Source organism: Cryptomeria japonica, chromosome 11, assembly GCF_030272615.1.
Source record: "Cryptomeria japonica chromosome 11, Sugi_1.0, whole genome shotgun sequence".
Lineage (NCBI taxonomy): Eukaryota > Viridiplantae > Streptophyta > Pinopsida > Cupressales > Cupressaceae > Cryptomeria > Cryptomeria japonica.
In genome coordinates, this window is record NC_081415.1 from 466493448 (window position 1) to 466565536 (window position 72089).

At 38.3% G+C, this 72089-nt stretch overlaps 1 protein-coding gene across 1 annotated transcript; it reads left to right on the forward strand.

The window, feature by feature from the left end:
* Nucleotides 1-18540: 18540 nt before the first annotated feature.
* Nucleotides 18541-51202, forward strand: LOC131068445 (probable protein S-acyltransferase 14). Its single transcript, XM_058003635.2, has 7 exons — nt 18541-19268; nt 37943-38198; nt 49702-49793; nt 50057-50183; nt 50303-50388; nt 50469-50534; nt 50651-51202. Exons 1-7 carry the CDS (start codon nt 19080-19082, stop codon nt 50765-50767), a joined length of 933 nt encoding a protein of 310 aa, XP_057859618.2. The 5' UTR covers nt 18541-19079; the 3' UTR covers nt 50768-51202.
* Nucleotides 51203-72089: the final 20887 nt, after the last annotated feature.

Sequence of the window (72089 nt, forward strand, 5' to 3'; positions counted from 1 at the left end):
CTTGTCAACATTGATTCGAGCGCCAGAGGAGACATAATCGACCCCAAAACTATGAGCCAGCGGTAAGTGATCGATCTTAAGCCTGTTTGTGTTTACAATTTTGAATTTTTTAATGCATTTTTCAAGTTTTTCACGTGTTTTGAGTCAGGTATCTCGATTTATCGTATGAGACAGGATCCTATCTCGTACGAGAAATTGGTAAAAAGTTTTTTGTCATTTGAGCCCATTAGTTTTGTCGTTCTAGGGCCACCCATGTCTCGTACGAGAGGTCTGTAATAAGACCATTTTGTTGTGCGAAGTCTAATAAAATGTCGTTTGAGCTTGTTTTGTCGTATGGAAGCTTTTCCTGGCTCGTACGAAATGTTGTTTTCTGTGTTTTGTCATATGAAAGACAGTGAGCATTTTTGAAGGTGTAAATGTGAAATTTTGATTTTGCATTTGGCTTAGTTGGATTTGTGTGATGTTTTGCTTCTCTTGTAGGCTTATTTGGAATGTTTTTCTAATGCTTCATTGTGGGGTTTTGTTGTTTGCAGGTTCGATTACCTCTTGTGTTATTCAGATGTGTGTATCCTCCTACCATGGCATTGGTGCAACATTTATTTGAGTTTGAGTAGGCTCATGTTGATTTGTGCGGCTTGACTCATTTGTTGGGATTACCTGATATCTGTGTGAACCACGAGATGCTCACGGTGTTGGTAGAGAAATTTCATTCAAAGCATAATACATTTCATTTGCTAGTTGGGGAGTTGACTATCACTCCTGAGGATGTGTACCGGATCCTTCGTATCCCTTTTGCTGGGGATAAGGTGGATTATGATACTGCGTTGTTACCTGGACTGCAGGCAGTTAGGCATGTCTTCGAGGATCCTGATATTTTGACTCATTCCATGAGTTGGGATATACTTATGAGCAGATACAGTGAGGAGTATCCCCTGGCATGTGTTCTAGCAGGGTTCATCGGGTGCTTTTTGATGCCAGACAGGGGGCAGCAGGGTTTCCAGAGCAGATGGGGTCGGATGCTAGAGAGGTTGATAGAGACCCCTCAGAGACTTGGCTGGGGCTCTTGTTTATTGGCCCACATGTATCGTGAGATGCATGAGATCGTATACATAGATGGGCGGAGCATGGCCATGGGTGTGTACATTTTATAGGTGTGGGCTTGGGAGCACCTTCCTGTTTGTCGGCCCATAGTAGCAGACAACAGAGAGCTTGGGCAGTCGATCATTTACAGGTATGCCAGAAATATCACATAGCCCCATCTGGGCAAGACAGACTTCTGGAGACGGCAGCTCGATGACTTGATAGCCATCGTATGGAGACCATGCAAAGGGTTGGAGCCGTGGGATGACTGACGGCTAGTTCTCAAGGACCTGTTTGTTACACACCCACTGATTGGGAGGTCACAGACTGTTGTGGAGCGATTCGTCATTTCGTGAGTGATGAGGCAATATGGCCGGCCCCAGGGGATCTCGCAAGAGTATATAGCGTATACTCGATATGCAGATGAGGAGAGACAGGGATGGTCTCCGCAGTTATCATACACATTGGCGATGTAGGAGTTGATAGGGTTACACCGCTTGAGGTGGGATTACCTAGATGATGTAGCAGATGAGGGGGTATTGCCCCAGTACAGAGATCATTTTTAGCAGCATCTGTTCCCACATTTTACAGACTCGGGTGAGTAGGCTCCTCATATTGAGGATGTTAAGGAGGATGCCCCCGCACCAGCATAGGGACAGGGCCAAAGATAGGGCCAGAGGCAGGGTTAGGCACAGAGAGCTGAGGCTCCACGACGGGGTAGTGGTGATCCAGGTGCTAGCAGTAGCAGGGTACTAGCTGAGGCTGGGCAGCAGAGGGGTGAGGGTGGATCCCTAGGGCGAGTGGGTGGGATGGAGGAGGAGCGAGAAGCTCCTAGATAGGTGCGATAGCGGAGAGAGGAGCAGGGTGGAGGTGGAGGTGGAGGTGGAGATGGGGGTGGAGATGGGGGCTTGCGAGAGAGCAGGGGACAGATATTGGATGATCGATGAGGGCACATCTTGCAGAGCTGCAGTCACAGTTGACAGTCATGCAGACTCAGTTGGTGGAGTGAGACCGACAGCTGGCCGAGGTAGGGCCGAGCGTGATCGCTAGATCACAGCATTGAGAGCAGAGTCGAGAGCAGAGATAGAGTCTCTATGATAGGAGGTCCTTCTCCAGAGTAGTAGGGCAACGTATTATGTAGCAACGTATAGTGTTGTAGTTCCTGTTGCACAACAGGTGCAACCCTATTCGCAGTATATGGCCCGATCGGAGGGAGCACGAGCACCTCGACAGGATCCTAGGCATCAGGCTCCTCCTCCACTAGGCGATGAGGGAGAGGGTGCGAGCTAGATTATTCCTTTTTTTGTAGCTCGGATATTTTTTTTTGTAGACACACCCATTTTTTGTAGCCTATATGATTCTTGCTCCGATGGGAGTTTGTATATGCCATTTGACATCACTTTGTACTCTTATACTTGACATGATATATATACGAGATCTGATTTGACTTCATCATACTTGTGTTGATTGGTTATGAGATGTTGTTTTATATGCTTTATTCTATATGTATGCATTTGTTTTCAGCATGAATATATGAATGCAAATGGTCATGGATGTCTATTTTTGTTTCTTTTCATATGCAAATAAATGATGATGCAAATGAGTAACTAGAATGAGTAATGCAATTTTTTCATTTTTCTGTGCAATAAGATGAATGCAAATGAATGATAATGAATGTATGAATCTATATTAAATGCTCATGTATGCAGCTAACATCTCAAAACACAAGTACTCGATCGGAGAAATGATGAAAAGAGACCACTTAGCGAAGAAATGATGACGCTCCAACTCTCATTCAAAGGATAAAGAGAAAGCATTGTTACTATACCAAAATCACTCAAAATGCAGAGTGAAATGCAAAATGAGATGCAACCTAAACCTAGTCACTAGATTTGAACAACTTAATTTTCATCATTGAGCGCTTTACAATTATAGCAGGCAGAATAGAGTTCATTTCTTTTCATGTGCAATATTAATTATCTTGTCTGCAATGACCCTTTTTTCATTCATATCCTTGGACAAATTACATATGGACCCGAATTGCACAATAAAGAAATTCCCTCAAAACAAACAAAGAAATGATGGGAACCTCCCTGTAGCATTCAAATAAGCAGAGTCAAGGTATGTGAGGCGATTTCACCTTGATGTGAAGGCTCTTATCATAGACACCCAGCTAATTTAGATGTTTCCTGATCATCGAGATCATTCCTTCAAGCAGAAAAAAAAAAGAAGATATTATGCCCCCAATCCTTGCTCCTCTTAGTCAAGATAGACTTCCTTGAGTTACTCAGAGGGATAATAATCGAAACCCAATAAAAAAGACAGCATACAAAGAAAAATTTCATTCATAGCTCAAACTATTTAGTGATTGTTTTTCATTATGTTGTTTTGTCTATTAACTCAGTGATAAAACTCTTCAGTAGTCAGGAGATAGGCAATTGACTCGGAGTGGACAACCAGGTTTCACTGACGTAAGGTTGACTTGATTGATACTGCTTACAACATGTAATGTGCTCTGTTGATTACCTAAGACTAGGACATTGATCAGTTTCAGGTCATGAAGGTTCCAATGAACTAGGATGTCACAAAAGTGACTAAAATATGTACAAGTGAAAGCAAATATGCAGGAAAGCGGGAATGCCAACGTTGCGTTGATAGATGGAGTGCTCAAGTACAAGAGGCGCCTGTTTACCAAGTTTTCACCTGCTTGGCAGAGATTCATTTTTTTAATTTTTTTTTACCAAGGTGCCTGTTTACCAGGTTTTCACCATGGTATTTTCTCTCTCTTTTTCCCTTTTTTTTTCTTTTTTTCTTTTCTTTTTTTTCTTTTTTTTTGAATTTCTTCAGTACTTTTTCTAATTTTTATGATTTCTTCAGGACTTTTTCTGATTTTTAGGATTTTTTTAAGGACTTTTTTTTATTTTTATGATTTTTTCAGGACCTTTTATGATTTTTTTAGGATTTTGATGTTTTCTCCTAGTGTCTAGCAAGGCAAAAGGGATTTTAAGTACATGAATGGATAAGCGAATGATGGTGGACGCTTTCAAGGACTATCTCACAACATTAATCCAAGTACAGGGTTCAGATATAGCAATGTAAACCAAAGATTTTAGCAATGTAAAGCAAGGATTTTAGCATTGTAAAGCAAGGATATAGCGCAGTGAAGCAACGATATAGCGTAATGAAGCCATATGGTCCAAAGAAGTGGCCATGTCAAGAGGTTTGTGGAAAACATGTTTTTGCATTTTGTCCATAGTGTTGATCAAGATCAAGGAATAGATCTGGATAGGGGACAAATATGCTAATCAAGATCAAAGGTGGTAATGAAGGATGTAAGAAAGCAATGGATAGGAGCTAAAAGGTCTGGATCAAGTGTAATAGATAGGGCACATGAAGCCTACAAAGATCCTTAACCTTGTCAAGATCAAAGGTGGAAAAGGGATATGAAAGTAGATAGAGCAAATGAGGGATAACGGAGGATGAAGGATAATAGATGGATGTACATGGATGGATCTTGCCCCCAGTGTAAAGTGCAAAAGGATAATGGATTACACATGATGCCTGTTTGTCAGGTTTTCATCATGGTACTTGCCCAAGGTGCCACATGAAGTGGTTTTCACACAAGGACGAATTTATTTCTCTTTACTTTTTTTCTGATTTTTTTTTTCACTTTTTCATCATTTTTTTTCTTTTTTTTTTTGGAAGATAATGGAGGCATGATAGGGGATGGAAGAAGGACCCCATTGTCTCACTTCTTTGGATGGTACCCTTATAATATGAGTTGCAATAGACCATGGCTATGAAGGTATGCTCAAAGATGTTGGCATGATAATGAAATGAAACTAGGGCAAGGATTTATGCAAAGGATTGGATAAGAGGGATGGAAGGGTGAAAAAGAGGTATTGGATAATGGATGGGGTGTTGGAAGAATTGTGTATGGCTAGATGAAAATGTTGGAAAGATCAACATTGGCACACACCTTGAGGGATGGTGGACATATGGAAGAGAAGTGAATCTCAGATTTTGAGATTTGGATGAAGGAATGGTTACAGATTTTGGGGCATAAGAACCCAAAATGGATGAAGGAGGTGATGGAGGAATAGACTCAGAAGGTTTGGATGGAGGAACAACAATTTTGGATGCCAATTTTGATTTTGCTTTAGACTGTTGTGCTTCAAGAAGCCGCTTAGGGATCCACATGGTTTTTGATTTTTCATGCTTTTGTAGTTCCTTAGAGCTCATTGCTTGTACAAGTGCCTTAGGAACCCATATAACTTTTGACTTTTCTTCTTTCTTTGTGGGCCTTTGTGGAGTTTTGTATTTTTCTTTTTCTTTTTGGATCATAGTTTTCTTTGTTTTGACATGTCGATTAGATGGGACATGTTGATCCTTGAATACATGTGGATTGCTTGACTTATGACTTTTATGCTTGGCATCCAAATTGCTTGGAGGGAGATGCATGGATAGATAGGAATGATATGGAAGTCTTTTAGATGGATGGAAGGTACTAGAAGATGTGTGCCTTTGTTGATCCCGCATAAGGGATGGAGGGATATAGGGACCTAGAATGGATGGAAGCGATGATGGGGAAAGTATATATTTGGATTTAGCTGGAGAAATGTAGGATTTATGAGAGATACCAACATCTTGAGAAATGTCCCTGAGGCCATGACCTTTAACACTTTCTTTAATATGGAGGGGTTCTTGCTTGTGGAGATCTACCCCTTTGCCTTTATAGATATTTTGACTTGTAGGATACAATTTGCTTTGGAAAGAAGGCACGAGTCCATTATGAGATGGAGGTGGAATATAAGGAATGATAAGATCACTAAGGGGATTTGTAGGCATGATGGATCCTTGAGTTGAACATGGAGGATTATGACAAGGAGATGAAGGGATACTTTGATCTTTACATGGAAGAGGACCATTGGATAGAGTAGGAAGGATGTTTGACTCTTCATTTTGAATAGGATCATTTGAAAAGGTGGAAGAGGCATCATGATCTTTCTTAGGAAGTGGATTAGGAATGGGATTTGGAGGGATTCTTTGATCTTGAGATGGAAGGGGTTCATCTTGGAATAAATGGAAAGGAATAAGGGGATCATTATGGGATTCTAGTGAAATAGGATCTTTTTCAATCATTAGATGGGATTGAAGAGTTTTGGTGTCTTGATCTTGATTTATGGTAAGACTTATTCCTTCATTTTCCAGATTATCCTCTTGACATAGAGTCACTTCTAAAGAAGGGGTAGGATTTTGCATAGGCGTAGGGGATTCTTGGAAGGTCTTCATATTTTGGCATGATGGGGAAGCATTTTGAGTGGGACTCTCTAGAGTGGGTACATTTGGAATTGGAGTGCATGATGGCATAGGATCTAGGATTTTTAAATCTTTAGAGGAACTTGTATCAATATTGGCATTAACTTGGATTTCCATAAGAGATAGCCCTTGAGGGTCAACATGAGAAGTTTCATTGTTTGAAGGAGATGGTATGGATTGTTGCTGAGAAATCTTAGGAGATGAAGGCATCATGGAAGGGATGGAGGCTACATATGGAGCCTTGCTAGACATAGGTTCACGATTTTGATCATTCTTAGAAATAGTTCCTTCTTTTTCTTTAGGTGAGTCATTAGGATCTTCAATTTCAATGACACCATTATCAATGAGATCTTGAATCTTATGTTTTAATTCTATGCAATGTGAAGTCTTATGTTCATTTTGTCTATGATATGCACAATAATTACTCAAAAATTCCCATCCCCATGTGGTCTTTTTAGGTAAATGATAAGATTGTTCTTAAGAAGCTCTTCCAAAGCTGACTCAATAGATTGCCCTAAAGGTGTAAACTGTCTATCTAGGGAATATTTGGAGGAAATGTCTTTATGTATTGGTGAAGGTGTCTTGTGAGCTTGTTTGAGATTTGGTCTTTGATTATCAATTATTTGTTGGTATTTTCTTGTCAAATCACATAATCGTTTTAGCATTTCTTGAAGTTTCTCACACTTGATATCATACATTTGTTTTTCAAATGGAGTCATTGATTTATTTTGTTGGATTTCCATTTCATATATTTCTTCCTTGATATCTTGAAGTATTTGAGAAAAGGTAGCCATGGGAATTAAAGGTAAGTTATCCATGAGATTCTTACTTTTGTCAAAATATTTAGAAGATCTTTTGGTTTGAACAGGCATTTACAACCAACAGGATCGAGAGCTAGATGTGTTGCAGAAGTCAAGATCAAATTATAGCTAGTTGTTTGTTTAACATAGTGATTGAGTGAGGTAATTAAGATCTGGTATGGTTTCAGGAATGATCTATCCTGTGTAAGACATTATCTAAGTTAACTTAGGTTTGATAATATGTTGTTTGAACTATCTTAGAGATGATCAACAAAATCGTGCAACACAACGACAGGGCTACACTATCAAGGTTGTTTATGCTCAGGAGGATGATAACCAGTTTTATGCTCGTTGTAGACTGGTTTAGGCAAATTTGACTATTTTGATTGACAAGATTAGGAATTCGTATGACAGAGGATTGGACAGAGACGAGATTCTGATAGACAAAGTTTCAATGACTGACGACTACCATTTTTTGATAAGGATTGATGTTTCAATGACTGACAGAGACCAGTTTGGACACGGATAGAGTTTATCATTGAATTGTTTGATATTGTTTCATTTGTTTTCTCCAATTTTAGTATTTCATTTTCAGTTTTAGGGATGAAAACACATAAAACACGCAAGATATATAATAATTCAATCACAACACGCTAACCCTATGGAAAACTGGCTTAGAGAAGAAAACCTTTGCTTGCTGACTTAGGTACACACCCAATAGCTAATCAGAATACGACCGCTGAGTCTCACGCAATGGATTCTCAATGTCGTATTAGCCGACTCCAAACGCTAATGGGGGCATGATATGGCAAGTGTCTTGGGAGAGTTACTATCTCTCTTGCACAAAGATTATCAACCTTTCGGAGGTGAATCGGGTAGCTTCTATCTTATAGTTCTTAGTTAGGAATTCCATTTGAAATTACCCCTTGAAGTGACGCAAGCATGATTGAGGCCTATAGCCCAACAAGGTACCGAAACAAGATGTAGTCATGTAAATGTGATTGAGATCGCAAGGCCCTACAAAATGCTCGATATGAGAGATCTCAAAGAGAAAACTCAAATAATCCCATCCTTTGAGACTTTAATCACCAGAGGCCTATTTATTATAGTGAGTTGGAATGCTCAGGTCCAGCTGTACTCACTTGGGTCATTCTCACAGGGTGATTACTTTTTACCACTATGACAGGCCCGCTAAAGGTACACAAATCTCAAAACTTAGAAAAAAGCTTCGAGGGTCTAGATTTCTTATTGTCTATAAAAGACAAGAGCATACTCTCCTACCTCTTAGATTTTTCTGAAAACATGAAAGACAGATTTGTTCTTTAACCAGATAGCAATTTAAGGGCCTAAGAAAATACTAAATGAATACACAATGTTTAGTCGATTCTCCTTAGGCAACCTGCAAAACCAATATGTCACTAGTCATTTTCTTCTTGATTCTTTGGCAAGCGTATGTTTGATTGATAGATTCTTTGACAAGCATCCTGAAAACATTAAAATCCCAAAATTAGTTGCCAAAATAACATAAAAAAAAAATCATCAAAAGAAAATTCTATCATGCAAACTGTAAATTAAACTAATCAAACAATCAAGCTAGTAGCAAAAATTGATCCTCTCAAGTATCTACTCAACAAGGCAACTCTCACGGGAAGATTAGCTAAATGGGTCATGATTCTAAGTGAGTTTGATATTTAGTACATAGAAAGACGGGCTATCAAATGATAGGTAATTACAGATCAACTGGCAGAGACACCACTGCCAGACCAACACCCACTACAAGTGGAATTTCCAGACGTGGATGCACTCACTATCACCCCAAGAAACAAACCCTATACTTTGATTGATCCTATACAAAACATGGATCGAGTGCCAACATCCTATTCGTCACTCCAGAGGGGCACACAATTCCAAGATCCTACAGATTAATGTTTCCATGCACCAACAACATTGCTGAATATGAAGCCCTGGTAACAAGAATCAAGGTGGTTGTAGAATGGAGAATCACAAAATTGAGAGTCTATGGGGATTCTCAATTGGTTATCAACCAGATCAACGATGACTATCAAACAAAAGATGATAAGATAATGCCTTACAAGAGAATGGTGAATGACTTCAAAAAGTACTTTGTGCACATCACCTTTGAGAAAATTCCAAGATTGGACAACAGATTTGTCAATGCAATGGCCACTATCGCCTCGCTTCTAAAAATTCCAGATAAACAGAGTCATTACCAATTCCTGGTAGAGAAATTGTTTTCCCCAATCTATGACAATTTTGCATCCCAAGTCATCTATGCCCTAACCGGTTTGGATTCACCTCTATACGAAAAGATATATGACTATCTCAAAAACAAAACTCTCCCATCTGACCTATCTTGCAACCAAAAATGCAGCTTCATCCGACAAGCCACCTACTATACCTTAACCGCTGACACACTTTACCATCGAGGTCTAGATGGTACACTTCTTCGATGCCTCGATCGTAATGAATCTGACTCCGCCTTACATGAGCTTCACGAAGGTATCTGTGGTACACATTCAAGTGGTCCTACTCTCGCCAAGAAACTTCTGAGAATGGGATATTACTGGCCGACAATGGAAAGAGTCATATCAATTTGCTAAGAAATATCCTAAATGTCAAATTCATGGTAACCTCATACATGCACCAACACAGGAGCAACAACCGTTCACCACATCTTGGCCTTTCTGTCAATGGGGACTTGATCTGGTAGGAAATATTCATCCTTCCTCTTCAAATGGGAATAAATTCACGATCATCGCCACAAAGTACTTCACCAAGTAGACCAAAGCAGCCTCGATGACCACCGTGACTGGAAAGCAGATCTCATCATTCATCCTTAATTATCTCATTTGTAGATATGGCATTCCCAATTCCATCATCATAGATAACAAATGCCCTTTCAAAAATCAAGATGTGTGAGAGCTATGCGAACGATTCAAAATCCATCGCTTCTCCACACCATACTACCCACAAGGGAATGACCAAGCAGAAGCATCAAACAAAACAATCCTAAAAATCCTTAACAAAATAGTAAACAATGTTGGTAAGGATTGACATGTACAACTTAATCCGACACTTTGGGCCTACAGAACGAGTATCCGTACACTTATAGGGGCTACACCATATTCATTGGTGTATGGTTTAGAAGCAATTCTACCTCTTGAGGTAGAAATCCCATCTCTCAGATTATCTTTGAAGGGCCTCATACTAGACGAGGAATATCGGGTGAACTGGTTGTGGGAACCAGAGCTTCTTGATGAAAAATGACAACATGCCTATGACCATCTCAAGGAATATCAACAATGAATGTGCAAAAGCTATAATCACAAAGTCATCCCAAGGGCTTTTAAAGTCGATGATCTCGTCCTAAAAAAAAATCCTAGAAATCAACAAGATTGAGAAAAGAAGGGGAAGTTTGAACCTAACTGGTTGGGACCCTTTGTTATCATATCAGCCTATGGATCAGGAGCATATCAGTTATCAAATTTAGAAGGGGATGTGCTCGACGAATCAACCAACAACATCCATCTGAAGAAGTTCTACACTTAAGTCGTCCAATACACGTATCAAGCAAAAAAGAAAAAAAAAAAAGTATCAAAAATCATCACTATGGTGAAAACCTGACAAACAGGCACCTTGTGACACAAAAAAATCAAAAAATCAGAAAAATACAACAAATTGAAAAACATATCAAAATGTGCAATAAAAACAAGTGGTGAGAACCTGGCAATAGACACTATTTGTGAAAGAAAAACTCCTCTATCTATTAATACTTGCATCATATCTTTGATCCATCAAGTCTCAGCCAATAGCCATTGCCGAACACTTATACGCGCAACATTATCCTGTACATACTTAGCGTAGTCACTGTCCTTGATTATCTACACAGTTATCCATATCATATCCCACCATGGCTTGGTGATCAACGTATATATCCACATCAATGAGTGTCCATAATTGGGGGCAACATTCATCTCACTTTAGCGTTCAGACAACAAACAAGGATCACAACATACTAAGGAAACCATTGTCAAAACTGTTCACCGGACTAGAAAACAGGATCATTATCCAACTACAACTTCAACACACACACGCGATGGATGATTTATTCTAAATTATGATTTGTTTACATTTTGGCATGAAGTTATGACTATTTTAATCTTGATTTCTAAATTATTAGATCTCTTGAGCTACTCAAGGATGCACTGAGCTAGAGAACCAACGAAAGAATGGTATTTTCTTTGGTTTTTTGTCTGTGAGGCGATCATTCGTATGGTGCAAATTTGTCTCGAGACATGATTGGAAAAATATCATTTAAGACATTTTCTATTTTGCACATAAAAATGGTTACTTCTTGTTTGTTTTACGCAAGCAACAGTCAAGTCGTCTTGGTTTAATTATACCTCTACGCTTGTGTCATTTTGCAATATCAAAAATCCATGTAAATTATACTCAGGTCATTATGGTTCAATTATACCATGATGCTTGCATTAACTTTCAACATATCAAAAGCTCAATGATGATAAAAAGAGCACAAACAAGTGACTAAACATGAATGACAACGACATAATTAAAGTGATCATTAAGTTGCATGTCATCTTAAACTTACAATAAGTTGTATATTATTTTAATCTTGCATCAATCTCACATCATTATCATTATCATACATCTCATTTTCAAGATACATCTCACATCATTATCATACATCTCATTTTCAAGATACATCTCACATCATTATCATTATCGTACATCTCATTTTCAAGATACATCTCATCTCATTATCATTATCATACATCTCATTTTCAAGATACATCTAACATCATTATCATTATCATACATCTCATAAATCATAAACATTCAGATAACATCGCATCACATATCAAAGTAAACACAAATACAACATCACATTATCACCCATTCCATCACAAATCATGCATTCACATCATCATATAGTAATCAACATAAAGAGATCAAGAACATCATTATTATCTAAGAATCTAATCATCCTCATAATATCATCATATCAAAACATAATGCACATCATAACTCATACCATCATCAATAACACATCACATGTGGATTAGAGAAGATCAATGCCATATATATATATATATATATATATATATATATATATCAGTGTAACAAAAGTGATCAAATACAACAAAGACAGGTCTCTCAGGTATGACTATCTCCTGAGGTAGACGGTCTAACAACAGATGTCCCAGCTCCCGGATCTCCACCAGATGGATCACGTCAGACAGGGCCCACAATACCTCTGCTCTTTGTTCTCGTATGACTACGACCAGATCGAGTGGATGCCACTACAACATAGCTAGGAGCTCTATGGTCTTGAGGGACAATCTCCTCGTACAAACGCCTATAATACTCGACCTCTTTGGGCGAGTACTGTATCTCTCTCAGTGTATCCGAGAGTGGGGCATCGACTGAGGCTCTCTCTAACCTATCATCAAGGGCCTTTGCTTGGCCCTGGCACTCTACTGTTGTATCCCTCTCTACCTACAACTGCGTAATATATCGTTGTTGCGCTAACACCTGTGCCTACAACTCCTGCACCGAGACGTGTAGTGCTCTAATCTGCGAATGCTGTCGATGGGTGGGTACCCTGATCTGAACAGGTACCTGTGTCCTAGTCCCACCTACACCTATCCCTTTTCGAGGTGCTGGTGGAGGTAGAACATCAGATCTCCTCCTCTTGGCTGGTCGCCTATCATCCTCTATCCCTCCTACAATAGCTAACATCACACCCAGCCTCCCGCCCCCACCCGCACCAAGAACGAGACCTCCTCTGCCACCTCCACCTCTACCATCTCCACCACCCCCTCTACCTCTATCTCCCCCACCACCTCTACCTCTATCTCCCCCACCACTTGCACCTCTACCTCCTCCACCACCTCCACCTCCACCTCCATCTCCTCCACCATCACCTCCACCTCCCTCTCCTACCTCCTCTCTCTGTCTAGGACCCCCTCGCCTTTGTGGCTTCTCCTCCTCATCATTGTCAAAAACTGGCAATAGCTATACTAGATCAGATATGCGTGCCATGACATGTGTCACAAAGTAGGCCAAGAACTCCTCTGTCATCCCAACATCCACTACCCCGACCCTGTAATCCTAGATCTATCCCACTAGGGACATGTACTCATCTACAACTGCTCCTCTATCTAGGGTAGGCCCCCACTCCGACACATCCTGTCATCGACGAGCATACAAACCGGCTCCCTGTGGTATCCCCTATTGTCTACCATATTGTTGATGAACACGACTGTGCAAAAATTGCTCAATAATAAAGGGCATCTACCCAATCAGGTACCTCAACATATATACATAAGGCATCTCTAGCCCATCCTCTGCCCACACCTTGCAATTCATATACAGTCTCCAAATGACCATTCATATACAGTCTCCAAATGACCATATCAATATCATCCAACACCCTACGCCAGTGCTCTATTTTGCCTAGCTTATGCTGGACAACTACACCTCAAGCGGTCTCAACACTGGTATATGCTCCCAGGCCCACACTTGTAATAATGTCACCCCAACTGATAGACTAGTGTATCCCAAATATACTACCTGGTGGAGCTCTCTATATAGATGGTCCAACGTGCAGGACCCCCATGCAAACTCGCATCCTTGTGTCACCATATCCTCCAACACCAATCCCCATCTAATAGCTAGTCCCTTCGACCTACGGTCGGGACACAGGAACCCAGTAATGAAACATACTAATACTGACGACAGCAGAGCGTAACCCAAATCCAAAAACTCCTGCCACGGGATCTCATAGCCACTAATCTCATCATCCTGAAAAATACGGCGGAGAGCCTTTGTGCCACTCTCCTCGGTCTGATCATAAGGTAGCAAAGCCCCAACCATAGGAATCCACAAAATCTGATAACATTCCTTTGGTGTGACTGTCGTCTCACTGGTCACCAAATGAAAGGTGTTTGTATCATTGTGCCACCTCTCTGCCAAAGCTATTAGTAACCCCTGGTTAATGATATATCGGGGCATGTCTAGTAAAGAGGATAACCCACATCTCTCAATCACATCTGTGTCAGCCTGTGACAAGCATGGGATAGGTGTCCATGGCCTCAGGAATCGCTCCCGAGACTATAGTACACCAAGCTTTGCCTGCAAATCAACACATATCCATCATCAGTTCTTGATTCTATCAAATCTATCAACAATTAAAAAACAAATCAACTTGAAAAAGCAAAGCATATCAAGAACACCTCATAAACATATCCGTATCAATCAGTGAGTCAATCAATGAATCCTATAAGTGCATCATATCCGACCCATATCCATTTGACTCACGATGCATTTTTCACAATGTTTTTTTTCCAACTTTTTACCTTACGCGCTAAATTAGGGCCCCGAAGCGCTAAGCTGCCACAAATGCGTTGTAAAACACACCTTATGCACTAAATCTAGCCTACACACTAACTGTCATACCTATTGCGCTACCATGTTTGCCCAATGCGCTAAATCTACTCTACGCGCTAACTGACATACTATTTGCACTACCCTATTTACCTAATGCGCTAAACCTATCCTACGCGCTAACTGGCATACCCTTTGCACTGCTATACATACCCTATGCACTTAAATCACCCTACGCGCTAACCTACCCCCGACTGTGCTACTATTTGACACTCAGATGCTAAACCTACCTAGGGTTTGCTATGCGCTAACACTCCTATCATATGCGCTAGACAACCTACCCTACGTGCTAAACTGACAAATTCCGACCCAAAATTGAAAAATGTGACAAAAATAAATAAAATTAAGCAAAAACAAAGATGAATTTTGACCACTTACTGGTGGGCCATATGCGGCGGGTCTCTGGTATCGCTTGACGTGCTCAAATCGGTGATAGGAATATGGAATCAACATCGTGGTCAGAGATCCAAATGTCACAATCACAAGGAGACAAGTGTGTAAATAATTTTTTAAAATCACTTTTTACCTTTAAATAGGGTAAAATCAAAAGATTAATAAGTGGGGCATGCATTTTACTCCCACTTTTTCATTATTAACCTTATCAACATCATTTTTTTGGGAGATGAATCAATAATGTGCACCCAACGCAGTCAATATTCTCATATTACAATTAATGAAAAAACGACCACAAACTTGATAACTTTTCACTAGATCCTTGATTCATCTCCCGAGGGGGCATCATCAATATCGTTCATCAAATCTACATCTAGGGAATCATATCGACATTTTGACACACAACATCATATGAATCAGATTTTGGCAACATATCCAACAATTTTCTTTGAATCAACATGTGCACACACGTCACTTCAAAGAGGGGCAAAATGTAGACGTATAAATCTGACCACTTTCCTAAATAAATATTTTTTAACCCCATTCCTCCTATTAATTAAATTTTATTTAATTAATTTCTTCATTTTCATCTATTTGATTAAATAAATTACTCAATTTATTTAACTAAATTCACTTAGACCTTTTCTAAGCCTTTAATTAAATAAATCACTTTATTTAGTTAATTCCCCTTCCTCCCTTTTTAATTAAATTTACATTTAATTAAATTGATCCTTGCAAATAAATAAATCTAATTTATTTATTAAATCCCCCACCGGTATTTATGCAAGTTGCATCTATTTTAGTTGAAATAAAACATTTTAATTAAAATCCTTTTCCCTCACCCACTTGCATTTTCCTACATCTCCCACTTGCCTCCTAAACCCCTTCTAGATTATTCTAATCACTTCCAATTTAGCCTAATTCATCTCCTAATTATTGTCACATTTCTAAGCAAAGGGAAGTCACTTCTCAAAACCTCCAAAGTCTTCAATAACCATTAAAGGCTTTGTGTCTTCAAATGGTTAACCTCTAAAGTCTTCCAAACCAGTAAAGGCTCTTACATAACCATTTATGGTTAACTAACCTTTGAACTTTGGTTAGAGACTTTCCTCTAAGTTAACTATCCTTTTTGACTCAAGGGTCTGATCAAACACTTATGGCTTTGAACATGGTTATCCATTTAACCCTTGCACAAGAGTTTACTCCTTGGGTAAAAGCTTTATCCATTGGATAACCCTAACCTAACCTTAACCCTTACCTCCTAGGGTAACCTTCATGTCTTCTCAGACATTTAATGCTTCTTGCATATCCTCTCAAGCAACCTCTTGTTGACAATTGTCACCATTTCATTGGTGAGAATTGTAAACATGGATTGATTAACTTTCAATCCTATCCCTTGTTGAGATTATTTAATCGTAACCATCCATTGCCCTATTTCTCCTATAAATAGAGCTCTCATTCTTCGTTTTCTATATCTCCAAGTTTTTATGCATCTACATTATAGCCTAATTTACTAAGCATCTTAGTCTCTCTTTGATAAAAACATCATCATAGCATTTAGAAGTATTTTTCACATCATAGAATATTCATGCTAGGCTAATATATCATGTTAGGATAATTTGTTAATCCTTTATCACATCATCATCTTCATCTTAACTTAATCATCATAGTTTTAACACGTCATATAGATCTTAGAATGCATTCATGCATGTAGATCAAATATCACTCATTCTTGGAGTTGTCATTCCTAAGTCACTTGCTCAATGATCTAAGAGCAAACCATTGACTTTAGGGATCATGTGAGATAGAGAACAATGGGACACCCCTTGGGAAGTTAAACTAATTGAATTAGTTCATATACTTGCACGAAGAGTCTCATTGGTATGTGGGTCTTTTGATCTTGATTTATTCGTTTTGATCACCGAATTTTCTTGCTTACAATAATTATAGTGCCTATCTCTAGATATCTAATATCTAAGGAATCTAACTATTAATAAGAGTTTTTTCTTAATTTGACCCTAAACATACCATTTCAAATTTGACTCAAGCCATGGGACTTATGGTCTTTATTGACACAAGGATCCAACTACTCTCAATTGCAAAGAAATAGAAGTATTTAAATATAATAATTTCTTGTTTATTCGAGCTACTTATCCCTTAGCTGTAAATTGAATATCACATACTATCACATGCCAACCTACTAATAAAAAGGAAAGATGATTCAAAATGTGAAATATAAATCATAGATCTTGGATTTAAATAATTAAATTCATTTTGTTGTATATTCATCCAAAAGAAAATACAAAAAATAATTTTTTATTAGTTGATTAGCTCAAGAAAATATTTATTTTGGGGAAAAGAATAAAAAGAGAGGTAGTAGAATTATTTATTTGCTTGAATTTAGATTGTTCATGTTAGTTCTACACACACTCAAAATTGCAAATTCAAACATGAAAAACACAATGGTAGCTCCTTTCACAAGTAGGCTTTGAGGCTTCTTAGACATAGAAAATCAAATAAGCATCTTGTTAACAAGCTAATATTATAAAATAACAAAAATAAAACAATAATAGAAAAAATATATAACCTAAAGTAAACAATCAAAGTACTCAATCAAGTCAAATTGAGATCACTAAAGTATTTCTCCTAAATCTTTTACTTCTTCATATCTCACTAAGATTTTTACACCCATGTGTCTTGGAATTAGGGAAGATTGGATGTATGTTGTCCTAGGTGAGATAAGGGTGACTCAACTAGTGTAAAGAGTACCCAACATAGAACAAATTTATGAACAAGCAACTACGTCACTACAAATTCAAGAGGAAAACAACAAGAGTCATGTAAGAGAACTAGACAATGCAAGGGAACTAGCCCTCTAGTACTAATTGATAAGATTAGAGGAATGGTGTCTCAACACCTTTCATGAGATAAGAGTTAAACTTGATCCAAGCTAACAACAAACTTGGCCATAGGAGAATCATTATAACCACATCCCTTTAGAGGATCACCAAGCAACACTCTCATATCAATACTCTAACACCATACAACAACATTCTCAACCAAAACCAAGTGAACACAATGAACAATCAACAAACAAACATTGTTGCCACTATTAAGACACTCCTCCTTGTTGAAGAGGACATTGCTACAAATGCTCCCCCATTCCATTGATTCTTGTCTTGTGAATAGAACAAATTGCCACCACACAAGATGTACATTTCCAAATATGTGATTGTCAAACTAGATTTGGTGATCATATATTTCTTAAATTTGGATTTATAAGATTTACGGAAGATTTTTTAAAATTTAACACTCATGATGAAAAATAATATTTTATAAAATTAATGATTTAAATAAACATATAATATGAGCTTTACCACATATGAAAAATTTGATTAAAACCTTCAAACCTAAATGAAGATATATATATACACACATACAAACTCACCGTTTGTCTCCTCTGAATCCTACACTGACCCACTTTTCTCTTCCTCAAGAATCTAGCTTTCGTTGTCAGATCTGCAATGTTCTAATGCTAGCAAACAAATTCTCTCATTCTTTTAGACAATGAAGTTACTATGCACAATCCTTAAGTGAATAGAAATGTGAAAAATAATGCTCCAAATTCATGCCACTAAATCTAAGGTTTGGTATATTTGGGTGGCAGTCAACCCAGAGTTCCCCCGAAGTCTCCTTTACACAAAAGGTTTCTTCAAAATTCTTACAAACAGAGGTGGCATCCATAACCAAAACCACGTGTTGCCCATGAAATATTCACCTTTGAATTTTAATTGCATATGTAGTCAATCGCTTTAAAGATTTCCCCGGAAAATCCATTTAGAAAAGTCGATGCGTTCTTGATTTCTTACTGCAGAATCGGAGACAAAATCGAAGGCATTCAATCTGGCGGTAGCATATTGGAAGAGGTTATTTGGTACAGGGGGCAGAAATTTAAGCTCCAATCCGTATCTAATTGTGCCCAAGAGGTCGCGGTTTTGGATGGCATGGAATTTCTTCAAATATTGCTCAAGCCTTCGCATATTTGGGTCTCTAATGATCTTGCTTGTGGCCGCCATTATCGGCGTCACTTACTATGCCGTAATTGTTACAACTTATGGCCCTCAATTATTTCACGGAGGTTTTGAAGCGATTGTAGCATTTCTCATTATCGTTGTTTTCCATTTATTGGTAAGTAAATTTTTTTTCATTAAAAATCAGACTACAAGTTACTACCGATTTTATGGTTTTGTTTGTCATTAGATCTGAAGATATTAACTTCTGGTCGGTACCGTAAAATTTAATGTCCACCCCCGTGAATAATCGTCTATTTGAACGAGTTAAGTGGTTCAGCTCAAAATTTTAGGGTAAATTAACAAATTTGTGATCTTTACTGGATAATCTAAAGTTCGTTACCTGAATACAACCAAGGAATTCAGAGTATAATAATTTTTTTCTTCCGTATTTTATAGTGGATATAATTGATGCATTCTTTTTAGATGTAAGGCTTCTCTCCCAATAAATAGTTTTTGTTTATATATAATAAATCTACGTACACAATCTGAAGTTTTGAGATGAACTCCAATTAAGTTAGTGTAAACGCCAATCCACACCAGAATAGCAAACTGGTGTCTTGGGCGAGTCACTTGCAATTATTTAAAATCATATATGTAAGCTTGGGGATAAAGCGTTACAGAGATGTTTACAGCCACTTGCGTTTTTAAAGTTACTGTAACCTTTCTCAAGCAGATATGTCAAGCTTTCTTAGTTTAAAATACTCCACTATTCGTTTGTGTTTATATGTTGAAGATTATTAAGAGTTTCAGCAGATTCCTCAGTGTGATTCTTCTTATTGTTGTCAGAGGTTCTTAAAAGTAAAACTATTTCAATGTCGGTGATTTGTAACGAGCTTTTCAATGAAGAAAATCATTTGTGTGGTTTGATGGCTGCTACTCGGGCGTCTGACTGATTCAAGGAAGTTTTTCCTTTGACGCGGATCTTGGCTGCCCCAATTTACATGAAAACACTTTTCTCATTGAGTGTGATACATTAGGGCAGTACCGTTGCAAGATGGCGGTCTCTAATGTTTAAAAGTAGGCATTTGGGAGGGAAGAATTTGTACAAGCCAATTGATGAGAAGTTAATGTTGGCTATTTTTCATATGTTCACGCAATTTTGCCAACATCTCAAGATTTAGGCAGGCGATATGCAATGCTAGGTATTTCAAGGGTAAACCAGATCTTAAAGGTCTCAGGTGTTATCTTGAGTAGATACTATCTTGAAAAGTGACAACTGCTAGGTTATGATTTCGACATTATGCAGCAAAAGAAAACAATAATGTGAAAGGAAATGCCTTTTCTAGAGAGGAGGGAGGCAAGGCCCTCTTTTGTGCAATTTATCATATGACTTGACAGTGTTGAACCAGCATACCTAGAATGGATACAAGACCATTTAGCCAGTAACTAATCTGACAATCACAAGTGGGCCAAATTTGAGACATAAGTTTGCGTGGGAAAATAAATCTTTTACGATAAGGAATTTTTTAATTACGTATTTATGTTGGACCCCATAGTTAAAACAAGGAATGCTTTTAGAGATGCGGGCTTCCTAAATATAAGGCCATTAAGGGTTTCTCAAAACATGACACAAGAAAGAAAGATATTTTTGAGAAAGTTTCAAGATTGATGTCATGAAGTGTGCTCAAATACTTAGTGTGGCAGCATGGTAAGCGCATGACAGTTAAATACCTAGGGGTAGTGCAATTATTGGCTGTTCATAGCCAAAGGTGGCATGAAGATTCCATGGACTTCATCACAGAACTCCTTAAGTCTGAAAGCAACAGCTAGTGCAGAAGTTTTTAGCTCAGTTCAGAACTTCAGCACAGGTTCAGCATGAACATTCGAGTTATTTCTATTTTGTAATTCATTTAAATGATAAAGTGAAAATTTTATATTTAGTTAATTAAGTTTAATATAAAGTGCAGATAACAGTAATTATTTACACTTATCTTCCAAGTCATCTCGTGTGAGATAAGATTGAATTCTTGGAAAATTAGATTTTTTAGCTGAACGGTATAAAGATAGATGCAAGATAGAACTTTAATAACTCAGCACAGTGTAATAATTCTGTGCTGCTGTTAGTTCTACAGCTGTGGAGAGTTCTTTGTAAACTTCCAGAGGAATGCAAAGCAGATTTCATGGTGTAAATTGTTTGCGTAATTGTGTTCATTTTCACAGTTTGAATTTCAACAATTTGTGTGATTAATTCAATGTTTTCAAAGCATTATGCAACAGAGTGATTGCATCCTTATACAGCTGTAGAACACCTCTCGGCATAATTAGTCATTGTGATTGGAATTTCAATAGGAAGTTTTCATGGACTTCATCACAGGTCTCCTTAAATCTGAAGTGAACAGTGCTATTTTTTTTAATAGTTGCATGCTTACTAAGTAAATACACCTATTTCTATGGCCTATTTCATCAATTTTCAGTAAGCAGGATCATCTCAAATTTAAGAGAACATGTTCATAAACTTTGTGGGAGTTCTGAGCATCCTATTTTCACACCCAACTTTTGCACAGAATTTTTCCCAAAATTTGGGTCACCACTTTGGCTCATAGTTATTGAAATCATTCACAGTCAGACTAACAAATAAAGATTTTAAACAACTGCTTTGGAAGGCCATCTCCATCTTTTAGCTGTGTATATACATTTGGAGTGGTCCAAATGGCTACCTCTGGCTGAATGGTGGTTTAACACTACTTTCCATACACCAACTAAGATGGTACCATTTGACATACTGTATATATATCCACCTCCTACCAGTACTTCATATTTGCATGGGTCCTTGAAGGTTCAGGACCAAGGTTGAAGATCATGTGCAGTCTTATTACACTCTCCAAATCCTCAAAGGTAATTTGGTTATGGCATGAAATAGGCTGAAGCAACTAGCAGACCAACATGGGAGCAAGAGACACTTTGAAGTTAGAAATTGTGCTCTTTTGAGAGTAGAGATGTTCATATGAAACAATAGAAAGACACTTTGTATGCAGATTTTATGGGCCTTGCAAGGTGCCCTATCAGATTGGCAGCATGGCTTACAAGTTGGAGCTATTTCTCTTCTTTCCAAGTACACTCAGTATTAACCTTTTTCTTGTCCTTTGAAGGTTATTGCCAATTGGATTTGAGTACAAACAGAGGTTTTCAAGCTGAACGAGGAAGGAAAAATCATTTTGAAACCACATATATTGCTAATTGATGAGTGAAGAAATTATGCAACGAGGCAATTACAAAATATCTTGTCAATGGAAGAACTTGCAAATTGGAGATGTGATTTGGGAAGATGAGTAGTACATGTCAAAGTATCTGCAACTATCAAGCATGGATGGTGACACATCATTGAAGTGAAGGGCATGTTATTCATCTATATGTATAATTGTTTTTATGTATGCTCAACTATGTTATTGGGTTTTCTAGGAACCTAGCTGAACATGAGCTTGCTTGAATTGGATTTTGATCTCAGTTTGAGTTTGGCCTAGGGTTGGAAAACTAGGAGATAAGAACATGAATTATATATATGTGAGAATAAGTAAGATGATAATGTTAGAGTAAAGCACGAAGAATGAATTATATGACATGTGTAAGCCATCAAAGTATATTAATATATGATCTTCTATATATTAGAGAGTGTGTGTATAATTTCTTATAATTTTGTTTGTAGTTATTGCACATCTAAGTTCTCATTTTTTATTGCATAAAACCTTAAACTTTGGTCTAAGTGTTTATGTTAACATAAGGGGCTCTTTAGGAAATGTGTACATATGAAAATACTTGGGAGATGAATTCAAGTTCAAATATATTCCCAAACACATTAGATACAACTTTTCTCAAGTGAGACATCAATTTATTGATATAATCATGCCTTGGGAATTATCCTTTTCTTTTGTGTGAGGATAGTTTGGAGGAGAGTCACTTCCAAGTTCCAACAACTGGAGATGAATCATGTAGAAAGGATGGCAAGATAAAATGAAAGAATATATTTGCCTATTCTAGCAGAGGTTGAATAACCAAGAGCCATGCCTAAGAGGGATTGAGAGCAAACTTCTTATGCTCTAGGGGAGAGCAATACCTTTTTGGATGTACCTGTATGAAATCCTTTTACAGAAAGAATACATAATGATAAATGAATGATTAAATTGTTTACGACTGGAATGGTATTGTGGTATTGTGATAGGTGATCTCTAGGGAAGTCTAGGCACTTCACTCCTATGAGCATCACCTAGATGTAGTTGAGAATGGTCTTTAGAGATGGGTTCTTGTGAACTACTACACATAAAATATGTGGTGATGTAAATTGACTTGAAACCATGTAGTTGAATCTCAATAAGTTGCTATGTAATTTGATACTTTGTGAAACTACCATTTATATGAAAATGAATTTATGAGAGTTCCATAATGACTGTTTCATAAGGCACAAAACTTGTTGAAAACTTGAATGTTTTTTCAAGTGGGGTAGTGTTGGTGTACATTTTATCATATACCGAACATTAGAATAAAAATGTCCAATGACACTCTATCCTCTCTTGAAAAATCACCGCTTATGTTAAGATTGCGAGAAGATCATATGGCGTTTCCAAGGTTTCTTTTGTCAGGTCTTGAAGTGCGGATAAGCTCAATGGGCGTTGTGATATGCTGGTAATACACAAAGGGACTTCGCTTGAATTGTTCACAACTTTGGGATTTAGACGGGTTTATCAATTGGTGCTCTTCTCTTTTTTTTTGTTTGGATTTTTGGATTAAGACTTTCAAAAAAAGGATAAAAAGGATAAGGGTTTAGAAGTCTACTCTACTCCTATGAACTCAAGAGACGGTGTTGATTTGGTGAACTCAATAAACCACACTTTGCTTCGCCTCACTTAAGACAACTACACAAAGTGGATGCAATCTTCAAGGAATGGGCTTATGATCGGAAGTTTAAGCATACACAAAATGGAAAGCTCAGACTAACTTTGCACAATGAATAAAAATCATCTATTCGTCAAAAGTATGAGCGGAGATACACCACGAATCAATACTTATCAAATCTTTGATTCAATCTAACAATATGAAATAATATCTAACTAAGGTGTTGAAGAAATTGAAAACCTTGCTAATCACTCAAATAATAGAGATTACAAAGCCTTAAGAAAAAGCACTCAAGTAACGTATTATCTGAAAATGACCTTCTTGCAACAATATTTCAAAAACCTCACTCTCCAAATGAGAGGAGGAAACCTTATATAGGCTCACAAAAAGTTTGAATGGCCGAGATCGAACAGTGATCAAGGGCCCAGATTAAAAGATCAAAACCTTGATTAGGGTTTCCCAAAACTCTAATAATTGAACAAAAGAGGAGACAAGTGGTGCAGTTGCTAATTTTACTGAGGTGGGCATCCAGTTTCCTTTTCAGTAGATGCAATGCATCTGGACACTAATGGTCAAACCTCCTCCATGGTGACACTTGGCAAACTGCCAATTTGGAAATCAACCATGTCCACGTCATCAGTACATGTGGCGAGAGTGTTCTCCCAGTCAGCTACTTGTGCTAAAAAGTTCTCATCAATGCGTATGAAATTCGAAATCTTGGTGAGATCATCCTTGAGAATCGGCCCTGAAACTTTGAAGAAGTTTCCTTGAATCTTGGCCTTAAAATTTTCTGCACGCAAATGCTTCTCTCGCACTTCGTCCTGCTGCAATATTTCAGCTGCCACAAAGAAGACCTTGTCCTGAATATTCTTGATGGTCCTTCGAACACTTAGCCTCTGATTTTCTCAAAGATTCAACCCTGGTTGTCAAAGCAAAGTACCAAGTGCTAAAATCATATCTATTCCCTGACTGATTAACTTCTCCATCTACTAGGTCTTGTTGAGAAAGCCCTTTGATTGTTTTTAGACATTGAATTATTTTGCTTTGTATATCCTCAATATCCTCCCAAGCTTTAGCTATGTCTTGAATTCTGCTCAATAAGGAAGAGGTGGAGTCATATGCTGATACTAGGTTCTCAACAAGTATGTCAGCACGCTCCGAGGCATTAGAAGTCCATCCTTTGACTTCTCTGAAAGTGGCCTTCATGTCTTCATAATCTTTTATTGATTCTTGTGGAAGATATGGGTGGAGTAACTGGTAGTTCCTCCCGATCAATGGGTTTTGTCAAATGCCGAACATATCTCTTCCATTGCTCATTTTCACCTTCAACCTTCTTTCTTTTTTCAACTTCCTTGTTCAATCTTGCCTTGAGGCTATTGCAGGAATCATCAAATTCTTGAACCTCTTGGATCTTGGTGGTCTTACCCAAGCTCACGGTAGTGACCTCATATTCCTCAAGAGTGATATCGTCCCGAGTTTTACGTGTTTTCGGTACAGCTACCTGAATTGATCTGAACCCTTCACTGTTTCTTTGAATCAAAGAAAACCTCTTGGTTGGCTTGGGTGGTTTTATTTTACTTGATTTATCTAATTCAGCCAAGAGTGTTGTTGTGTTATCTACCTGATGAACCTCCTCTGAAACTTTGGCTTTCATTCTTTCCCTCAACCAATCTGGGATGGTTGATTGTTCCATGCCACTCTCGTCAAAATTATCTTCAACTTCCTTAGGTGCAGTAACTATGCCATCAAGGAATTCTCTCTGAGGTTCTAGGTTCTCAACTTCTAGAACTCTGGTGGGAGAGGGGGCTGACTTGGTTCTTGAACCATTTCCTCCATGATTTCCTCAATTACGGGAGGAGTAACTTTTGTCTCATTATTTCCCATTCTACTATCTTATTTTTGTTAATTAATTTCAATTCTTACTGGAGCAGTAGATGTAGCGCTTATAGTCGAATGACCTTCGCCAGACCTATGCATTCTACTCACATCTGCATCTCCAGTGATTTTCTTTCATTTAGCCTTTATGGAATTCTCAATGGGCTCTTTTCTCTTCCTTGACCCAACACTCTCTGGATTCTTTGGGTTACTTGATGTACTCCTGTGATTCGAAGACATGGACTCATCTGTCCCATGAGATCATAGTAAGGCAACATTCCTTGCTTTGAGTTGCTTTGTTCTCTGAGCTGCCCACCATTTGGAGTATTCGATCACAGGTCTCATAAGATCACCCAGGTCAACTCTTTTAGATTCCATCCAATCAACTAGAGCAAGAGGTTCATTCTTTAGGATGGCATAATGTGGCTGCTCATATTCATTGTCTTCCTCAAGTTGGTCTGCCACTCGAAATACCTCGAATGCCCTGATCAAGCTCAGTGGGATCCTGGACTGCATGTGTAGCAGCTCGGGCTGATGGACATGTTTCCAGTCCATTTCCAACAGTGAGAGAATACTCTTCCGTCTTTTGTTTCCTTCTTTCCACAATCATAAAGTTCTCCAACTGTCTTACTACTTCAAGTAGTATCATTCTGTTTGTAGGAAACATGGGTAGTCTATATGTCTGTTCGGAGAATCCCTGGATCCTTAAGTAGGTGAACTTGGGATATTGATATATCCAATATCCAAACCTGCTCATAAAATCCTTTGACTCTTGAGAGAGTTGCTGATGAAGACCTCCCTGAAGGGTTCTCGTGATATGCATTAGGAATGCATCATTAACTCTTTTCAAATGGAATTTCTCCTCCAGGTGCAGTTGTGGATAACAATCATAAACAACAAATTGGTTCTCCTTATTTCCCACAGCTCCTTTGCATACAAGGCCTCTATATTTGTATGTCCTGGCTAAAGAATAGGTCAAATATGAATTCATATAAAAGGTTCTATTCTTCTCCAAATTTCTCAACTGATCATCTAGATTATCACTGATGATTTGGGCCCAATTTATCAACTTAATGCCAACAGTTACTTGATGGATAAAACAGTACATCCATGGCTCGAAAGGAGCACCTTGCTGGCTGCCCATGACTCTGTTTAGTAAAACGATGAGGTCTCCGTAATCTTCTTTGAAATATGCCCTCACAAGGAGCTTAAGTATCTTGGAAACACCTTTCCTAGGTTTCTCCAACCATGAGTGGTTGATATTAGCCTCATATTCTTCTACATTGTCATTGTATAGCTGGGTTGCTTCACCCTTGGTCATGTAGACTGTGTTGTGGTATTCAGGGATACAGAAAGCCTCTCTAATTGCTACTTCTCCAATATTTGCGAGAATCCTTAATCAGATGCTACTATCTCTCTATTCTCCAAGTTATAATGCCTGGAACACTCTACTATCAATTCAGTACATTGCATTGCTGGAAGGAAACCAACAACCTGCACTATACCATTCCTCATCATTCTCCTTGCTATCGCTGTAGGTAATTGAGTGTTTGTGCCAAGCATTCGCTTCTTGAATTCTCGAAGGTTTATATGCCCTAGGTTTGTATCTCCCACTTGTTTCCACTTGGAGTTCATTTTTGATTTCGGAGGGGAATCTTTGTCGACTTGGAACTTCATCCTGACCTTGCGTGATGTTCCAACCTCGGAGGTCATCCAAATCTGCAAGAAGAATAAACAAATTTAAGTTAGGATCTGCATTTTAGGTGCAGATTTGAAATTTAGTAGCTAAGTGTATTATGATTCTCTTCCTTTCCAACACTTAACCTCAAAAATGGGGTTTTAAAATCGCCAAACTCAAGAACTTCAAGGTCTGATTTCAATAAAAAATCAGAACCTGAGAGCAAACTATGTCCAAGAACATTTGATTTGGAGCAGAAAATGAGAAAGAAAAGAAGGGAAAAGAGTTGAATCTGTTCTTTCTCTTTGGAACTTTAAAAGAATCAGGTAAGAAACCCAATAATCTGCCTATAAGATTCATTTTCACCTTCAAAAGAATGAGGAAGAAAGGAACAGAAGCTGCTTGAAGGTGGAACTCAGGGGTTTATCTCAGAAAAGCAGAGAATCTGTCCTTCAAATAGTCAGGGTTCTTCCAAAATCTGTGTATGAACTTGTGACAAAATTGTTGAAAATCTCAGACTTAACTTGAAATCTCCTTTGAAACCACTTCCAACCTGCAAAAATCTCCTTCACCTGCACAAAATCTCTCTTAAATACTCTCAACTTGCTCTTGAAAGTTAGAACTTCAAATGAAGAAATGAAATAATGAAGAATGTATTTGTATTAGAATTCGAATTTCCTAATTAGAAACACAGAAGATCTTCTAAAATTTGTTTCTAATTTGTCCTTCATACATCGAACTTGGACATTTAGTCTTTCGAATTTGCAAAGCAAGTTTCTAAATTGGACCTCAGTGAACTGTCATCTCTTTGGCAAGTTCGAACTCTCCATTTCAGTTCAAAATGAAAGTTTCTAAATTGGTTCTCAATTGCAATTCGAACTCATTCATCAATATTCTCTTTTCAAAAACTTTCTAAATCAGCCATAGTTTGAACTTTTGAAGATAAATCTTGATGACATCACCCTCTTTCTTTCCAAATTAGCAAATATCTTATGAGGGCGGACTTTATTGATTTCATTCCCCACATGGGAAGGCGGACTTTGCAATGTTTGTGCATTGCATATCATGCTAGGGCGGACTTCCTTCATCTTGTGCACTTAACCTCTTCATAGGGCGGACTTAGCAAAACATACGTACCTTTATGTTGGTTAAGGGCGAACTTTGTTGAGTTCCTGCCACTCCTATCTAGCTTGAAGGCGGAATTCATCACATTTATGACTCTAAGGAGGGCGGACTTTATCATGCTTGGTCACCACTTACCATCTCCTTCAAGGCGGATTTGACTTATCTTGGACACCAAGGAGGGCGGACTTCATCAACTTCATGCCACATTGCTTGTTTGCTAGGCGGACTTGCCTTGACTTACCAAATCCCTTGGACGGACTTGATTGATTTCATGCACCAAGGTGAGGGCGGAGTTCATTAACTTCATGCATCTTACACTCAACCAAGGGCGAATTTCATTCATTTTAGGGGACGCAGCTATTCTGGCTCCAAAATGTTATATTCATACGTCGTGTTATATGACATTCGTGAAAATCACAGTCGTTAATCGCGTTATCGACGGTCAATAACATGCGAATGTCATATAACACGTCACCAAGGTGAGGGCGGAGTTCATTAACTTCATGCATCTTACACTCAACCAAGGGCGAATTTCATTCATTTTAGGGGACGTAGCTATTCTGGCTCCAAAATGTTATATTCATACGTCGTGTTATATGACATTCGTGAAAATCACAGTCGTTAATCGCGTTATCAACGGTCAATAACACGCGAATGTCATATAACACGACTTACGAATATAACATTTTGGAGCTAGAATAGCTATAGCCCATTTTAGGCACCAAGGAGGGCGGACTTGGTGAAATTCATGCACCATGAGATCAAAACTTCAAATCTTCATAACTTGTGCAATTCTTCTCGGATTTGTTTGAAATTTGAAAACCACTCATCATTCATCCATTGATTTCCTTTGGATCCCTAAAATTTAGGAAATTGGCCTTTTTGAACAAAATTTGAATTTTGGAGGAAATTAACGATCATTTTTAATTTTAGTGTAATTCAGAGCCAATAATGCAAAATCTAGATCCCCTTTCCAAAAATAGAAAAAAGCAAGCATCCCTAAAAAATAGGAAAAACTTTCTAAAAATAGACATTTCAGAGGGATCGTTCTTAAAGTGCCAAAAACTAAACTTCCCCAAAAATAGGAAAAAGCAAAAAAACAAAACTTTGCAAAAATAGAAAGCTGTCCAAATTGACCCAAATCAATTGCAATCTTCATCCTTTGGCCTTTCTAGGCACTTTGATGGTGTCTAAACTCTATTATGACCTTAGTTTGCACAAATTGACTCACAACTTCAAAACTTAGACCATTCAAAACTGACAAAATCTGGCAATACCGATGCTGAAAGGTCACAAGGCTCTAACAAAAACCCTAGAAAGCAGGAAAAAAGGGGAGGGTCCCCATTCTCAATGGGGTGATGTGTGAAAAGGTCACAACAGGTAACAAGCTAAGCCATTACTCATGAAATAAGCGGTGATGAAGATTGACTCCAAACTATGTAGTTGAATCTCAATAAACCATCATATAAATTGATACTTTATGAAGTCACCATTTATATGAAAATGAATGAGCCTGGGATTTCTATAATGAATGGTTCATTAGGTACAACACTTGCTAAATGTTTTTCAATTGGTGTGGAGGTGACTCTATGGTTAAGCATACTTAAGTTGTAGTTGTATTGGGACGTATGACATGTTAAGAAGTCTCTATGCTTCAGCCTCACAAGCATCACCTAGATGCAATGAGTCCTAAGTGGACCATTCATGGTCATGAGAGATTGGATCTTGTGAGCCATTCATGAATTATGGGTAGATGAAGATTGACTTGAAAATGCATTTGAATCCCAATCAATCATCACATAATTTGATACATTGCAAAAGCACCCGGCATATGAAAAGTAATGAGCTAGGGAGCTCTATAATGAATGGTTCTTAAGGCACACCACATGCTTTAGGTTTAGCAAATAGGGTAGCAAACTAAGTTGGCTTGATTATTGAGGAAATTCCATGATCAAGGGTGCTTAAGCCTAAGTAGTATTGGGATGGGTCACCTCTTGGGAATTGTTGGTACTTCACTACAATTAGCATCACCTTAATGCAGTGAGTTCGAAGTGGACCACTTATGATCATGAAAAATCGATTCTTGTTAATCACTACTTATGAAATATGTGTTGATGAATATTGACTTGAAAGTGTTTAGTTGAATCCCAATAAATCATCACATAACTTGACACACTATGAAAACACCACTTATATGAATATAAATACCTCTTATATGAATATGAATGAGCCAGGGAGCTCTGTGACGACTGGTTCATAAGGCACAACACTTGTTGAAGGTTGTGCAAATTGGGTGGCAAGCTAATTGGGTTTATTGTAAGGGGAACTCCATGGTTAAGTGCACTTGACCTGAAGTAGTAATAGGATAGATGACCTCCCAAGAAATCTTGGTGCTTGAGTTAACCTTGCATGCATGCCCTGGTTGCACTGTCTTGCAAGACATATCAATCATTGACCTTCCTGCCTTATTTGCCATCTGCCTGTCTAGGGACTCCACAACCAAGATAGGTGGGTACCTATCTTTTGACTGGTCCCATATGCTTTTTCGAACAAGGTATGGTACCAAGGTCACCATAAGGGCAGAGCCCATTGCCCATAATCACATTGAGCCCTCTCCCCCAGCCCTATAAACATGAATTGCATTTTGCATGAAGAGGGGGAGGAGTGTGCTGTCCGTGAGCCTGCTACTCTTTTGGAGGAGGTCCCCGATTGCTTGCTGGACGAATGGGCCAATGCTTTTCAGTTTGATCCATTGGCTGAGACTGAAGAGACCGGGCTTGGCACCTATTGTATCCATGAAGAGGATACTCCTATTCCTAACCTCATCAAGACACAAGGAGATTCGGAGGGGTTATGGAACATGTTTTTTGATGGTTCGAGAAACAAGAATGGTGCAGGTGCCAGTGTGATGCTTGTTTCTCCTAAGCAGGAGAAATATTTCTTCTCTTTTAGGCTTCAATTTGGTTGCACTAACAATGTTGCTGAGTATGAAGCCTTGATCCAAGGTCTCCAACTTGCACAAAGCAGAAAGATCAGATCTTTGCAAGTATTTGGAGATAGCGAGTTGGTTGTTAACCACATCCGAGCCCAAAGTGTAGCAAAAAACAACCTACTTAAATCATACAAACACAGGGTTTGGGACTTGATTGAAGGATTTGAGGCCTTCAATATCCAGAGCATTCCTAGGGGTCAGAACAAACATGCTGATAGGCTTGCAGCTGTTGATGCTCAATTCGACATACTGGTGCATGTTGCAAGTGAAAAGGAACAACACATCACGCTTGTTGTAAGGCCTGCTGTCCCAGACAACCAAGTGAATTGGCAAGTGTTTGAAAGCGATCAACAGATCGTCAACTTCTTGCAAAATGAAGCATAATTTTCTGCTAAAAATCAGTCCAGGCTGCAAGACCAGTATGGAGATAAAATCATGCAACTCAACTCCAACAAGTTGCCTAAAGGTTTGGTTACCTTGGAAGGCATTTTCAACTCGGATGATCAGTTGAAGAGGAAGATGAACTTGGCCACAAAGAGGGGTGATTACAAGCCAGTTGTTGTTGCTGAAGGTAGGTCCTTAAATTTGGGCAAGGTTTGATCCTCAACCGAGCAAGAGGTCTTTGTTGAGCTTTGCCAAAAATATGATGACATAATTGCTTGGACCTATGAAGATTTGAAGGGTTTTGACCCTAGCTTAGCCCAACATACCATAGAGCTAAACCTGGATGCAAAGCCAGTTAGGCAAAAGCAAAGGCCAATAAATCCCAAAATTGAGCCACTAATGAGGAAGGAGTTGACCAAGCTCATAGAAGCCAATATCATCTTCCCTATCAAGCACTCCTCCTGGGTGGCCAACCTTGTCCCTATAAGGAATAAGAATGGGGAGATCAGGCTATGTGTAGACTTTAGGGATCTCAATAGAGCCTCCCTCAGAGATCACTACCCCCTTCCTTCTATGGAGCAGATTCTCCAAAAGATCAGTGGCTCAGAAAGATTTTCATTCTTGGATGGGTATTTAGGCTTCAATCAGATCTTGGTCCAAGAATCAGACCAATACAAGACTGCGTTTACTACTAAGTGGGGTACCTATGCTTATTGTAAAATGCCCTTTGGGCTAACCAATGCAGGTGCCACATTCCAAAGAGCGATGGACATGGCTTTCAAGGGTGTATTAGCAAGGTTTGTGCTTGTATACCTTGATGACATAACTGTTTATTCGAAGCATGCAGCTGACCATCTTGGTCATCTTGAGCAAGTGTTCATGAAATGCAGGGAATATGGTGTGTCTTTGAATCTTAGCAAGTGTGTATTTGCTACTAATCAAGGAAGATTGCTAGGACATATCGTATCCAAGGAGGGTTTGACCATTGATCCAGAGCGAGTGGAGGCTATTCTTTCTCTTCCACTCCCCAGTCACAAGAAAGGACTGCAAAGTTTCCTTGGTAGGATCAACTTTGTGAGGAGGTTCATTCCCAACCTTGCCACCATGGTAAAACCCCTCACTTCCATGTTGAAGAAAACTTGGTTTTGAGTTGGACCAAGGAGGAAAGGGCCGGTTTCGAAGAGATCAAACAAGCAATTGCTTAGGCCCCTACCCTTGTCAATCCTAATTACAAAAGGGATTTTATCCTCTATACCTTCGGAGGAGAATCCAGCATCTCAGCTGTCCTAACACAGTTGAACGATGACAATTTGGAGCAACCTATTGCTTTCTTTAGTGAGGGGCTAAAGGACTACGAGCTTAAATATAACTATGTAGAGAAGCAAGTCCTCACTGTTGTAAGGCATTAAAAAAGTTCAGACACATGTTGTCCAACAACAAGATCCAACTCTTAGTTCTGCATGCAAGTGTCAAAGAGTTCCTTCTAAACAAGGACATCAGTGAGAAGAGGGCTGGGTGGATAACCAAGGTCATGGAGTATGACATCAACATCAAGATCACCAAGCTTGTAAGAGGTAGGGGCCTATGTGAACAACTTGTCTCATCTTCTGAGACTACTTCAGAGGTCGCCCTTGTGTTACAAGAGGATCAACCAATTGGCAACAACACTCAATTCAGTTGGGTAAGTGACATGACCACCTTCTTAATGGAAGGTAGATACCCCCAAGGTTTGGACAAGACCAAAAGAAGGCATTTCAGGTTGCAGTCCATTCCCTATGTCTTAGTGAATGGCACTCTTTTTTGAAAAGACTCCAATGGAGTCTTAGATGTATCGAGCAAAACCAAGTCAGCAGATTGTTAGAGGAATTTCATGATGGCTCTTCAGGGGGCCACTTCTCTGCAAAGACTACGACTATCAAAATAATGAGGGCTGATTATTACTGGCCATCCTTATTCATTGACTCACATAGATGGGTGAAGAATTGCAAGAAATGTGCTCTCTTCTCTGGGAAGCAAAGACTAGCTGCCTTACCTCTTCATCCCATCCAGGCAGATCAACTGTTCGCCCAATGGGGTTTAGACTTCATTGGCATGATAAACCCACCTTCTAGTGCTGGCCATAAGTGGATCTTGGCCGCAACAGATTACTTCACTAGGTGGACAGAGGCAGTTGCATTGAGGGATGCCACTGAGGCCTCAGTGTTGGAATTCCTTGAGGGAATTGTGACAAGATTCGGTGTCCCTTCCACCATCATATCAGACAATGCTAGGGCATTTGTTGGAACCCAAATCAGTTCTTGGGCAGTTAAGCATGGTGTTTACTTGAAGACATCATCCAACTATTATCGTCAGGGTAACGACTTAGCTAAATCTTCCAACAAGAACCTCATCAGGATAATTAAAAGGACAATTGAAGGCAATCAGAGGGCATGGCACACTAAGTTGAGGACATCCTTATGGGCTGACAGGATCACACCTAAGAGAGCGATTGGTAACTCCCCTTTCATGCTAGTATATGGGAAGGAAGCAAGACTCCGAACTTCCCTAGAGTTACCCTCTCTTGAACTAGCACATCGGCTAGAATTGACAGAGAATGATGCCATGACAGTAAGGCTAACTGAGCTGATGGAGTTGGAGGAGGTTAGAAGTAAGGCTATGCATACACTTGAGACTCATCAAGGGCAGGTCAAGAAAGTTTTTGACAAAAAAAGCGACTAATCGAGTCTTCAAAGAGGGAGATCTAGTTCTCAAGTGGGATGCAGATAGAGCCAAAGCTAGGCGACACTCCAAGTTTGATGCTATCTAGAGTGGCCCATATGTCATCACTAGTTGCAAGGAGGCCAAAGCATTTCATCTCTCCAAGCTCGATGGCGAAGTCCTTCCAATCCCAGTGAATGGGATTCATCTCAAACCTTGCTTCTAAAGAAAGTGTTGATTACTATGTAAATATTAGACTAGAAGTTGTTTTGTTTTCATAAGTGCTTATGCACATGCCGCATTCTCCTTAAGAGGGTGTGCGCTCTAGTTTTCAGTTTTTCTCCAAGTGATGGCACACACATGTTTTGGGTCTTTTCAATGACTCAGTGCCCAATGGATGTTTAAGGCTTCTGGACTTCATGCTTAGCAGGCAAGCATCCCGCAGAAATCGCCAAAAATGTTGTCATTTTATGACACCCTTGGTCCATCAGTGAGAACTGATCAGAGATATGTTCCATGGACCAGCGCTGCCCCTGTTGATCAAGGAGAGAAGAATCATGAAGTGTGAAGTGTTGCCTTGTCCGGAGGGAGTTCCTCCCTTGGCCCTTTTCTCTTCCCCCGGAACTCCGGAACCTCGAGGTTTCGAAGTTCTTTGCCTTGTCCTTTCTTTCCTGCTCTGGAACTCCGGAACCCCAAGGTTTTGAAGTTCTTTGCCTTGTCCTTTCTTTCCTGCTCCGGAACTTCGGAACCCCGAGGTTTCAAAGTTCTTTGCCTTGTCCTTTCTTTCCTGCTCCGGAACTTCGGGACCCTGAGGTTCCGAGGTTCCCTTCTTTCCCTTAGCCTTCCTTTGGTTCCATGGAACTCCGAACTTCCGAAGTTCCCCTCCTTCCTCTTTTCCCCTCCCGGAACTTCGGAACCTCGAGGTTCTGAGGTTCCTTTCTTTTCCCTTCTTTGGAACTCGGGAACCCTGAGGTTCCGAAGTCCCTTTGCCCAGTTCCTCGGAACTCCAGAACCCCTAGGTTCCAAAGTTCCCTTCCCTTCTTCTCTTCGGAACTCTGGAACCCCGAGGTTCCGAAGTTCCTTCTTAGCCCTTCTTCCTTCTTTTCTTCGGGACTTCGGAACCTTGAGGTTCTAAAGTCCTCTTCCTCGCTTCCCCTTCTTTTCCCCGGAACTCCGGAACCCCGAGGTTCTGAAGTTCTTTCCCTTTCTTCTTCCCCTTTTCCATCCTAGAACTCCGGAGCCTCGGAATCCCCAGGTTCCGAGGTTCTTCCACTTCGGGAGTTCCTGGGCTTCCTTCCGACTGGCGACACTTCCTGATGGTGTGATCGACACTCAAAACCTTTAATGCTCCGACAATATGGTGACTTTTTGTGGAGCCACAAGGGTGCATTTAATGTTTTTGGCAGGATTTCCATCAAGGGGAGGTACGGGGGCCATGCTGGGTGACTTATGTCATGTTTGACTTTGGAAGGTCAGTCAATCCACCTTCCTCAGAATTGCCTTTGGAGGTATGGCTAGGTTGCTTGCATGTACAAGCCAAGTGCATGCACTTCCCTGCACTTCCAGACTGTTCCAGACTGACATGCAGGGGTCATGATCACCCTTGTGACCATTTTCTATATAATGGCTTTTAAGCCTCATTGTAAAGGGTTCTCTCCCTGCTGCCTTGAGCTTTCTTATGCTCTTCTCTTCTCTTGAAGACTTGTAATTATTTTTGCATTTCTGCAATTGTAAGATTGGCTTTTGGCCTTATGATTAATTGAAAAATCACCATTCTTGCCTCTTTTCAACTTATGTATGCTGTGTATGCTTTCTTACCTCCATCATAGGTGTATGTCTTGTGGCTTTTTTCTCTTCATATATGCTGTGTCAACTGGTTTTTTGAGTGTGACTTGTGGGAATCCTTCTCCCCTCTTGGCATTCAGTGAATTCTAACCTTCATATATGCATTGGGGTCACTCATACAACTGAAGTTGTGCATCTCTCGGGTGTTTCAGTTAATTCTTTGTGTCATTTTGGTGGGGAGAGGAACAATCTCTTCTTGGTGCATCACCTCCTTTTGTTTCAAGCAAATTCTCTCTTCCCTTTACCTCTGCAGATTGTTAGGATAGGCTTAGGAGTTAGTTTTGAAGTGTTGAGTTGGTTCAACACCGGCACCTAGATAGAGAAGGAAGCCGGCCTTCTCCAGAAATTCACCCCCCTTGCTCAAGGTCCCACACTTCGGGGTTGTTTCCATGTTTCACAAGGTTGCTGAGCTCATAGCTCAGCAAGGGTGCAAGCTTTTGTGATAACAGTCATGAGAGGTGGGTTCTTGTGAATCACCACTCATGAAATATGGGTTTTACCTTGGAGTTTTTACCCAATTGAATCTTGAAAAATCATTAGATAAAGTAATGCTATTTTTTTACCTTGGATTTTTTTGCTTGTTGGGTTTTCTTTGTGCGTACATTTTGGGAATGCCAATTTATTTCTCTGTGCATGGTTCTTTATGCATACAAGGAATGAGGCTCCATTGTGATTCTAAATAAATGAATCAAGCACATTTATGTTGTATTTCAGCAAGTTTGTTGTTAGGGAAACTTGAACTCCTACAAGTTTGATAAAAAAAGTGTTGATGCGTTTCAACAGCCATAAGCTATGCAATTACTGATCATAATCTTACAAAAAGTACAACTAATTGACATAGAACTCTATTAAATAACAAGAAGATGTTATACTATAAAAATAACTAATGACACACACAGAAACCCAATTGAAGTGGACTATCTTTTGCTAATGTAGCATATGTGTGACCTTAAGATTTGGTGTATGAAAGCTAGCAGATAAGTTTCTTATCATAGTGCAATCAATTATATGATGATTATTTTACAAGGGTCCTTTCTTTGCTTTTATTTTGTTTGATCCATGAGAAGACAAGAAATTGTAAGTGACCTCTAGTTTAGAAGTTAGAATGATGACTGACTATTTCCAGTGTTTTGGTAGTACTATGAATTGGCTGTCATAAGGGTCCTGGCTCTTATTTATCATCTTTAAACATATACTGGAATGCTGTTGACACTGTAAAGAACATCCAAAGATCAATAATGTTAAGATTTGACATGTATCATTTGATTGATTTAGTGAACTGTCTGGTAAACCTGCGCAGATTGAGATCAAATAGACATTTTTTGGAATTGAGCCATTTTGCTTAGCCTTAAAATTTCTGTTGCAGCTGGTTATGCTGATATGGTGCTACTTTAGGGTAGTCTTGACGGATCCTGGTGGTGTACCTTCAAATTGGAGACCAATGATAGATGAAGAGGATTTAGAGGCAAACACGATGACCATGTCTGCAACTCTACCACCTAGTTCAAATGTGGTGAATTATCCACAGCCACTGGTTAGTAGCGCAGCCCAAGTTCCTGGTTTGCGTTATTGCAACAAGTGTGAAAATTACAAGCCACCTCGGTGCCATCATTGTCGTGTGTGTGAGTATTGTCCTGTCACTTACATTGGTGATTACGTTTTGTCATTCCTGTATATTAAAAATTTAAAAATATCATTTCAAGAATCAAATTTATTTTTACTATTTTACTTGTTTCCATTTTTTTCAAAATAAAAAAATTGTGAAAATGCTTATGCCATTATTTGTATCTTAATTAAAAAGTCAAAATTGGCCATTAGTGATAACCTTCGACATTTTAGCTGTGGGTTTGGCCCTTTTATCTAATAGTAAGACATTTAGAAATATACACATATACTAAGATTGACATTTGGAATGCACTCATCTGCTATTAAGTTTTTTAATGTTTTGCATATGTTATAGAGACAAGTTATGATTATGGACTTCATGACCAGATTTTCCATTTAATATCTCAAATTGTTTGTTTCCTATTGTAAAAGAAATAAGTTAATAATGGATAGCTAGGATTGATGATTTTTACAAGTGCATTTCTATAAACAAAGGAAACTCCTTTCACTTCATATGGCGTCCATGGTGAAGGGATAGGAATTTTTTAGGGAACTAAGGTAATTGTTTAGGTAGGTAAATCATGCAATCAACTGACTTTGTAAGTGGATGGAACAATTAAGAGATTGGGCTTGACCTTTTTTACATCTGATTAGCAAGCCATGTGATCACTTGAGTTTTTGAAGCAGAATGAATTTTTTTAAGATCTTTGGCAGTGATGACCTTAACTACTTTTTTATTGAGCAACTTTAAGTTACATATTTGTTGTTGACTGTCACTTGGTCAGTGCTCATTGGATAAAAAGAAGACAAAGTATATTGATTGAAAATATTCCTGGCAAATCCTGATCAACGCTTCTCAATTATGTAGGCTAATGAAAAGGTAGAGCTTTTTATTTATGTTGTTTTTCGACTTTCAACATGACACGTGTTCCTTTGAATGAAGATTTTGTGGCCATTTGCATCTGATGGAAATAGCCACAGAATCTTCATGCAATTGGAGATAGTAAAAGGGGTAATTCTGTTTTTGTGGCTGTGGAAATAACCAGTCTTGATGGAATTAGAGATAGAAAAAAGGGTAATTACAGTTCCCTCTCCTTAATTTACATTTTCCCAAAGCTTTATGAGCATTAAATGTTCAAATATATTTTGGCCTTTTCAACTTATTGAAACTTCTCCAAATATTTGTGACATTGTCTCTTCATTGAAAAGAAACTATAATTTAGCAGTTTCTTTAGGAAAAATGGAGATAGGCACACATCATTTATAGATCTATGCGTGGTTTCAATTTTTTGTCTATGTTCCTTGCTCTTATGGATGAGAAGATGCAACATCTCCAACTTTTAGTAGTCAGGTAGAGTATTCTATGTAATCTTCCACTGGAATAATGGATCCTTATTTGTTATCAATCGAACGTCAAAGAAGTAAAATTTGAAGCTGGCAGAATCTAAACTGAACTTTGGTTGCCTATTCTTGAATTGTTTTAAGACCAACTTCAAACTTATAGCTAGAAGGAAGAAGTTGTGAGGTGCTTCAACCAGTTTGAAGCATGGAGGGCAATGCAGAGCTCCAGCTAGTGGAGAATAGAAGGCAATTGCATCTCACACCTCTCTTGAGTATCAAATGTCTGTAAGTTTTAAATTTTATTTACCCCTTTCTTTTTCCAAGAGTTTCTCCTAAAAGATTTCCCAACAATTATAAAAGAAAATTGTCCTTAAAGTTAAAGCAAGCTTTAACCACATCTTTGTTGTCCTTTTCATGTTTATTCAAACTGTCACAAACTCAAAGGCAAGGATCTTTAGCACTACACCAATTGAACCATTCACATCTTTTCTCCTAGCCTCCTTTATAGATTTTTCAAGTTCCAAGATTCACTTCTTTCAATCTTATTCACAAAGCTCAACATATTCTAAAAGCAAAGAGGTTTTTAAAAGGTTCTACAGGCAAAGATTTTCTTGAGCCCAAATTTTGATCAACGAGGACTGATAGACTCTTAATGTCACTTTCAGAAGTAAGTCTACTATAGTTCATATTTCTCTGACAAGGTGAAGAAATCGTCATTGATAGCATTTTTCTGAGCGTTAATGTAACTTGCTTTAGCTGTAAATACCCTAGAGTAGGAAGTCTAGTTTGAAAAATTAAAAAAATAAAAATAAATCTGAATCTCAACTATAGAAACAAACCTGAAATATTGAATGCTGACAGAAATTTGTTTCTGTTTTTGTTTAAAGATTGTAAAATACAGGATTTCCTTGATTAATCTAATTGATTAGAAATATGAGAGAAACAGACAAATGGCACTACTGAATTATTATTTCAGGCAACACTCAGAATAAAATAGTTTTTTCCTGAGGAAGTATGTGTGCTGTGCGATAACTCAGGTCAAAAGAGTATCCAACTTCGGTGTGATTACATTACTTGATCAAGACTCAGTTTCCCAGACTTGTGCATCAAAACTTCATCTCCCTCCCAGACTTGTACATCAAAACTCCTTCCAACCAACTATGCCATAATCTAACACCATAGAGCCTATCTGTAGCAAATTATCCATATCAGCTCTTTTGTTTTTTGTGTTTGCAGTAATTACATTATTTGTAAGAAAAACTCAGTATACCTGATTGACAATAGCATAAATCTGTTACTAGCAGACAAATTAATGACTATCAAAATTCCTAATGATATATACCAAAGATGAAAAACTATTACTCGGCAATAACTCTTTTGGCCCAAAATTTTTGAAAACCTGGGATGGCAAAAAAGGGGGAAAAAATTGGCAAAACTCGGCAAATTTATTGAACATTTGAAAATATATAATTCTTAAAATATTCTTGAAAAACACACATACACACTGAATTTGCAGAACATATTACTGATTTTTATCATGTATAAATTAAAGTTTGAGTTAAATACATATCATATACAAAAAAAAAAAAGTGCAACCTCTAAATGAATTTGAGTTCAATACATATTATAGAGGATTTGCATTCCTTGAATCTCCTTTCTGTAGAATTAAAGTTCTCCTCTACTTCACATCTTCCATAAAGTAAATACTTTGTTCAATAGCTGGCATTGGCATGTGCACACAAAGCCTTTCAAATTTTCAGCTCATCTCATACACATTGATGAACTTTGTCAGCCTTCACACCATACCTTCAAGAACATGGCTCAAGAAGCATGAGACTTCCACATGAAACTACCATATCATGCAAAAACACCATACTGAAGTTTTCCTCACACATACATCCAAAGGATTGACATTCTTCCCACAAAGATGCCACATCCCTTGAAGGCACCTATTTTTAACTTGTTGTGGATAGGTACATTGTTACACTAATTTATTTGCAAATGGCGAGGTGCAAGGTTATGTAATCATTGCATGATAGCTGAGTTACCGGGTTCTCCTCTGGACCCCCCTGGTTCGGGTTCTGGTTCAAACTGGTTCGTAATTCTGGGCCTGGTTCGACTGGGTTCGACCAGGGTTCTTAAAACCTAGAGGTGGTTCGTCCTGGTTCGAACCCGGGCCAACCCAGGTCGAACCAAAGAGAACCATAGAGAACCCAAAGCGAACCCAGGCGTCTATGCGGTCCAAAAAGTGATTTTTTATGCCAATTTTTTTTTTTTTTTCAATTCCGCCTAGGTGGTTCGTCCTCTTTTTGCTGTTTGTACAAAATTTTCCATCAGTTGTGTATCTACGAATGGCACACATGCGATAATTCCTCAACTTTCACCAATGGCAGCACCTATTCCACAAACTTAAACCTAGTTATGAACAATTTGTATCTTAATGCACCTAAAAATTCAGGGTTTAACACTTCTTCCCATGGCCAATCTCCCAGTAAGGTCTATGGTCTGCTCCAGTGAACTGGAACTATATCAGTAGATAGATGCTCAAAATGTGCAGTGGAAGCAAATAAAAGTAGAACCCTTCACGACCTTTGCCCCAATGACATAGGTGGGAAAATATGGTTGGATGACTGTTTCATGCACTATCACAATTCTAATTTCATTTCAAGACTAGATACTAAAAGAATTCTCTTGGTGAACACGATGGATATTACTAAAAGTAGAGATGCTTTCGAGAACATAACCAGCAGCCTTCTGTCAAATCTGTCTGAGAAAGCTTACATCCCTGCAAATAAGCGTTTCACTGCTGGAACAACCAAATATAATGCTAGTGGAACATTATATGGTTTAGTTCAGTGTTGGAGAGATATATCAGTACAAGATTGCAGAACATGTTTGGCTAGAGCAAGAGCAAATCTGAGAAATTGTTGTTCTACAAAACAAGGAGCCCAGTTTCTGAGCGCGAGCTGTAGGGCAAGATATGAGATATACCCAATAGAAACCTACTATTGAGATAGGGATACTTGAATATTTTGTCATTTTGATATTAAACTTGATGTATATGATGCTATTATGGTATGATCATGATGCTATGATTACAAGTTTATGTTTGTTTTGTTGTTTATATGATGCTATGTGACATGCTAATCTTAATTCATGCTTATAGGCTGAACAAATATTAAAATATATATATATAAAATTTACATGTTTTTGTACTAACAAACCCAAACTAACCCAAACCCCTTCTCAAAATTTTGCCGTACCGGCGTACCGGTTCTTCGAACCTGAACCGGTGCCCGAACTGGCAAGCTAGCATGATAGTATTCAGTAAAAGAAAACCTGACAAATCATTACCACAGATTTATTTGAGTTTTCCTCCTGATTTTTTGTGATTTTTTCCAATAATTCGCCTTGATTTTTTCAAAAAAATCGTCCAAGAGTTTTTTGCAGATAAAATCAAGGCCATAAATGACTCCTGATAAATCGGCAGTTAAATGATTTTTTTGTAGATTTTTCCATCTATGATCTCTTGTACATATTATATACAAACTGCCAATAACTAATACTGAAGTGTACTTTCGTCAGGTTTCAGAACATATCTCTTTATTGTTGGGTACAACTTACAAGTACTAACCTGTCAGAAGTATACTCACCAGGAAGTGCTGCTGTTCGTTCACTTAAAGCATCAATCTTGTGCCAAATTGCTGACTTTGATTCAGAACCTCTGGTGGAATTTTGAAATAGCCATGATTTTGTAGCATAACAAATTACTTATATCATATCTTTGCAGCATATTGCTATAGACACTGCTTCAGGAAGCAATTCCTCTTCTGGCAAACAATTAGGTAAATATGTTGCACCACATTTGTAAAGGCTTGCTTGATACAAGAAATGTTCTTCACTGATTATTGATTGTTGCCTTTAGATTTAAAACTTTGGTATTCTGTTCGATTATTGTTCCCTCCATGTTTCCTATGTGTGCCTTTAAACCATGATAACTACCTAGCATGGGGGTTAATAGAAACATTGGAGGAGAACCACACAGAGAAGTGGAGACAAAGGAAGACTACCTAGGCAGAGAACCAAAATACTGATGTGTTAGTGTTAAATAATCCAGTGGAGCTGCCACTGTTTATTGTCTTTCGCCGTAGGAGTACCAATCCGAAGCCGGAAAATACTCATTAGGAAAGTCCAGGGCTAAGGGGGCTGGGCTGGACAGTCCTAGGAGTCAACCGATTTGCATATGACCTCTCTGTTGGAAATGTTGTCATTGATGTCAAAGGTGTGAAGATGAAATTGTCATTGATGTCAAAGGTGTGAAGATGAAATTGTCATTGATGTCAATGTGAATAGATGAGATTGAGAAGATTGTTGTTAACATCAAAGGCATATGGAAGATTGAAGGAGGAATGTCACATGGGTATTATATGTGATGTGCAATCTTGCAGATGATTAAACAAGGAAAGTTCTTAGAGTTAGTTTTGCAAAGGAAAAGCAATTGAGAATTAACATGAATATAAAGATAGTGCTGGAAATTAAAAAGACAAAAATAGGAAATGACAGAATAGGATAAGACAAAAGAGAATAAGACAAAATAGAATAAGTCAAAATAGAATAAACAACATTGTTAGAAGGCATCAATTAAGATAAAGAATGGATAATGAAAAGGTGGTGACTTTTATAAGGGTTATCTCTCTTACAAGAGATGTATCCTTTCACTAGGATATGAAGATATAAAAGATGTTTGTGAATTAAGGAGAAGGTGTGAGTGGTGTGTAAAACATGCATTATAAAATAGACAACAGCAGAAGTGTGATGAAAATGAAATATATTAAAAGATCACAATAAATATTTGAAGATAAATAAAATGTTTAAAGAGCAGCGATTAATTTATAAAAGGTAATATTGTTAACAAAGGGTAATATTATTAGCAATTTTTGCAATTTCTGATGAAACAATGCTGTAGCTTTTAGTAGATGAAAAATGGAAAATCACCTTCAATTTTTTATGAAAAATGCTGTGGTTTGATGCTTTTCAGACCCATGATTTCTTTTGGTGACATTGTAACTTGATTTTTCATGTGACCCTAGGCTTTAATACCATGTTGCAAAGAATAGAAGACAATATTATTCTATTAGATGTGGGAGTAACAATTACGATGAGGTTCAGCTCCTTATATAGAGTTTGGGAGATGTAACTGACAAACATAAACATGACACTTGCCCTATATTCGGAATGCTAAAAATAACAATACTAACAAATGACTTAAGTCATTACAGTGGCTTTATTACAAAGGTAAGTCTTATATTCTAACGTGAAAGGGAGGAAAGTGGATGTTCTTTTTGACACATTTTCAAATAAGTCTGATTTCACAAAAGCTGGTTGGTGAGCTTAGTTTGAAGATTGAGAATCACCGAAGTCCCTACACGTTGTGGTGGTTGAAGCAAGGGGTGGAAATTTCATTTACAAAGCAATGTAAACTCAAGTTTGGACTCATTCTGGAATTTATGGATGGGATAGTTGTTGATGTGATATTGTTGGATGTGTGTGGTGTCATCTTTGGTATAGGCTGTCCTTGATGGCAAAGACTCCACTCTCAATTCATATGTGAGCAGATCCAAGGTATCCATGATGAATGCTTCTCAAGCCAAGAGGCTAATCAATGCAAGCGGTCAATTTGTTTTGTTGTTGTTGTATGGTAAAGAGGAAAATGGGGTGGCTGAGATTAAATAGGTCCATGGGCTGCATAGAAACAAGGAGAAAAGGGATGTGGATCAGCCCACACAAGAATTTTCAGAGTTCCTTCCAAGAGCCCAAGGGGCTGCCCCCTCATAGAGCAATTACTCTTAATACAGCCTATAATATAGGCTAATAAAAAAAGAATGGAACTTGGTGGAGCTGTGTTTATTATAGGACGTTGAACAAAGTCACCGACAAGAATAGTTATACACTACCAAGGATAGATGATCTCTTAGATCAATTACTACATTCTAAGTACTTTTTGAAGCTTGATCTCAATTTGGGCTATCACCAAGGATAAAATTGTTTAGAAAATTGTATCTAAGATTAGCAAGGGCAATTTTAGTGGCTAGTTAATCTGTTTGGCTTGTGTAACACTCTAACTACCTCCGTGAGATTGATGAATGAGTTTAAACTTTAGACCACTCAGAATTTTGTGTAAATGTTTATTTATATGATATCTTTGTTTTTAGTAGGGCATGTGAGGAGAACATATCTCATCTCAAGCACAATTACAAATTTTGAGGGAGAATAAACTATTCCTGACGGAAAGAAATGTGAGTTTGCACAAACATCACTTGTTATCTTAGACACCTGGTGGGTAATGGATAGATTAAGGTTGATCTCACTAACATAGAGGCCATTGCAAATTGGCCAAGACAACCTACTATCACCAAAACACAGAGCTGTAATAGTGCTGTCCAATACATGCTAAAGTTTGTCAAAGTTTTCTCTCGCATAGCTCCATTGCATGCAATAACAGGGACTGGAAAGTGCTTTCATTGGGGTACTATACAAGAAAAGAAGTTCAAAGAACTGGAATACAAATCAACCAAGCATTAGTTCTTGCTTTGCCTTATCTCCAACAATTTTTTTGAATTGAAAATGGATGCCAATGAATATGCAACGGGGCTGTTTTGTTGCAAGGGGAAAGAGTTTTATGCACTAGTGCAAGCGGTGAAAAAGTTGAAACATTACTTGATGGGCAAAGAGATGGTTGTCCGCATAGATCATCAATTTTTTCAATATTTGCCAGCACAAACTAAACTTCAGCAAGTAAGAAGTCACAAGTGAATGGGGTTTCTTCAACAATATCATTTGTTGAGCAACTACAAACAAGGTGTGAAAAACAAAGTGGATAATATTTTCTCTCTCAATTGGAGATCTTTGCAAAAGAGATATATGTTGAAGATTATGTGGATGATAAGGATTTTTGTGACATTCACAAGAAAACAAAGAGAGGAAAAGTGGCTGATTTTGAGCCAAAATTAGTTTTCTCCTTGAAAGGTCACTTTACAAGTTGGGAAAGTTGTGCATACCTAAGGAAAGTAGGTTGTAGTTTTTGTGTGAGGCACATATTTCATAAGGTTCAGGTCATTTTGGTCTAACAAACAGGTAGGCTAATCTTTAACAGTATGTGCATTGGCCATATATGCAAGTGAATGTCTCTATGTTTATCTGGGTTGCAATTGTGTAAGCAAGCCAAGTAATTGTAAGTTGGGTTTGTACCCACCACTATTACTAACTTAAAGGCCATTGGAGAGCATATCCATGGACATTGTAGGAGGCTTATTCATGTCCATGAGAGGGCATGACTATTTGTTTGTGCTGGTGGGCAAAATACTTTTTATGGGCAGTGAAGCAGCATAATTATTTTTCACTCATGTGGGTTCATTTTGGTCTTCTAGAAAGTATAATATTAGATAGAGATCTAGATTGTTGGGGTAATTTTATTGTATACGTTGAGAGAAGATGGACAACTGATTGAAATTTACTACCTTATTTCATTCCCAAATGGATGGGAAACAAAGGTGGTGAATTGTGCCTTGGTACAATTTTTGAGGGAATGTAATTAAAGCCTTTAAAGGTATCCAAAGTCATAGAATAAAAGAATGGCATATATTCTACACATATGATAGGGATTGCCATACATCAACAAGTTTTTCACCATTGTTTTTGTTACTTCCTAACTAGCCCCTTCGTGTTGCTTTGGGATAGTCACAAGAAACATTGGAGAACTTGGATTTAGGGGTCTACAAAGATGAAAAGTTCATTGATAAGATTTGGCAAATACATATTTGAGTTGAGGAGAAATTGAAGGAGCCTCAAGCTAAGTACAAGAGATGACATGACCAATATGTACAAGAGCATGACCAACATTGGTGAAAAGATAAGTCAAGGTTGGAGATTGTGTATGGCTGTACTAGGGAGGAAAGGCTCCAAGAACCAGTTAAAAAGCTCAAACCATTAAGTTATGATCTATTTCAGCTTCCAGGTATTGGAGTAGGTTGTAGAAAATGCATTGCAGTTGGACTTGCCTCCCTACATGAAAATATATTCGGTTATCAATGGTGAGAAATCTTCGTTTATTCCAGTCTTCCATGCTTGATGAGGAGAGAATGGAACATAGTGGGATTGAAGAGGCAATTACTGTGCAACACAAAATAGTATTCCAAAGTCCTTGAGCTTTTGGAGAGCAAAAGCCCCAGCATGGAGGTGTGATAAAAAATGGATCCAAGTATTATGACAATGGGGTCAGTTGATGTCGTTTCCATTTGAGCACTTGTAAAACTATGTTGTCCCATGTTTACTCAGTAAGATAGTTTCAGAAGTCTGTATGCCGGTTCTTAGGTTGGAGGTGGCCTTGGGGTGACCTAGAGCATATTAGGGAGGTTACAGAATAAGGGATTTTGATGTTGAATTTTGATGACAACAATGATGTTAATGAAACCACTAGTTTGCAACAGGAGGCAAAAATGCCTTGGGAATTGCATTACAACCCTAGGGGTTTTGTGACTGTTGGAAGTCAACAGATAGCAATTTTACACAAATTGGATGAATTGTCAAATACAAAATTTGAAGGGAGACTCCTTGGTTTGAATTTCCAACATTTGTACTTCATTTTGATGCGAAGGATAAATCTGGAAAGGGTTGAGAACACTTGAAACAATGAAACACAAATTTCAAGGTTTGGTTCTCAATTCTGTCTTCATATCTTCAAAATTTGACAGTTGCAAGAGGCAAACAGGGCTTCAACGATGCTTTGGCCATTTATAAGGTGTTACAAAGTCATTCAATTTGTTGAAAGGGTTCCAATTCATCAATTTGACATTGTAAACACTTGTATATGACTGGATCGTAGTGACATAAGGAGCAAAAGTTCACTCTTCCGGAGTGCTCTTCCCTCTTGAGGGTTTCTTGTATGGTATTGAAACTCAGACTCAGGAAGCCATTTTTTCCCCTAGACTTGGACTTGGCATCAAAATTTGGCAATTAAAAAAATAAAATAATATATGACAAAAATGTATTTTTTGGTTTTGTTTGAAAATTTCAAGTTAATTTTTTCTATTTTTTTAGACTTCGTCAAAAAAATAAAAAAGAAATGCCAGCCTAGGGTGTTTACTGTTAATAGTTGTGACATTAGTTTATTTTTTAGATTGCATATAATAAGATAGGATGGGAGTTGCACTAGTTCTCATGTTGTACTTTATGCTTACCAATTCCACTATTTGATTTTGGTTATCTTGCATACGACTAATCTCTCTTTATCTTGACAAGGATTAATAAATAACAAATGTAGAATACACCTTTATTCTTATGTTTTCAACTCAGTTTCTGTTATCTGCCATATGTTGTTATTTGCCTTGATATGGTAATTATGGCAATTTGCAAATTTACATGATGCAATTGCACTTTTTTTTCCTAAAAATAGGAAGTGGTTAAATTTTCACAAATATCAGACAGCTTTATGCTATGCCACATTATTTGAAATTGAATATTTTTCCCTTCTTAACATCCCAATATTTCAAGGCTTCTATTCTAGATTGTCTTTATTGTTTCCATAACTGCTTGTCCAGGCTTGCTTTTGCAAATTTATCTTGGTACAGTAACTATAGTAGTAATTAAATGTTTCTGCCCAATTCTTTGTTGTATGCTTGAATACATTTTCGTTGCTTTGTATGACAAATTTAACTTCGTTTGTAACTATGGTAATAAATAACCGACCATGTGCGGTTATTCCCAACATTACAAAGTATGGATATAATGTAATTTACTTTTCTTCAGCAGGAGTTGGTATAATTCTTATTAATTTAGTCCTCTGGCGAGTAGCCTTGTATTTCACCACATTACATTGGAAATTGAACCTTTTCGTTTTTCCTAAAAGCTACATGTCAGCTGTATTTAGATGATAATAGTTTGATAATTGAAATATTTTAGAAATGGAGACATCAAATTTCCAGTCCATAATGAATTAGTACATACATTTTCTGGATTCAACTGTGTATGCTTTGTTTTGCATCAACGTTTCAGATCATACTCCGTGATCCAATTTTAGAATCTTACATGTTTTTAACTCATTTAAGCGTCTAGCCGTTATCTCTCTGATATTAGCTATCTGTTTCTTCAGAACTTGTTATTAATAAGTGTGTTGTTTTGCAGGTCAAAGATGCATATTAAAAATGGATCATCATTGTGTATGGGTTGTCAATTGTGTCGGTGCTCGCAATTATAAGTTCTTTCTTCTTTTCCTGGTATGTCCTTCTTGAGTACTCTTTAAATTTCACCCTCAATACAAAATCCTCACAGTTTTACTCGGAGATGTCATGTGATTGTTTCTGAATAATAAAGTCTTTTATTTTCGTAATTTGAAAGATTTTTCTGCTTGCCTTATTTGGTTGATTGGCTAACAAAATTGGCAATATTCTTCTGCTTTTAAGGGTGTTTTCTGTTGTCTGCTGCGTGTTTATTGTTTATCTTAATTGTACATATTAAGCTTTTTTTGGTGTCAATGCAGATTTATACATTTTTGGAGACGACATTGGACACAATCGTGCTGCTACCACACTTCATTAATTTCTTCAAAGATGCAGAGAACCATTCTAGTTCTTCTAGCAATCTAGCAACCACATTTCTTGCATTTAGTGAGTCTGTCCTTTATTTATTTATCCAGGTTTTAGTATTGTTCAACTCAGGTGACATTTTCCCTCGAGTTTGCTAGTGTGTTTATTATGCTCATGGAATTCATCTGTGTTTCATGCAGTTCTTAATGTTGCTTTTGCTCTGAGTTTGCTTGGGTTTCTTATCTTGCACACATCTTTGGTGATGGCTAATACAACTACAATTGAGGTGAGTTGCATAATTACTTTCATTATGTCGTGTCTTTTTTTTTGGTTATATAAACAATACTCGATGCTTTACTTTTCCAGGTTTATGAAAAGAAGAAATCAAGTAGATGGCGATATGACATGGGTAGAATGAAGAATTTTGAGCAGGTGGGTGCTATTTGGTGATGCTTGTCTTTCGTATATTTACCTACTCATAGTACAGACTGGATATCATAGCATATACATTTTACTTCGTTAACTCAGTTCCTGTTTTACTATACAAGGTTTTTGGAACGCGGAAGCTATATTGGCTGATTCCGCTGTATGCAGAAGAGGACATTGCAAACATGCCCATGCTTCATGGACTTGACTTTCCAATAAGGCCAGACGTCGAAGAATAAAAATAAATGCATCTCATCATTTAAAAGTGGGATGATACCGATTACAGGTGGTAACCATTATCTACGTGCTTAATGAGGTCATAAAATAGCATTGTGAATCAATGTTGAGAAGTCAGTTTTACTACATCTGCGATTTGATTCCAATCTTACATTTTCAGCATTTATTCCCAAGTTCCTATTATTGTGAATAGCAAGTCATTTAGCTGAAGTAATGTTTGCATGTTTCAACTCTGGTCAATCAAAGTGGTGGTGGAAGAAACAAGGATGAGTTCATGTATTGTTTGTACCAGAGAAGCAAAAGTCTTTTTGGGGAAAAATCTGCAAACTAAAAGTACAAGATTTTTTTGAAAAAATCGGGTTTAAACGGGAAAAATTTGGATTTAAAAAATATTAAAAAATGTTGAAGAAGAGACAAAAGTTGTCTTTGAATTTTAAAGATATTTCCGTCTTTGAATTTTAAAGATATTTCCATAGTATATATATATATATATATATATATATATATATATATATATATATATATAGCAAACAAAATAGAGAGTTTAGCCCATGAATTGTCCAAATGAAAAATTGTAGGATGTAAGCTTTGCTACTAAATGATTTTTTTTGGTAAGTTTTGCATGAAGTTGATAAAGTTAAAGTTATTGCTAAGTTAACAACAAAACGTTTCACTCTCTAGTCTTCTTGTATGATGTGAGTGGATGGTAAAATGTCACTAACAACATTGCATTCCAAATTATTATTAATATAAAAAGAATGTTTAGTCATAGAGATTGTTGTAATGTCCCCTAATTGGGTATGCACTAAGTTTGCCCTAATTTCGTAATTTTTAAGTGAATAAGTGGATTTAGAGAATACCTTTCGCTTGATTGTAACCTTGCAAGCAGATTAGAAACTTCTTATAACAATAATCCCAATAATCAGATTAGTGAATTCATAGCAGAACAATATAGCATAATTATTAATATATTCAGTAACAAAATTATTGATTCAATCATTTAACATTCTAAATATCTTAGAGAGCTCAATCATAGGAGAGCATGGGAGAGTGTGGCTTTGATGGGTGTCTCAAACCCTCTACCCTAGGTCCAAGAGCGAATATAGCATCCCTCTTGGCCTCATGTGGCCCATGCCATCCATATGAGGTGGTCTACCCAATGAGGTGTCCCCTTTTTGTTATCCCCTCAACTTGTCAAACCTTCTCCTCCTCTCTATGATTGGTCATCTTGTCAAACCTTTTCCTTCTCTCTATGATTGGTATCCTTGTACTTATGATAAGAGAAAAATGTTTCAACAAGGTGCGTTGTAAACCATCTCCTCTAGGGCTAATGGCCTCATGGAACCATCTAGTTCTTGTTGAACACAAGATGCCACTGAGAGGGGGCGCAAATCAGTGGTTTCCAAACTTTACCTTTTTCAACCTAAGGTGTGTGTATCGGTTAGCAGATCTAACATAAAGAAAACATACCGGCTAGATAGGAGGATGACACAAATACAATCTCACACAAAAGGAACATCACACAACACCGAATGTACAAGGAAAGCTCAACATGGGAAAAACATCGATGAGAAATGCTGTTGGAGTCTATTGCTCCAATCCAGCCTCACAATGAAACAATGGTTACAACATTTAGTGCACCAACCCAAGGAGCACCAACCTTGCTTTAGGGCACCAACCCAAGGAGCACCAACCCCTGCACTGGGCTCCAACTCAGTGATTACAATATCAAATATTGAAGCAAAAGTAATATCCTTGTTACAAATGAACTTTATAACTCTCACACGTCTCTCCACCGGTTCACCTCTATACAAATCTCCGTCGGTTCTCTGCTCACCTCTTTGCTGCAACCTTACCAGTTCAGCCTCTGCTTCTTCTCTATCGATACTCTGCTCTCTGCTCACTACCGATTCACAGCTTGCCGATTAGCTCACTTATCGGTTTAACCCCTGCTCTAATCTTCTCTATCTCTTCTCTGCAGGTTCACTCTTCTCCGATTCCTTTGTTGATTCACTACTCATGATTTCACACCACTATTAGGCTCAATGATAGTTTGTCGGTTGCTTTACCCTTGTCGACTGCACTCTCCTAACTGGTTCTCTCTCAAGCACACAATCTCCTTTGTGATTGTCGATGGATTCTCTGTTGCACTTTCACTCTCTATACTTCATCACCCGACCTGCAACATCATCAATCATCTTCGGTCATGAGTCTACATATTTATATCTGAGTTTTCCCACCATGACCGACATTCAGATCTTTGGTGCGCTAGGTTTCCTTCATCAACCTCGAGGCAAACCAAATCAAACCAGATCTCCTTTCCAGAGATTGGCCACTTGCAATTGATCACCTATCACTGCCAATCACGTTGCGTCCAAAACATGTTTGCCATATTTGGCAAACACGACACCTGCATTTGTCAAACACCTATGAAGCAATCACGTAGAGAACTTCACCTACTTTGATAAGCACCTGGACACTTTGCCTCGATCACGAAGCCACCAAATCATATCTCTATCCTCTGACCAGTCTTGAGTTGCATCCTTCTGCAACATATTCGTGATTTTCGCTATCGATATTAATGTCGGCTAGTCACCACCTACCTCACCGACAACACTTTATCGACCACACCATGTATGACACTTGTCTCCTATGTGTCATCTTTGTCGGCATCCACCTCTTCTAAGTCATCTGTGTCGGTCCATACAAGATCACCGATAAACCACACAACCGGGTTCATCTACCGGTTCTCTTACTCGATCGGTTATACCCTAACCGGTTTGCCTTCAAATCTATACTTTGCTGATCTGCCGGTGGAACACCCTTATCGGTCATCACACTTGGCAAGCCACCTCATGCACATCTTCAACAAATAGGAGCCTTTCACTTCTGCACCTTGTTAGCTTTACCAGTGGACATACTTACTGGTAACCACCTTGATGACACATTGTCATCAACCTTCAACAATCTCAATCTGTTTGCATCTGTGGCAACACCTTTCTCCATCTTCAATCTGGTTGCACTCTTTGTCTGCAATTGCTTCAACTTTGCCTTCTTCATCAATAGACCGGTTCTCCTATCAACTGGTTTGTCAAAGTGACAAACCTATCCTTCCTTCTCTGTATCGACAACTCATCATGTCTGCCCTAGCTGATTTGGTGCACATCTATGATTTCATGCACCTAAGGCAACTTAGTGTTTCATTGGTTCATCCGGTGTGAGTCTTCAATCACCTGCCTTTAACTCTTGGCAACCTATCTCGGAGAGATGTAATGCATTTCATGCATATTAGGGGATAAGTTCCACTTACCGGTGGGAGTGGATCCTTGTCAACTGCATCCGGCATTGTACCAATATGGCTTCTCTGCTTGAGTAGGCATATTATCAAACATGCACATATGATCCGATTGAGCACACTCACTGTCAGTTTTCTCTTCACCCTGTGATATCTTCTTCATTCGGTGTCTGCATCTTTATTCGGTGGAAGTCCTACTATTTCACATCAAACATCCAACAACATACCGGTTGCCATTTCTTCATTAGCTCACCCTGTTTGCTCACTTGTCGGTTGGCAACAATGCACTGCCAACATATCACTTAATGGTTGTTATACCATATCGGTCTCCAATACATGTCTTCAACACAAGTCAACACTAACTTGTGTACCGGTGACTCCAATGACCACTATGTTGGATGACATTCTCTTCCTTATTGGTGACCTACTATGCTAGTTGACATCAATGACACCATTTCCGGTATGCATCAATGACAACACTGCTCATCAATCTCCCATACCGGTTGACATCAATGACAACAGAATGCCAACAATCTCCCCCTTTGGCATTGATGTCAACACATGTAGTATCCGACATACTACAAATTCTTTCTCCCCCTTTGAATGTTAAAGGGCATTGACAGGGTTTCTCTCCTCCTTGTCTCTACGGTTCAGTGACATATTTTTCTCTCTCCCTTTTTCTCTATCGGATGCTTCACCTCCAATCGTACATTGCATCCGCAACAGTTGAGATGGAGGGCTCAACCACCAACTGACACCAATTGCTCAACAACCAAGCGCATATACAAACTGAATGCCAATTGCATATACAAGTCTGAAACCAATTGAAGGAACTTGTGTCAGTGTATATAACTTACCTGCCGGCTAGACTGCATCATCTCCCCTTGATATGCAGAAGTTATTCTGACCCCAAATTGTTGATACCAAGTGTTGAAGCTGACACTGATACCAATTGTATCTTCTTCGATACCAACTGCATGTTCTCTTGTGCAGGTAACTCTCCCTTACTGCAAGCAACACTCTCGGTGGTCCAGTTGTGATTTCAATAAAGTACAAATTGGAATATTGCAATAGGGGTCTACACATGCAGGAAGGCCAACAACCTAGAGCACACTGCTCATCACAAAAGGAGCCTCATTGACTACAAACACCAAATATTGGTTTACAAACAAAATTCTTAACTTAGAGAATGCATCTGCTATGCTGGATGAGTTTCGGTTCAAGCACTGACTGTACCGGTTTCCATTATGTCCTCCTTTACCGGTAGCTTGCTCTGCATCCCAAACCTTTAAACCAATAACCAAGACCGACTAAAAAATATTATATTCGCATATAGTCGATCAATATTGTTCGCACAATATCACACCACTAGTATATCTCACATCATATGTATATCTCTCTATATCATATCTCATATCCAAAATATCCTAACCAGACTGACTTAAATACCCTTCCCAAACATAAACATAAATGCCTTATGTCGGCTTACAATGATATTACAATTTATTTACATGTTGGCCTAGACAAAAATAAATACATTAAACTTCATGACGATGCCGCTGATTGCTACTGTGTAGACCTGCCAGATCAATCTCCTATGTCGACCTCATGTACCGGTTCGTAGTTTGCCGGTTGTCAAATCATGAATACTGGTGAGTACCGGTTAAGTGTCCAACCCAAAATGATATGTGTTGCCATCAATGACAACCCAACTAAACCGGGTGAGTGTCAATTGCCAACAATCTCCCCCTTTGACATTGATGACAACACTTGTGAAAAATGAATCGCTGAAGTGCTATCCCGGTTCCTCAAAAAAACTGATGACCAAGACTGACCCTACTCCCCTTGAGCTATACATTACTCCTTATGTCCCTTGACATTTTTCACAACAACCACTCACTCTTTGACATCAATGACAAAGGTGGGGTGAAAGAATGAAACCAAAATGTGTTTACCGGATCTAGATGTACTTGAATATATCCAGGTAAGCACCCTTAAAAAATCCTAAGTATCTGAACCAGTTTTCAAAGTACCCAAAATAGATACAAACCCATTAAGAATGTATGCATGTAGTTCTTCTTCTATTAGATCCGCCGGTGTGGGTTTATTCATCAATTCTAGACTTTCCCGCTTATGAAGTAATAAAGTGTTCAACTGGGAACTTACCAATCCTCTCAATTCCCTAGCTCACCGGATTAATCTGTCCATATCTTTCTCCAAGGCTAATATCTCAGATTTTGTAACCAAAATTTGACCATCAATGGCGCTGGTCAATGACTGAGTACCATAAAAAATGTTAGCCAGATGTTCCAACCGGGCCTTTGCTGCTTTTGTTTTCACCAAGTAGTTGTAAGTTTGCCGGTGTTAGTATGAGACCTATATATGCAATTGCATTGATTAAGAGCCTCATCAATCTTTGTAAGTTGCTCTGTCATCTTGACCTTGCCTGATATGATCATATTGTCACAGGTGATCTTCCTAGTGACATTGTATCTCTCTATCAATTGCCGATTTGATATCTATTGAAAAGTTTGAAACTCTTTTGCAATATGTTTAGTTAAACTCTTAAGCTTCCCAGAGGGGCTAGCTACCAGACTAGAGTTTACTGGAACTAGCTGCTGCAAAATCGGAATGGCCTGCTCAATGACCTGCTTGTCTTCTGATCCTTCCTCAACTTCTGAGCTAGAACAAACATTAATTCAAAACTGCTTAGCTGCTCAATGTTCTTTTGCCCAAAATCAACTTGACTGGATGAGCCAAGTGCCCACAATGAATGACTGGACTCTCCAACCCACTGACTAGCATTGGTGGCTTCACCACTTGGTGCGGTAACCATCTCAACCTTAGCCTCTTCAGTATGTACATTTGTTGCCGAAGGTTCAACATCCTCAACCTGTTTATTATCTGTATCTACATCAATAACCTCTATATCTAGAATGTCTTGTTCTGGTGTATCCTGCTTATCATGCACAACTTCAAATTTATCTATCGGTTTTTCTACATTATGTATAGGTGATACTGCCGGAGGAATATCCTCTGTTGGTTTCTGTCCCAAAACCAATGAATCCATACCCAATATACCTTTTCCCTCACCATCAACAGATATGTCTTCAATACCAGACTTAAGCAGAAATATCGGTGCAGTAAAGAAATCTGGTTTGTCTACAAAGAATTTTACCCATGCCTCGTGGGTCTCCTTAACTATTTCGTTTACTCTACCTACCATGAGACTCACATGCCGGTGTTTGCTCCGAAAAATTATTCTATTAGCATATTCAAGACACTGCTGCAACTCCTCATCAGTTATAGCACCATAAATAGTTAATAGCTCCTACAACTTTATATTTTTATCCTCTTTGACCGGTTGTCAAAAGTTGCACCAGTTAACTTCTCAACCTCATTGTTAGGTATTTTCTTTCTTCCAGGAGTCTGACCAATTTGGGGCAAACCGATGATTGCACGAATAGCCTCCTTGGTGATTTTGTAAGGTCGGTCCAACCATATCAATTCCCCGTAGACACTCAGTACATACCAAATCATTTCATCTTTAAATTTCGGCATCTCCAAAATGTCCGTGAAACCTTGATCCTTCAGAATTTGAAATTCCGATTTCATCAATCCTCTCCTATCCAACAGATTTGTCATGTACATTAGTTTGATCTCAGCCGAACCTAAATCCTCTAGAGTGCGGTGGATATATGCACGAACATCTTCAATATACAAAACTCTGTCTGGAACCCTAGAAAATGTGTTGACTGAATCATCAACCTTCACAATCTGAGGGCATTGCATAAAATCGAGCGTGGACGATCCTTGATGTCAACAACAATAGGGGTAGCCATGATGAATAATGATGAACAATAAATACCTAACAGGTACTGAGAGGGGGGGTGAATCAATATAGACAAAAAATTCTCCGACAACTTAAAACTACAAAGACTGCACTAGTTGACAAACAACATCATCAACCTAAAACATGACAATATCGGTAAAACACAGTAAGACTGTAAAAGACATAAACCGGTAACACTTAGAACTTCTCAAAACCTAATATCTCGTTTCAACTTCACCCAGATGCTTAAGAAGGTAATACATTAGAAATACAATGACCTTTAGATCAACATGCTTTACCGCTTAACATGAAACACTAAATCATCACATGAAAAGGCATCACACATAACACACTGATTTTTCACATGGAAACCCAACTGGGAAAAACCATGGTGGGGATGAATACCCACAAGTTGTTCGTGAACTCTTTTGAAGTCCGCTCTGTTAGGAGCCTAGTCTGGTTAAAAACTTTACAATAGGTTTTGCTAAGAACCGATCCTGCTAGGGATCACCCAATTAAGGGATGGCTAAATACCCGGTTAAAGGTTAAAACCCAATTAAAGGTTACCTCGCAAGAGAATTTGAAGAACTCAATGATTTTGAGTCAACCTGTTAAAGGATTTACAAAAAACCTATTAAAGCTACTCGGTAAAGGGATTTTCCAACTGCTGAAATGGTTAGAAGTCAACATGTAATACACTTATCTGCTAACAACACTCAATGCCAAGGCAGATCCTCTTCAGTTCCTTTACATTTGCAATCACACTCTATAGATCTCTACTCACTTCTCCGGTCTGGCAAGAATCACTTCACATACATTTATTTGCCAACAACTTCAAATGAAAAACATCATCGACCTTATAGATAACAATTAGGTCGGTGGCCAAAACCTAAAACCCTAACAATCTAGGTTATCAATACAATTGGTCCAATCCTGATCGTTTAATCACATTACATAGGATAAAACAATCTTGAACAAATATCAAGATGTTCTGCATTGTCCGTTCTTCACCGCTTCTGGATGCTGATAACCCATCACGTGGTTTCCACTGTTTACTAAGATTTTGCACATTCCCGAGGTAGATAGAATCAATCTCTTCATGCAAGATCCTCAAGGAAATCCTTCACGCGCACAAGGCTGATGTGGCAACGTGATCTAATCTTCATTTCAATGCTAACTCATCACAAGATGTCGTCGGTCGAATCGCACAGACTTGGAATGCATCAACCGGAAACCTTTAAGCTGAGACTAACAATCGGTAGTCATATCAAGTGAAACCCCGATACAAACTTTGCATATACCGGTTCACTTGCCAGTTTACTTACTTCAACATATTGGTTCACACTTCATCATACCGGTTCATTTATACTGATTCATACTTCATCATACCGGTTCACACTTCAGCATATTGACATCAATGACAACATACACTATCATCATGTCATCAAACTCTGTACATATGCCAACAATCTCCCCCTTTGGCATTGATGGCAATACACAAAGATATCTCTACATCTTCTTCCATATTATATGTCTTCAATACTGCAGATATCTTCTCCGCTTCACATCATCTCCCCCTTTGACAACAATGCCAAAGTGGAGGCACAAGCTTCCATGTTCCACTATGCTGCCCCCCTGAGGAGTAGCATCCTTCAACACATCAATCCTGAAAAGATTTGACAATCCAATACCTGACTGATGTGGAACATGTACCTTTAGTTCACCTCTTAAAGGGGCAACACCCCTAATTCACCTCTTAAATAGGTAAATGTAGCCTTTGGTAGAGGCTTGGTGAATATATCTGCTAACTGCTCCTTACTGGAAACATGTTCCAATACAACCTCTTTGTTCTGAACTTTCTCTCTCAAGAAATGATACTTGAGCTCGAAGTGCTTGGTTCTAGCATGCAATACCGGATTCTTGGAGATATTAATGGCACTTGTGTTATCACAAAAGATACTCATCGGTTTAGATATAGGGACTTTGAAACCACTTAATATTTCATCCAAATTGTCTGAGTGCAGTTCATAAATGCTGCTACATATTCTGCTTTTGTTGTGGACTGAGAGATACAACTTTGCTTCTTGCTCATCCATGAAACTAGTCTACCACCAAGAAAGAATGCACCACCGGTTGTGCTCTTTCAGTCGTCCACATTACTAGCCTAATCGGCATCGGTAAACACTTTGAGATTGAAATCATTATTGTATGGATGCCACAAACCATAATCTATAGTTCCCTTCAGATATCTAAGAATCTGCTTGACTGCTACCAAGTGGGATTCTCTTGGACTTTTATGAAAACGTGCAGTAATGCCCACTGCATGTGTAATGTCTGGTCTGCTGTGTACTACATAGTGCAATTTACCAATCATTGACCGTTATTCCTTCTCATTCACCAACACTGAATTATCTTCTTTAGACAATTTACAACCGGTCATCATCGATGTACCAACCAGTTAGCTGTCTTCCATGCCAAAGGTTTTCAACACCTCTTTGACATACTTGGATTGAGTGATAAATATACCATCTTTCATTTGTTGACTCTGTAGTCCAATGAAGAACTTGATTTCTCCGATTAGTGACATCTCGAATTATTTCTTCATTTCATATGCAAATGTCTGGCTCATCTTATCATCTCCACCAAAAATTATGTCATCAACAAACACTTCACAGATCAGAATTTGATCTCCTTCTGACTTCCGATAGATATTGCTATCTTCACTTGTTCTTTCAAATCCAATCTTCACAAGATGAGAGTGTAAACATTCATACCATGCTCTACGTGCTTGCTTCAATCCATACAAGGCTTTATGTATCCTACACACCATATCATTGTCTTTTGATAGGGAAAACCCATCTGGTTGCTCTATATAAACTTCTTCTTCAAGTATTCCATTCAGGAATGCAGATTATACATCCATTTGATACACTTTGAATCCCTTGAAGGCTGCATATGCAAGTAGCATTCGAACTCCTTCCAATCTAGCTACTGGAGCAAAGGTTTCTCCATAGTCTTCTCCTTCTTCTTGAGCATATCCCTTACATACCAATCTTGCTTTGTTTCTTGCCACTATGCCATCTTCATTTAGCTTATTTCTGAAAACCCATTTGGTGTCAATAACATTTGTGTGCTCAGGTCTGGGTACCAAAGACCATGTACCATTCTTTTCTATCTAGTCAAGTTCTTCTTCCATAGCCTTAATCCAATCTTCATCTTTGTGTGCCTCTTTAAATGTTTTGGGCTCTAATTCATAAATCATGCAAGAATTCTCTCTGACCTTTCTTCTTGTAAGTATTCCTACATCCTTATCCCCTATGATTTGCTTTGGATCATGATGCAACTTTACATACCTAGGAATGATCTTAGCCGATTCCTCTTGCTTTTCCTCTTCCTCTTCATCTTCATCTTCATGTACCGCAACATCTACTGGTGTAGGAGCACTATTGCTTGTACTTGGTTATTTTGCAACCGGTTCCCAGAAGGTTACACCCGGTTCATCTACCGCTCGCTCGTTGCTGGTTTCCTCAGGTTTCTCAGAGGTTTCATCAACTCTGACATTGACACTTTCAACAATTTTCTGAGTCCTATTGTTAAAACACTTGAGAACTTTGCTCTTGGTGGAATACCCTAGGAATATTCTCTCATCACATTTTGCATCAAACTTGCTCTGGTGTTCACTTCTCCTGATATGACACTTGCTACCAAATACTCTAAAGTAGCTTACTACTGGAGTCTTACCAGTCCAATACTCATAAGGAGTTTTATCCTTACCTTTCTTGATGAGTACCTGGTTCATAGTGTAGATTGCAATGCTCATCGCCTCTCTCCAAAAAGTGTGAGCAACCTTCCCTTGAATCAACATCGTTCTGACTACTTCAACTACAGTCTGGTTGTTCCTTTCTGCTAGACCATTTTGCTGTGGAGTCTGGGGGGCAAATAGTTGTCTCTTGATGTCGTTCTCTTCACAGTACTTATTGAATTCACCAGAAGTGAACTCACCTCCTTGGTCGGTTCTAAGGCATTTGATCCTCTTACCGCTTTCCTTTTTAACTAGTGCTATGAAGGCTTTAAACTTTCCAAAAGCTTCAGACTTGTCTTTCAAGAATGTGACCCACATCATTCTTGAGCAATCATCAGTGAGAATCATAAAGTACCTATCTCCCTGAACACTCCTAGTTTTCATAGGACCACACAAATCAATATGCACAAGATCAAGTAAATTATCTGCTGTGAAAGATTTACCTTTGAAGGTTGAGGAAGACATTTTCTCCATTTGACATTCTCTGCACAAAGGATTCTCCGATTTGTTCAGCATAGGCGATTCTCTAACTGCCTTGATCTTACTAGCCTTCACAATATTATCAAAATTTACATGACAGAGTCTTCTATGCCATATCCAACTGTCATCAAACTTAGCCATTAGATATTGACCGATATTTGTATTTAACTGAAACAAGTTACCTCTAGTCTGCATACCGGTGGCCATCAGTTCATCGCTCTTTCCTTTTATTTTGCACACTCCACATTTGAATTCTAGAGTGAGTCCTTTATCATTCAGCTGGGCAACACTCAAAAGGTTATGTCTGAGACCTTCTATCCAATACACATTATCAGCATTGCTTTTTCCATTTAGAGAGATGCACCCTTTGTCTTTTACCATACATGGTGCATCATTACCAAATCGGACTACACCTCCATCGTACTCTTCCAGTGACATAATTTTTTTCGGTCACTAGTCATTTGGTGAGAACATCCACTATCAATAATCCACTTATTAGAATTATCAAAGCGGGAGACAAGAGCCTTTTTGTCTGACACATCTTCCTTAACGGCTACAAACACTATGTCTTCGCTTTCTTCATCTTCTGATTCATCATCAGTGACACCTTCATCGACTGCAACAAGAAAGTTTCTCCTATTTCCTCCTTTGAACTTTTAAACTTCTCCGGTTTGTCCTTATTATCACTATTAGGACAGTTGACAGCAATGTGTCCTATTCTATTGCAAGAAAAACATTTCAAAGGGAGCTTACCTCTGTATTTTCCAGTTCCCTTAGGAAGTCTCTTGGCAAGAAGAGCTTCAAATTCCATCAAGATCTCCTCCTCATCCATATCTCTGTATTGTCTAGGTTCATAGCTAGTACCAGCTTCTTTTCCCTTTCTAGATAGTGCAACAGATGCTCTAAAGGCCGATTCAGTCTTTTGAACACTGCCATCATAACTATTTAGCTCATATGCGGTTAACTTAGCAATGATGGAGTCTAGGGATACCTTTGTCTTGTCAATAAATTTCAACTCCTGAATAGCGGCAACCCTTATTACATAGACTGGTAACAAGGATCTCAAAACCTTGCTAACAACGGTGGGATCATCCATTGTACCTCCTGCACTCTTGATGTCCAACAACAGTTTTAATTCTTATCCCATATTGTTGAATGGTCTCTCCTTCAACCATCCACATGTCTTCAAATTTTCCTCTAAGGTTTTCTTCCTTAGCTTGCTTCACATGCTCATCACCACCATAGATAGTCTCCAGAGTATCCCATACATCTTTGGGATTTTCTTTATCTTGAACATCTATAAACTCAATATCAGATAGACTGCTAATAAGAGCTTCCATGACTTGCCCATTCTCCTGAATTTCTCTTCTTTGATCATCGCTGAGAGTACCGATAGGGACAACATAAGTATTCTTAACATAGTTCCAATGTTGAGCACCCATGCTTTTAATATAGATCTTCATTCTGTCCTTCCATATCTTAAAGTTATCTCTGTTGAACTTAGGACCTTCCCTCTTCATCATTAGAATAGGATCTTTTCCTCAAGCGGTTAAGCTTATAGTACCGAGGACTTGGAGGACGCTCTGATACCAATTGATGAATAATGATGAACAATAAATACCTAACAGGTACTGAGAGGGGGGGGGGGGTGAATCAATATAGACAAAAATTTCTCCAACAACTTCAAACTGCAAAGACTGCACTAGCTGGCAAACAACATCATCAACCTAAATCAGGACAATACCGGTAAAACACAGTAAGACTGTAAAAGACATAAACCGGTAACACTTAGAACTTCTCATAACCTAATATTTCGTTTCAACTTCACCCATATGCTTAAGCAGGTAATACATTAGAAATACAATGACCATTACATCAACATGCTTTACCGCTTAACAAAAAACACTAAATCATCACATGAAAAAACATCACACATAACACACTGATTTTTCATGTGGAAACCCAATTGGGAAAAACCACGGTGGGGATGAATACCCACTAGCAATTACTTTAGTGGCGAATATTCGCCAATGGCGAATTTTTCACGTCGGCCCTGTCGGAAATGACAAATATTTTGTACCGTATGGGGGTGGCCATGTCGCCAGAACATTATCAATTTCCGTCAACGTCACGGCCCGATCGCCATATGTTTTATGCAATTAAATGTTTCTATGCGATGATTTCGCCAATACAATATATGGTGGACGCACGGTAAATTTAATTATTTCGCCTACACTCTCCGAGGTTGCCTTAATAGATTACCTTAATTCGCCTATAGGCATGTGAAGATTTGTTATCCGGGGGGACCCAATTCGCCCGACATCTTGCCGATGCGTGTCTCTAGTCACCCCAACTTTCGCCAACTATATTGTATTCGCTATTCGCCTATTATTTGGACGACCTATAATCGCCTCGAAAATTACGTAAGTCGTATTTGGACGACCTATAATCGCCTCGAAAATTACATAAGTCATATTTGGACAACCTATAATCGCTTCGAAAATTACATAAGTCATGTTATAATTACACGGGATTTGCCAAATATTTGTATACTGGTAAATTCCCGCAGAATTCACCATATAAGGATTGGTATAAATACATGCAAAGATCAGATCTATCTCAACACAATCTGGTGGGTTCTAGGCTCTGAATTCTGATCAATAGCGAAGTTTCAGACCAAGGAAAATCATTGTTGTTGACTGTATTGGCAACTGTCTGTTACCTAAAGCCTAAAGGTGAGTGATCATATTTTTGAACTGGTATATTATACATTATAGTCTATTATTGCTTCTTTAGCAAATTGATATTTTTTTGGTAGCCTTTATTTCGTTGGAGATGTCGAATAGGAAGAGGGGTAGGAAACCTGAATGTGGGGAAGGCCAGGAGAGGCCAACAAAAAGAAGAACGTTGTCTTTGTACTTTGGCATTGGAAAAGATTGTGGAACTGGTGAAAATCAGGAAGCTACATCATCACAAGTACAAGTACAAAATTCGCTACCTGCACCGCATGTTGAAGATGGCGGCGAACCTGATATCTCAGATCAGGATGATCTTGAAGAAGATTATCTGGTAGATACCCAAGTTAGCCAGAATGATAGAATTGACTTGGGTGATAATTCCATTGATGATAATGCACGGAAGGGGAAAAGAAAAGCCATATCAAAAACAGTGAACCACAATCAAAAAAGGATCGGGAGTGGGATATGTCAGTCAGGAATTTTCAAATTAATTGGGCATCAAAGTATCCATTCATTGAACCAGTGGAGAATCCAATTGAAGGCGAGCCTCCAATAGAATGCAGGTGTAAGATTTGCACTTGGAAAAATAAGAAGGAAATTAGGTTGCAGCTAAAATTTGACACCATAGAAAAGCATATGGGTAAAGTTTATGAAAAACAAATGATAGACGGGGTTGAAAAATCAGTGATAAAATGGAAAACAAAGAATGAATGTAAGCATGTGAGGAATGCTGAAGAGTATTATTTTCATGAGAAATTACAGACGAAGCCTGCTGAAGTTAAAGATTCTATTGAAGCTGTTTTTGGAAAAGCAATGCAAATAGAATAACTGGGAAAAGTTGTTCAGTTAAGCGTTGTTTTTCATATTTTGAGCAGAGGGCATGCTATGACAAATTTCCTATCAACTAGTAGTTTATTACACTTTTTGAAAGTTCCAAACTATCCTAATAGACACTGGTTAGTAAATAGTGGATGGGAATGGGCAAGTTGTCTTGCTGAGGTTGAAACAGAAGATGCACAGGAAAAAATAAGAGTGTCAAACTTCATTGCATTTTTTTTAGACGAAGTTATGGCAGTAGACAATACTTCATGGGTATGCATGCATGTTTATACTGTACAGAATCATACCCGCCAACCTCATCTACTATCTGTTGCTAAAATGAAGGAGAGTGAGACAACGGAAAATTTATTTCAACTAGTAAAGAGAAGTTTAATTGAATATGAAGGTATGGATGACATGACGGTAGCCAAAAAATTGCTTTGTGTTGGAGCAGATGGAGCTTCAATAATGCAAGGTCACAGGAATGGTCTTTGTATAAAGATTGAAACTTCATTTGCACCGTACATTACTGCAATTCACTGCATGGCTCACAAAATGAATCTAGCTTTTGGAATTGTGAGCAAGTTTGCTTCGGTTAAAAAAATTGAAATTTTAATCAGAGAGCTCTACTCACACTTCTGTCGAAGTCCCAAGCAATTTATGGAATTTCAACACTTTGCTGATGGATTAACTGACGAGAACAAGCTTCTCAAGGATAATGATACCGGATGGATCTCTTTGGATGGTCCAGCACATCGAGTGTTTTCAGAATATCCATCCTTGATTGGACTATTTCACACAACTCGCGACGAATCAGATCAACCGAAATTTCTTGAACTTCTTGGCAGGTTAAGTAATTTAGAGACACTCTTAACTTTAGTAGCTCTTCTGCCCATGCTAGAGGAAATGAGGAATATTATGAAGGCTACCCAAAAAAGAGCTCTGTATATTGTAGAATATGCTACGCTGCGTAAGATGACAAGCATGACCCTCAACAATCTCTATCGAAATGAACCAACACTATCTGATGAAAAATTTGTTAAGTAGTGGACACTCACAGATTTGAACAATCCTGATAACTTTTTACAAATCGGTGCAGACGGGGAGGTATGTGCCAATGTACGGAGAGTTGAGATACCAATGCACTTCTATACTATGGTTGACCCCGAGGAACCAGGAAAGCGCCCCATGAAGAAACTGGCAAGAGTTACAAAGGAAGATTTCGACAAGATTGTTGAGACTGTAACTACTTCTGTGAAGAAAATTGCATATGATCTTTCCTCAGAAATTAGAAGCAGATTCCCTCCTGACAACCTACTCAAAGCCATGTCTATTGTGTTTCCTCATTATTGGAGCCTCAACAGTGCATCTGATTTTCGAAGTAAGCTACTGACTTTGATAAAACAATTTTGCATATCCAGAGAATTGAATGGAGTAACTATAAATGAAATATTAGACGAAACTCATCTTCGAGAGAAATCATCTCGTTTTGCATACACTATGAAACAATAATGTGCTAAAATGGAGAACCCCCGCGAAGAGGGATCAGTAACAAGGGTTTGGAAATATATAGCTGAGAACGCATCCTTGCGTGATTCAATGCCAGAATATGTGAAGCTTGCTGCTTTATGTCTTACCATGATATTGGGTTCGGTGGAAGATGAGAGAGTTTTCAGTGCTTTGGGGTTCCTAAAATCAAAGCTAAAAAACAAACTAGACAAAAATTTGGAAAATTGCTTGAGACTCTATACATCTAGGTATGATGTCCACACTTTTCCTTATGATAGGGCACTGCAAATCTGGAGGTCCAAATGTGAAAGAAGAGGTTTGGACAACACTTCAAACCAAAGTGCCAGTGGGACTAGTGGACCTACTGGTAGCATTGAGATGCATTTCGGCAAAGATATGCAGACTCAGTCTCAGAGTAAAGAAACCATAGACGAGAATCAAGAAAGCACTGAATTTGATGAGGATGAATGGCAACTGTAAGAGATTGGTATTTATTAATCTTATTACTGTATCTCATCATTCATATTACAAAAGCATATTACTTTTTGCAATTAGAATTTAATATTGATTTGTAATTTTATTTTTCAACTTTCTATTTCCAGATTTAAAATTAGCATAATAAAAAAAAACCATAATGTGTTTATTGATACAAAGATGTTTATTGTTTATTTATACATGTTTGAGTCTCAAATCTATGTGATATATTTCAGAACCATATGATAAATTTCATTCAATAGTAATACACATGTCGAGAACTTAGATTTTCATTAATTCTTTCAAAATATAGCCATATGATACATTTCATTCAATAGTAATACACCAATCTATGTGATTCTACATGCCAATTGCAAAAGTGAATACAAAGTTTCAGAACCCTTTGCAAATGACCCTGAATTCCCTTTTATAGAAACAAGAGAGCAACAACAACTCCTATGTGATTCTCCAATGTCCATGCAAAAGTGAATACAAAGTTTCAGAACCCTTTGCAAAATTGCAAATGACCCTGAATTCCTTTTTATAGAAACAAGGGAGCAACAACAGCTTCAGGTCGAATTGCAAGTTTGCAACATGTGAACACTGAACATCAAAATCACAAACTTAGCACATATTTATATGGCCATCATAGGCCGTATTAACAATTTAACATCTGCTACATGTGTGATGTCTCCTGTTCAAAAAATAGAGTTCAAAATTATATATTAATTCATGCCATGAGTCATGACAAATTAAACATAGATAATAGCTATAGGAGTGCCTAAAACCTACTAATCAGAAATAAAGAAATGCATAAATATTAAAGCAAGGGAGAATTTGAGAATACAAATTTACTGGCTGAAGTTTTGCAGTGTGCATTATAGATTCATAGGCTGGATTAGCAAAATAGCAAACAGGAAAAAAAAAAACCTTGAAATTAAGAATAAAAGAAGAAAATTGTGCAATACATACTATGATTCTTAAGAATTCTGTGCCAATTTTTGTAGGGTGCTCCACTCTTCGTCTGATGGAAGGTCAATATTCTGTAAACTATGGAAAGTCAACTCCAACTTCGTCAACATTCCATATTTAGAAGATTTACTTGACATCACTGTTTCATCCAATAGCGAATTTAGAGTTGTAAATGGTTGGATGAATTCCAGAAAACTTTTGGGAGTTGTGTCCTTTGGAAGCAAGTCTAAATCAGACTTCATTTTTTTCTCCATGATTTCTTTGTAAGCTTCTTCTCCAATGAATTTATTTTCTGTGTCAATAGGCTTAGGCATACCAAGTTTAATCAAATTATTTTTCTTTTCTTGCAGCTTCATTATCTTTTTTCCACAACTGTCCATAACTTCTGATGTTTCCCTTAGCTTCTGGCATTTTTGAATGATAGATGATGTCTTAACTGTGACATCAATGCGGCTCTTAATTCCCTTAGATGCCAAGTAGGTGTCACTGGAACTGTAGACTACTTTCAGAATCTTTTTTGCCATTTCCTCTTTTGAATAAACATGTGTGCTCTTCTCATAGTGCCATTTGATTTTAAAAAAAAATTGTCTCATACTTTCAGTCAATTGAAACCATTCACACAACTTCTCACTCCTCTGCATTATTTCCCGCCAAATGTTTTCTTGTATATACTTCGTTGTATTTTTCATATTATCTTTGAATCTATCATCCAAAGTTTTTATTTTATCATTTGCATTGTGCAGGTCTTCTTTCATTTGTGCACATTTTTTTCTTTCTTCCTCTACTTCCTCTTGCAAATGTTTTTCTTTTTCCTTCCCATGATCCAATAGGTCCTGCAATTTTTTCATTTCGGCGGCAACAGACTCATACCTTCTGTATAATTTTTGAAAACTGGCTTTTTCCTCAACAATTTTTTTACTGCTTTTAGCTAGTTTTTCTGTCAACTCCTTCAATTTTGCATCCTTCTTGTCTTGCTCTGCAATTTCTACTGCAGAGCCCGAATTTTTTATCCTTTTCTGTAATTCATTGCATTTGCTATCTGCTGCTTTCCTCCTTGATTTCACGTTTTCTAGGTTTGCCTGTAACTTTTCTATTTGTTTCTCCAGTTTATTTTTTTCTCTCTCCACCTTTAGCAGTGAAGTGTAGACCACTTCGTTAGTCCTTTTTGACACACTAATTTTGTCCATATTATGTACTTTGGAGAAATCCATTTGGAGGGTGCTAACTTGAAATTGAGAGGGATCTATCTGACTGTGTGGTGGATTTTTATCTTTAGATGGGCCCGGGGGCATAACAACCATGAACTCCATCATATCTTTCTGTGGGTCATATGTTGGAAATACCCTGTTCCTTGTAGGCTGTTCGTTTACAACTTCAGACACAGAATTCCTATGAAATGCTTTCTTTTTTTCTTTATTTGCTTTTGTTGTGTGTTCAAATTTTTCATAGTAATCACGAAATTGAAAATCTGGGGTTGCTGAAGCAATTGAATGTTTGAAAGGTGACATAGGAATACCATAGGCTCCAGTTCCACTTATTCCTGTGGTTTTAACTAATGCTTGGCCAGGATTAGGATTACCAACAACAGTTCCTGATGCTGTCCCACTCCCACTGACACTTTCATGTGTAGTTTTCATAGTCTTTTGAGGTGTGTGATTTGAAGCTACAAATGATTGATTTGTAGTGTCAGTGGCACTTGATATAGGATTCTCAATAGAATGAGATTGAGTATCTACCTCTAGTGGCCTCTTGCGAGAGATATTTTGTTGTTGCCCTTGTCCAACACCAAGACAACTAGTATCAGTAGTAGTACCCATGCCAACATCACCAATCATAGTGGCACTTGACTGAACAATAATAGGAATACTATCCCCAGATTCCCCACCAGTGGCAGTGGCACTTGATTCACCACCAATGGGAATACCATGATGTGGTGGTGGTTGTGGATTTGAACCTGAAACAAATGTAGGTGGATTCTGAGGGTAATGAGTAGTACCTATCGGTGACGAATCTGAAAAATCAAGTCCAATGACTGGTTTATAAGGACCTTTTGATTTTGACCCACCAATCATAGCGACACTTGACTGAACAATAATAGGAATACTATCCCCAGATTCCCCACCAGTGGTAGTGGCACTTAATTCACCACCAATGGGAATACCATGATGTGGTGGTGGTTGTGGATTTGAACCAGAAACAAATGTAGGTGGACCCTGAGGGTAATGAGTAGTACCTATCCTTGATGAATCTGAAGAATCAAGTCCAATGACTGGTTTATAAGGACCTTTTGATTTTGACTGTGATAGAAGTTGTACTTGAAGTGGATACCAAATGCCCTCTCCTTTGGGACCTAGACCACCACCTTCAAAACCCATTTTTTCCACAAGGTTTGCCCCTTTGCTATATTTGTCTTTCATGGACTCATTGACTCCACCTAATATTTTAGGCACTGTAGTAGTTGTTGGAAGGGGCTCAATGACAACCTCATGCTCATCATCATCACCTTCAGTCCCACCATGCTCCATATCCCACAATTTGCTAAACTCTGCATCCTCGTTGATGCTCTCAAATTCTGCACTTGTCTTTGGTTCACCGAGATTCTTCCTCATAGTCCAAAAATCATTTATTTTGGTTTGAGTCCAACAATTCTCTTTACATTCATGCAGAATTGATTTGGGAATAGTTTTCTTAGATGGATTAGTAGATTTTATGTAGAAATTGTAGGACCTCCTATTTTGGATGCCCTCATTGCCCTGGCCCTCCATATTTTGTGATGAAATTTCTTCTGTTGAAATGTTATTGTCAGCTGCAATTTTCTCCATCTCTTTTTTAACCTCATCCTAGGAGTCCTTGTTTCTAAGCTTTTCTAGCAATGGTTTACTTTCATGTTGACATAACGCTGAAGAGTTCCCATTTTTCTTAAGCCTTGCTTGAACTACACCGATTGGATCATACTGCCAAAGACCCTTGTCACCAAAGTTAAATACTGTCAAGAAATCATGTGCCACAATGAAAGCTTTTCTCTCAAATGTGAACCCTCCACATTAGAAAGGCAAGGAAGGAAATATGCTCTTCTTTTGCTGACCATGGAAGTGCCTATCTATGCTCTCCAATTGCCGTACATACTCTAATGCAAATACCCTCTCTGTCACATGTATTGGAAGTCTGTATGGTTTTACTGCCGATCCATAAAACCTTAACACAGTGAATTCTTCCATGAAGAACCAGTCAGCCAATTCTATTTGACTTCCGAGTTGAATGCAATCTCTACAAGACATAGGCAACCTAGGCATTGGAGTGCTTGTAATTTCATTATACATTGGTGCCAAAAAGAAGTCTAGAAAATGGTTGTAGTTCTTTCTGTTATCATGCATCCTTATCTTTGGGCTCCAATCATATATTG

Coding starts and splice junctions, on each gene's coding strand:
- LOC131068445 (XM_058003635.2), top strand. CDS start 19,080: ATGGCATGGAATTTCTTCAAATATTGCTCAAGCCTTCGCATATTTGGG. Junction 19,269..37,942: donor TCGTTGTTTTCCATTTATTG/GTAAGTAAATTT, acceptor TTTCTGTTGCAG/CTGGTTATGCTGATATGGTG. Junction 50,535..50,650: donor GAATGAAGAATTTTGAGCAG/GTGGGTGCTATT, acceptor TTACTATACAAG/GTTTTTGGAACGCGGAAGCT.